Raw genomic sequence first — 72089 nt, forward strand, 5'->3', positions numbered from 1 at the left:
AGTGCAGGAGGACACGAGTGATGGTGATTAAAACGTGTAGTGCACGCACGGAGAATTGTCCGGACGTTGGACATACCCGTGAGCACTGTGCTTAAAATCCTTCGAAACATCCTTCTTTGGTATCCATTCAAAATTACCCATGTGCACGAGTTGCTTCCTGTTGACCTGTTGACCTTTGCTTTAGAATTTCTTGCTCGCATGGAAGTGGACAATGATCCGCCGTTGAAGATTTTGTGGACAGACGAATCCCACTTCCATCTGACAGGATATGTCAACACACAGAAATGTAGAATATGGGCAACGGAAAATACACATGCAAATCAGCCAGTACCATTTCATCCCCAAAAAGTCACTGTGTGGTGCGGGTGTACTGCATCATTTATTATAGGGCCATATTTTTTCGAAGAGACAGGTGCTTCTGGTCCTGTTACCTGTACCGTTACTAATAAGCGCTATGAGTGTCTTTTGCGCAACCACGTAACTCTAGCTCTCCAACAGCTTGGATGGGATCATTTTTATGCAAGATGGCGCACCGCCATTTCCCTTCAGTCTGGGCGTCCGAATCACCTGATCTTAATCCGTGTGACTTCTGCCTGTGGGGCTGTCTGAAAGATGTTTTCAGTGTTTCCGCTTGTATACTTATCTGTATTAAAGGACCTTATTGCGCAACACATTCTGAACGTGACCTCTGTGCAGGCGGCGTGTAACTCCGTGGTAAACAGCGCAGGCCTAGCGGGGTGGCTGCCTCCACGGCCTGTCTGATGCGCCGAGCAAATGACCACCAGGCAGATACAACTCATACGACCAGGCGACAAGTTTGCACTGGTCCACGCTCCAGTCTCGATGATCTCGTAACCACTGTATTCGAAACTGACGATCCTGGGAACTTGTAGGGGTCGTCTGCTGCGGAGATCCAAGTTCACCAGTACGCTCTGAAGCGTTTTACTCCATCGTCAGATCTGCCACAGATTCCTGCCTATCCTGCTCTACAGATGGATCAAATCTTCCACCTCCATGTTCTGTAAAGAGGTGTTGACCTCGTTGATTTACTGTCCTTCAACCTCTTCCATAGCGGCTCACAACCGTGGTACAACAACAGCCAAGTGGCTTCGGCGTCTCCGAAATATCATTTCTCAACGCTGGGTCGTGACAGTAATCAAAAATGGCTCTGAGCACTATGGGGCTTAACATCTGAGGTCATCAGTCCCGTGACAGTATTCGCTTATTCTTCTACGTGCGGCTCGTATCGAGTCAGTAGAATAATTACCCATTGCTAAACCATCATTCTGATGTAGATATTGTTATTAAAGTTAACTAATTGTGGAATAGTACCATCTCGAGCAAATCCATTCGCATATAGATTTCTACATTACTTAACTTAACATGAAGTAATAAGTTATCTTTTATTATTCAGATTGCGTCTGTTATGGTTAAGCTAGTGAATATGTTAATTATGTCGAGATGTGTAAATCTTCCTGATCTGGATCTGGTCATGTCTCTGATGCTGCCAGTCAATTCTTAACTGTTCTTTCTGAAGCAGTTGGTGGTAAAAGTAGGATTTTCTGAGAATTTCATTAAGTTTTTTTAGTGATTTTGAATCCAGGACCATTTTCTGAACTCGTAATTGGGCTTATTGGGTGACCAGCACTGTGAATTTTGGGCTCTATCTGAGCTTTGGGTTGTAGGCCTCATTGTTATGCAGTCAATAGCTTCATTGAGCGTTAGAAGAAAGTTGCAGTGCCGAACAAGATTTTTATTGTAGATTGGTATTTGAGTGTGGTATCCAGTATCAGTTCAATTTCTGTATCAGGTCAGCAGAATGATTACCTATTCGCCTCTGCCCCGCTTAATGACGGTTCTCAAAAAACGTACTATGGGTCTGAACAAGAAAGCCGGCCAGGGTGGCCGAGCGGTTCTAGGCGCTACAGTCTGGAACCACGCGACCGCTCCGGTCGCAGGTTCGAATCCTGCCTCGGGCATGGATGTGTGTGATGTCCTTAGGTTAGTTAGGTTTAAGTAGTTCTAAGTTCTAGGGGACTGATGATCTCAGATGTTAAGTCCCATAGTGCTCAGAGCCATTTGAACCCATTTTTTTTAACAAGAAAATATGTTCAATAAACATGGATTCTAAATTGCATACCTTAGTAGCAATGGGCACTGTTTATTTTCACTGCAAGCTCTTTGCAATGGCGACCGACTACAGAATGCAGTGAACAAATGAAGGACACATTGTGCATGGATACAGTATGCAGTAAACATCTGTTAGTGCTGTTACTGTAAACGGTACTCACAGGTGCAGTATAATGATGTACCAGCAAATTTTCTCCGGTATCACCCAGAAACCTCACACATTTAACGAGCAAAGGATAGATCAGGGTGGTCCAGTTCGGTGGGCAGCTCATTCTTCCGATCTTAATTCCGCAGATTTTTGCTTGTGGATACGCTTGAAATCTTTGGTGCATCCAAGTCCCATTAACGATGTTCAGACAACAGGAACACATCCTCAGTGCCTGCCAGTAGATCCTAGACTAATCTGGAGTTTTACAGATAGTATGTGATTCTCTAAGAAGTCGGACAGAAGCATGCTTTACTGTGAGTGGACACCAGACTGGGCACCTCCTTTGGGGAAGGCTCACAAATGCATGTACATAATAGCAAGTAGATCACGTCATGAGTTGTGCTGTTTGACAGTAACTCAATAATGTGTTCTCTTTTATTTACTGCATTCTGTAGGTCGTTCGTAACAGCAAAGAGCTTGCAGTGAAAGAGATGACTTCAGCTTACCAGTATAGATTGGGAGTGTTATGCCATCAAAACTGGTGCCAGAGACAGGGAATCGTGTGACATTGTTCTGGATGTATTGTCCGAAAATTACCTCGAGCAGATAGAGAAACAACTCATGAGGGCAAGGTCTTAGACCTCCTGGCAACAAACAGTCCTGAACTTATCGAATGAGTTAACGTAGAGGAAGATATCAGTGATCATAAGGCTGTGACAGCATCTATGACGACGGGTTCTACAAGGAATGTTAAGAAAGGTAGGAAGATATATTTGCTCAGCAAGTGTGACAGTATACAAATTTCAGAATATCTCAGCAATCAGCAGCAAATATTTGGTGATGAAGACGAAGATGTGAAGAACAAATGGAAAAAATTCAAAGGTATCTTTCAATATGCCCTAGACAAGTACGTTCCGAGTAAGGTTTAAAGGGATGGGAAAGATCCATCATGGTTTAATAGCCGTGTTACAAAAGCTCTACGTAAACAAAGAGCATTTCATCTTAGACTGAAAAGAAGTAAAAACCTAGCTAACAAACAAAAGCTGAACGAAGCGAAAATGAGCGTAAGGAGAGTAATGAGAGAAGCGTTCAATGATTTCGAAAGTAAGACGTTATCAAACGACCTGACTAAAAACCCTAAGAGATTTTAGTCGTATGTAAAATCAGTAAGTGGGTCAAAATCATATATTCGTTATCTCAGCGACAACACAGGCTCCGAAACGGAAGATAACAGAGAGAAGGCCTAAATGCCGAATTCGGTCTTCCGAAGTCGTTTCACTGCGGAAGATCGTAACGCTGTCCCTCCTTTCAACAGCCGTGCGAACGTCGAAATGGCAGATATTGAGATAACCGATCGCGGAATTGGAAAGCAGCTACAATCGCTTAGTAGTGGAAAGGCTTCGAGACCAGATGAGATACCTATAGGATTCTATAAAGATTATGCGAAAGAACTTGCTCCCTTTCTAACAGTGATTTATCGCAGATCGCTTGAGTTTGAGCAACGAAAGGTACCTAACGACTGGAAAAAAGCGAAGGTCATTCCCGTTTTTAAGAAAGGCCGTAAGACAGATCCACACTATTATAGACCTATATCGTTGACGCCAATATGTTGTAGAATTATGGAACATGTTTTATACCCAAGAATTATGACGTTTTTGAAAAATGAACCCTCCTGTATAAAAATCAACATGAATTCCGCAAACAGATCCTGTGAAACTCAGCTCGCTCTGTTCCTCCATGAGATCCATAGCGCAGTGGACAATGATGCTCAGGTTGGTGCCGTGTTCCTTGATTTCAGTAAGGCATTTGACAGCATCCCGCATTGCCGTTTAATGACAAAAATACGAACTAACGGAGTATCGGAGCAGACCTGCCATTGGATTCACGACTTTCTTGCAGATAGAACTCAACACGTCGCTCTTAACGGAACTAAACAGAGGCAAAGGTAATATCCGGAGTATCACAGGGAAGTGTGATGGGACCGTTGCTATTTACAGTATATGTAAATGATCTTGTAGAAAGCGTCGGATGCTCTTTAAGGCTATTCGCAGAAGATGCAGTTGTTTATACTAAAGTAGCAACGCCAGAAGATGGTAAGAATTTGCAGAACGACCTACAGAGAACTGATGAATGTCGCAGACTCTGGCAATTGACCCTAAACGAAAATAAATGTCACATATTGTGCATACATAGGGAAAGAAATCCACTAGTGAACCGCTACACTATTGATGACAAACAGCTGGAGACAGCGTCTGCCGTAAAATATCTACGAGTAACTATACAGAGCGACCTTAAGTGCAATAAGCATATAAAACAGATAGTGGGAAAAGCAGACACAAGACTCAGATTCATCGGAAGAATCTTAAGGAAATGTAACTCATTCAGGATAGAAGTGGCTTATAACGCGCTTGTTCGCACGATTATTGAGTATTGTTCATCTATCTGGGATCTCTATCAGGTAGGACTGATAGAGGAGGTAGAGAATATCGAACGAATAACGGCGCGTTTCGTCACGGGATCGTTTAGCTGGCGAGAGGGCGTTACGGAGATGCTAAACAAACTCCACTGGCAGACATTACAAGAGAGACGTTGTGCATCACGGAGAAATTAAATATTGAAATTTCGGGACAGCACTTTTCAGGGAGGACTCAGACAACATATTACTTCCCCCCATATATGTCTCGCGTTTTAACCACAAGGAGAAAATTCGAGGAATTAGAGCTAAAACAGAGGCTTACCGGCACTATTCGCGAGTGGAACAGGGTTGGAGGGAACAGATAGTGGTATCGAAAGTACCCTCCGCTGCACACTATCAGGTGGCTTGCGGAGTATGATGTAGATGTGTTTCGTAATGCCGAAGGTGAACAACTGCTCATAGCTCTTCAGGTAAGCACTTCAGGACATTTCTTCTTGTTTTGGTCCATACTGCCATCCCACAATATATGGAAACGACACCTTGAATATTTTGCTTGCAGCGCTTTGTGCCCATCATGCCACCAGGCAGCATTTAAAATCGCCGTAGCAGTAGCCATAACGCTTTGGCCCAGCACTATAGCTCGGCAGTACACTCTAACTGCTGGGCTAGAGAGCAGTGTATCTCTTTGCCGTTATCCGAGAATTAACCGCGCCTCTTAACTGCAATTTCAGTCGGTGTCAGTTGCGCAGTGGTCTACGGGCGACAAGTGACCCGCTGCAGAATGCAGCTCCACAGCCGCGGCGCGCCGTCAGTTTCGTGATATTGCGGCCGCAGCGGCCGCAGAACACAACATAGACACGCGACAGCGATTCCGGCCACACCTCTGCGGCAGCCTGGCGGTCGGGGAATTTGTGGCAGCCCGTCACGCCGAAACACGAACACGTGAACACCGAGACACGGCTGCCCAGGGAAGCTCCGGCCCTGCTCGTACACACCGCACAGCACGCCGCATGCGCTGTGACAGGTGCCTGCACCAGTCCCAAATCTGCGGATATTCCTCCCCTGGACGTTTACTGGTCCCGCGACAACCGACACCAGCGATTCGGTCCTCTTTTCTATGTGGCCCTCATAATGTTTCACTGCCAGCTCGCCTCGATATTCGGATAAGCCGTAGTCTTACACTCTGTACCTTCGTAAAGCACTGATTTACTAATCTTTATACATAAAAATGTAAATGTTCGATTATTCAGAATCGTCTATCTCCGAAAGTTCTTCACCGATTGCCTTGAAATTTTGACACGTTCTACCACTCTAATGATCGTATGCAACAGTATTTCATCTAGAATGAAATTTTCACTCTACAGCAGAGTGTGCGCTGATACGAAACTCCCTGGCAGATTAAAACTGTGTGTCGGACTGAGACTCGAACTCGGGACCTTTGCCTTTCGCGGGCAAGTGCTCTACCAACTGAGCTACCCAAGCACGACTCACGCCCCGTCCTCACAGCTTTACTTCTGCCAGTACCTCGTCTCCTACCTTCCAAACTTTACAGAAGCTCTCCTGCAAACCTTGCAGAACTAGCACCCCTGAAAGAAAGGATATTGCGGAGACATGGCTTAGCCACAGGCTGGGCAATGTTTCTAGAATGAAATTTTCACTCTACAGCAGAGTGTGCGCTGATATGAAACTTCCAGGCAGGTTAAAACTGTGTGCCGCACTGACTCGAACTCGGGACCTTTGCCTTTCGTGGGCAAATGCTCTGCCAACTGAGCTACCCAAACACGACTCACGCCCCGTCCTCACAGCTTTACTTCTGCCAGTACCTCGTCTCCTACCTTCCAAACTTTACAGAATCTCTCCTGCAAACCTTGCAGAGCACCTTGGTAGAGCACTTGCCCGCGAAAGGCAAAGGTCCCGAGTTCGAGTCTCAGTCCGGCACACAGTTTTAATCTGCCAGGAACTTTCAGTGTTTCATCTGGTGGACATTTGTATTAATAAGTATATCGTCCTTCATTTGCACTTGTAGGCTTGTTATTAATTTATTGTCGTATGTATTGAGTAGTTGCCTGATAAACGGTGTGGTGTAGCTCACTGTGGTGAGCGCCACCTGTGGTGCCCCCACTATATCAGAGGTAGTGGCGGATGACATATGGTGCCATATGTAATTTTACTTATGTTCGAAACAGGCTTATGTCTGTTGAAGTTATTTTATTGGTCTTGACGCAGCCGCTGGGCTAAGACATTTTTCATTTATTAGTGTGTATGTAAGTAATATGTTATCACTTACGTAATTTTGAAGTTAATGTGTAGATTGTATCACTGGTCTAGATGTTATTTTGATCATTTTTAGGACTTCTGAAGAAGGCTATATTATTATAGCAGAAACCATGGTCAAGGTTTCAAATAAACATAGTTTAGTGCAACTGTGGGCTGTTTTTCATTCGAGACAATAAAAAATGACTAGTAATCATGGGTCTAAAATGCATACTTTAAGATCTATAATCATTTGTTCGTCTTCATTAGCGTGAAACAGATCTCTTCTACTACACTAGGGCTCGTAGCTATTAATGTATACATTTTAGAGCCCATGTTCAATACACATTTTTTCCCGTTTTAGTGTAAGGCATCTGACCTTAAAGTTCGTCGGTGTGTATTTGGGGACACCCTGGATATAAATAAAGGGAATATGTTGTTAGCAAAAATTTCATATTTGTTTGTACAAAATCGTGAATCCCTGAAAGTTCTTCATACATTCCTTTGAAATTCTGACAGTACGTTGCATTCGAATCCACGCTTATTTTTGTAAACCACTTTTTAAGTAGACGTAAACAAATATGCAATTTCTAAAGGAGAAATTGTATTTCCAAAAATCTCGAAAAGCTTGCGACCGATTTGCTTCAATTTTTTACACAATACTCTAATGAACAAACGTTATTAGGAGATGTTAGACAGAGAGACAGCGTGAGAGAGAGGGCAGGAGCAGATGGAGAGAGAGAGAGGAGGAGGAGAAGATAGACAGAGAAAGGCAGGTGGAGGCGATGGACAAAGAGAGGGGGGAGAGAGAGAGAGAGAGAGAGAGCCAGGAGGAGATGCAGAGAGAATGGGAGAAGAAGATGGAAGGAGGAGGAGATGGACACAAAGACTGGGCGAAGGAAGTGGACAGAGACAGGGGAGAGAAGGAGATTAGGACATATTCGCAGTTCCCATACACATTAGAAACGTGTGCATTCTCTCTTCTTTATTTACCATTTAACCAGCCTGAGCCACAGCAGCACGTCGACAGAAACAACTGATCTATAACTAAGAGACGTGACTTTACTGTCAAATAGCGCTACGTGTTATTGATACATTTTCACCACAATTTGAGGTTAATTTTATTTGCAGTGTACTCTGCTGAGCCTTATTATCACTGGGAACGTGTTCTCCCAATGTTGTCTCTGGGTCCTCTGTATCGATAGGAGGCAATCAGTATCATTATGGATGGCAGAGGTCCCCTGCGAGTGGCCAGCTTTTGCGGCAGTGAAGCTGAGCTTGCTTCTTGTTTCTTTTGGCAGAGCCAGTACCTCTTCTTGACCTGAGTGGAAGACGCCGTGACGTGACTGCCATACGTAGACAATAAGTGAACACACAAGTTTTGCCTAATCTGATATGACATCAAAGGACAAGACACAGAGATGTCACATGACCATCCTTCTGCTTCGTCGTCTAAATGAGAAGATCTTGTTGCTCTTTCCCCGTATAGTCTACCATTCATTTAGGTTCCTTTCCACACTGTAAGTATCATTCTTTTAATTTGATTTGAGATTTAGGACTCTTCTTTATGTGTTAATTTTTATCGTGATTATTGTCAGTTATTAGACTAAATAACTATTCATCTCAATCTTGATTTAAATTCCGAGAACCTCTACATTTTCCGGTAACTTCTCCATGTGTAGTTGACACACTCGTAATAAATACACTGAAGAGCCAAAGAAACTGGTACACCTGCCTAATATAGTGTGGGGCCCCCGCGAGCACGCAGAAGTGCCGCAACACGATGTGCCATGGACTCGACTAATGTGACCATCCTTTTGCTTCGTCGTCTAAATGAGTAGATCTTGTTGCTCTTTCCCCGTATAGTCTACCATTCATTTAGGTTCCTTTCCACACTGTAAGTATCATTCTTTTAATGTGATTTGAGATTTAGGACTCTTCTTTCTGTGTTAATTTTTATCGTGATTATTGTCAGTTATTAGACTAAATAACTATTCATCTCAATCTTGATTTAAATTCCGAGAACCTTTACATTTTCCGGTAACTTCTCCATGTGTAGTTGACACACTCGTAATAAATACACTGAAGAGCCAAAGAAACTGGAACACCTGCCTAATATAGTGTGGGGCCCCCGCGAGCACGCAGAAGTGCCGCAACACGACGTGCCATGGACTCGACTAATGTCTGAAGTGGTGCTGGAGGGAACTGACACCATGAATCCTGCAGGGCTCTCCATAAATTCGTAGGAGCACGTTGAAAGGCTTTCCAGATATGCTCAATAATGTTCATGTCTGGGGAGCCTGGTGGCCAGCGAAAGCGTTTAAACTCAGAAGAGGGTGTAGCAATTCTGGGCGTGTAGGATGTTGCATTGTCCTGCTGGAATTTCCCAAGTTCGCCGGAATGCAAAATGGACATGAATGGATGAAGTTGACCAGACAGGATGCTAACGTTTGTGTCACCTGTCAAAGCCGTATCTAGACGTATCAGTGGTCCCATATCACTGCAACCGCACATGGCCGATACAATTACAGAGCCTCCACCAGCTTGAACAGTCCCCTGCTGACATGTGGAGTCTATTGATTCGTGCGGCTGTCTCCATACCCTTGCACATCCGTCCGCCCGATGCAATTTGAAACGATACTCGTCCGACCAGGCAACATATTTTCAGTCATCAACATTCCTATGTCGGTATTGTCGGGCCCAGGCGAGGAGTAAAGCTTTGTGACGTGCAGTCATGAAGGGTACACGAGTGGGCCTTCGGCTCGGAAAGCCCATATCGATGATGTTTCGTTGAATGGTTCGCACGCTGACATTTGTTGGTGGCCCAGCATTGAAATCTGCAGCAATTTGCGGAAGGGTTGCACTTCTGTCACGTTGAACGATTTTCTTGAATCGTAGTTGGACCCGTTCATGGAGGATCTTTTTCCGGCCGCAGCGATGTTGGAGATTTGATGTTTTACCGGATTCCTGCTATTCACTGTACATTCGTGAAATGGTCGTACTGGAAAATCCCCACTTCATAGCTACCTCGGAGATGCTGTGTTCCGTCGCACCTGTGCCGACCATAACACCACGTTCAAACTCATTTAAATCTTGATAACCTGACATTGTAACAGCAGTAACCAATCTAACAACTGCGCCCGACGCTTGTTTTCTTACGTATGGGTTGCCGACCGCAGCTCCGTATTCTGCCTGTTTACATGTCTCTGTATTTAAGTACGCATGCCGACACCAGTTTCATTGGCACTTCAGTCTACATCCTGGTACACACCTAAGCTTGCTGTTCTCACTGTGACAGTGTTATCGTTGTGCACAGTGGCCCTACTCAACTATCATTTATATTTAGATTTCAGAGAAAAGAGCTAGTGTTGCACTCATTTTTGTATGATCAAAAACTTTCCTTACAATGACCATGGGTCTTACAATCCCGGACTATAATCCAGAACTTTCAAGACGTAATTTTCAAGACTGTCAGAAGTAAGTGGGCAATGTACTCATTTTGTTCTCTATCTGTGGCTTGCGATTTGTTTCACTCGTTTCTTCGTTTATTGCTGTCAACGTCCATATCTACCAGTACATCTACCTACTCTTCCCTGACAGTGGATTATAGGGATTGCATGGGCAAGCTATCGTGTTTTGGGACAGAATGCCTATTTTAATGCTAATTTTCCATTCAGCTGTGTTTTTTATTTACTTAATTTGCAATACATTTCGAAATCCATCGTTGATTTACATTCAGGCACTTGGGCAAAGTTATTAAAACAGAGAAAGATCTATCTTTTTGCTGTACCACAGCACACTCCAATGTTGTGAATACGTCAGAGGATGATGTGGTAAAGCAGTAAGCTGTACGTGTGAATGTATTTCACAATAATAATAGTAATAGTAACAATAATGCGACCACATTCGTAATTTTCGAAATTCTTTCATGAGAACTGTATACAGGGTGTACATAAAGTCCGGGAACACTTTCAGTTATTTATTGCACAAGATTTAAATGGTTCAAATGGCTCTAAGCACTATGGGACTGAACATCTGAGGTCATCAGTCCCCTAGACTTAGAACTACTTAAACCAAACTAACCTAAGGACATCACACACATCCATGCCCGATGCAGGATTCGAACCTGCGACCGTAGCAGCCACGTGGTTCCGGACTGTAGCGCCTACAGCCACTCGGTCACAGAGGCCGGCTATTGCACAAGAACTAAACATTGTACAGATGTCATACATACTGCATTTTGAAGAGAAACGCTGAAAGTTTTTTTACAAACATTTCATATGCGAACCATGAGTGACCCGGTAGACGTTAATACGGTAATCGAATTCTTGCCATACCGTCCCAGCATGGCATCGTCGACTGTGGCAGTCGCTTCCCGTATTCTCTCCCGGAATTCTGCTACATCACGTGGTAGAGGCGGTACATATACCAGATCTTTAATGTGTCCTCACAGAAAGAAGTCACACGGAGTGAGATGTGGTGATGCACACTTGTTTCTGTCGAACTCCAACACACAGAAAGCTCGCTCCGCACCTGAACTCGCCATGTCTACGACTAGCACTGACTATCGGCAAATAACCAAACAACGCTGTGGCAGTATACATGAAAAATGACACATGTATGATATCTGTACAATGTTTGGTTCTTGCGCAATAAATAACTGAAAGTGTTCCCGGACTTCATGTACACCCGGTAAAAAAGAAACATACGCAAACATTAAAAATATTCTGATCGCTCAACTTTGCATGACGCCAGTGGAAAGAACATAGGTATTTAAAGTTATTGCCGTCTTGTTAGGACTGTAATCCAGCTACACGAGGTACTGCTCTTCCTGGGAAGGGGGATATGGGGGAGAGCTAGACCAACTGACATTCATTCACTTTTGAAGGCAAAATGTTATTTTTTGAGGCTTATGAAGAATTAGGGATTGGAGGGCACACCCTCCGTTTCTTTCTAAGTTTTCAGAGTGGCTTTCTGGGTACCTCCGCAGCAAAAGTCGTTAAAAAGATCTTCAGGTGATCTGAAACGCTCGCATGAATAGCTGAAACGTAACATGGTTAGAAATTCACGTTTCGCTATTACAGATAGATTTCTTACAGCCAAATATACTAGGGAATAAAAGGGTGAGTGTTTTAACAGGTGGCCGTATTTCACTGATGGAGGAAAGGTATAAAAGGGAAATGAAGGGCTGGAAAACTAAGCAATTACTGCTGGACCGTGAAAGGGGACGCTCCAGAAACAGGCAAAAAGAGGTAGCTCATTATATATATGTGATGTTTTTATAATTTTTAATCTTTTCTTGTAGGATACATGCAACAATTCCCTCTGAAATACTGAAATCTTTGGGAGAGCCAATCAGACATAACTGCTCCACCCGGTACGCAAGATACATGAGACAAGTGCAATACCCTCAGACTTCGAGATCAATGTAGTAATTGCTATTCCAAAGAAGGCACGAGCTGCCAAGTGTTCATATTACTGAAGCATCAGTTTAATAAATCATGGTTACAAATTAAAGAAGTACGGAGAAATTAGTAATGGCCGAAATTGGTGAAGATCAGTTTTGGTTATGGAGAAATGTAGGAATACAGAAGACACTGGTGACTCTACGACTTATCTCAGATGACAGACGAAAGAAAGGCAAACCCATGTTCACAGCATTTGTAAATTTGAAGAAAGCTTTTGACAGTGTTGACTGGAATGCATCATTCGAAATTCTGAAGGTAGTGGGTATTAAATGCAGCGAGGGAAGTTTGTTCACAATTTATACAGAAGCCAGACTGCAGTTATAAGAGTTGGAGGACATGAGGAGGAAGCAATGGTTGAGCACGACACGGTTCTAGCGTATCCCTCATGTTATTCAGTCTGCACATTAATCAAGCAGTAAATGAAAGCAAAAAGAAGTTTGGAAAGCGAATTAAAGATCACGGAGAACAAATTAAAAATTTGAGGTTTGCCGATGATACAGCAAATCTGCCAGAGAAAGCAAACTACTTGAAAGATCAGCTGAACGGTATGGGCAGGATGTTTAAAGATTTTACAAAAGGAACATCAACGAAAGGAAAACATGCGTAATGGAACATAGTAGAATTAAATCAGTTGAGAGGGTACGAAATGGAGAGCATCTGTAGCAAGAAAATCTTTCTTTGAAACTGAGAAAGTTACTAACGTCTCATATAAATTTAAGTGTTAGAAAGTTTTTCTGAAGACATTTGTCTGGAATGCAGCATTGTATGAAAATGATACGGTCCAGATAAACAGTGAATAAAAAATTTTTAAACGTGGTGTTACTAAAGAAGGCTGAAGGCTAGATGGGTAAATCGAATAACTAATGAGGAGATACTAAATCGAACTGGGGAAAAAAGAAATTTATGCCCAAACTTAACTAAAGAAGGTCTCGGTTATCTGGACACATCCATGAGACATCAAGATTTCGTCAGTTTGGTAATGGAGGGAACTGTGTATGTATGTAATGGGGGACGGGGTAAAACTTTTACAGAGAGTGCGAGGAACGAATACAGTAAACAGGTTCAGATGGATGTAGGTTACATTAGTTATTACTTACGCAGAGATAAAGAGGCTTGCACAGGATAAACTAACATGGAGAACTCCATCAGATCAGCCTTCTGACTGAAGATCACAACAACAAGCAATAAAGACTAGAAATATACTCTGTAGGAATAAGCATGCGTTTCGAAAAAGACGATCGTGTGAAACCCAGCTCGCGGTATTCATCCACGAGACTCAGAGGGCCGTAGACACGGGTTGCCAGTTAGATGCCGTGTTTCTTGACTTCCGCAAGGCGTTCGATACAGTTCCTCACAGTCTTTTAATGAACAAAGTAAGAGCATATGGACTATCAGACCAATTGTGTGATTGGATTGAAGAGTTCCTAGATGACAGAACGCAGCATGTCATTCTCAATGGAGAGAAGTCTACCGAACTAAGAGTGATTTCAGGTGTGCCGCAGGGGAGTGTCGTAGGACCGTCGCTATTCACAATATACATAAATGACCTTGCGGATGACATCGGAAGTTCACTGAGGCTTTTTGCGGATGATGTGGTATATCGAGAGGTTGTAACAAAGGAAAATTGTACTGAAATGCAGGAGGATCTGCAGCGAATTGACGCATGGTGCAGGGAATGGCAATTGAATCTCAATGTAGACAAGTGTAATGTGCTGCGAATACATAGAAAGAAAGATCCCTTATCATTTAGCTACAATATAGCAGATCAGCAACTGGAAGCAGTTAATTCCATAACTTATCTGGGAGTACGCATTAGGAGTGATTTAAAATGGAATGATCATACAAAGTTGATCGTCGGTAAAGCAGATGCCAGACTGAGATTAATTCGAAGAATCCTAAGGAAATGCAATCCGAAAACAAAGGAAGTAGTTTACAGTACGCTTGTTCGCCCATTGCTTGAATACTGCTCACCAATGTGGGATCCGTACCAGATAGGGTTGATAGAAGAGATAGAGAAGATCCAACGGAGAGCAGCGCGCTTCGTTACAAGATCATTTAGCAGTCGCGAAATCATTACGGAGATGATAGATAAACTCCAGTGGAAGACTCTGCAGGAGAGACGCTCAGTAACTCGATACGGGCTTTTGTTAAAGTTTCGAGAACATACCCTCACCGAGGAGTCAAGCAGTATATTGCTCCCTGCTACGTATATCTCACGAGAGACCATGAGGATAAAATCAGAGAGATTAGAGCCCACACAGAGGCATACCGACAATTCTTTCCACGAACAATACGAGACTGGGCCGGCCGCGGTGGCCGAGCGGTTCTAGGCACCACAGTCTGGAACCGCGCGACCACAACGGTCGCAGGTTCGAATCCTGCCTCGGGCATGGATGTGTGTGTTGTCTTTAGGTTGGTTAGGTTTAAGTCGTTCTAAGTTCTAGGGGACTGATGACCTCAGAAGTTAAGTCCCTTTGTGCTCAGAGCCATTTTGAATACGAGACTGGAATAGAAGGGAGAACCGATAGAGGTACTCAAGGTACCCTCCGCCACACACCGTCAGGTGGCATGCGGTGTATGGATGTAGATGTAGATGTAGAATATCATTATCGCGAAAAAGAGGGTCTATCAATAAAGTGGAACTTCATGCTCAGGTTATGTGATTCAATAATAAAAAGACAATTATTATCTTTAAAAAATTGTATAACGTAAATGCAAGTTCGCATAATAAGACTGTACACTTGAAAATGAACACGACGTCTAAATTGGGCGATCGTGTGTAGTAATTATTTCAAGTAAAGTAACAGCGCTTTATGGTTAAATGGTTCGGTCAACGAATTCAAGATGGCTGTGGACTGTACTACTAACAAGGGAACCTCCCCATCGCACCCCCCTCAGATTTAGTTATAAGTTGGCACAGTGGATAGGCCTTGAAAAACTGAACACAGATCAATCGAGAAAACAGGAAGAAGTTGTGTGGAACTATGAAAAAAAGAAGCAAAATATACAACTTGAGTAGTCCATGCGAAGATAGGCAACTACAAGGATCATGTAAGCTTGGGAGCGCCGTGGTCTCGTGATTAGCGTGAGCAGCTGCGGAACAAGAGGTCCTTGGTTCAAGTCTTCCTTCGAGTGTAAAATTGTATTTTTTATTTTCAGACAATTATCAAAGTCCAGGCACTCACACATAATCAACTTCGCTCGCCAAAATTCCAGGACATGTTCAGATTTGCTTGGACATATGCAGGATTTGACGGTCTACACAAGGAAGAATTTGAAAACGTTAAAAACATATGTGCGACTGTGAAACTGTTGGATTCATTTGTTGCAGTTTATGTGACAAACTCTTATGTTTTCATCACTTTTTTGGGAGTAATTCTCACATCCACAAGAAAACCTAAATCGGGCAATGTAGAAGAATCTTTTTACCCATTCGCCAAGTGTACAGGTTAGGTGGGTCGACAACATATGCCTGCCATGTGACGCACATGCCTTCACCAGTGTCGTATAGAATATATCAGACGCGTTTTCCTGTGGAGGAATCGGTTAACCTATGACCTTGCGATTAAATGTTTTCGTTTCCCATTGGAGAGGCACGTCCTTTCGTCTACTAATCGCACGGTTTTGCGGTGCAGTCGCAAAACACAGACACTAAACTTATTACAGTGAACAGAGACGTGAATGAACGAATGGACAGATCATAACTTTGCGAAAATAAAGGAAAAATCTTCGCTTGAGGGGAGACTTGAACGAAGGACCTCTCATTCCGCAGCTGCTCACGCTAACCACGGGACCACGGCGCTCCTGCGTTCAGACTATCCTTGATGTTGCCTATCTTGGCATGGACTACTCAGTTTGTATATTTTGCTTATTTTTTCATAGTTCCACACAAATTCTTCCTGTTTTCTCGACTGATCTGTGTTCAGTTTTTCAAGGCCCATCGACTGTGCCAAGTTATAACTAAATCTGAGGGGGTGCGATGGGGAGGCTCCCTTGTAAGTGTAGTATGCTCCGAAGATCGCGGTGCCATACTGAAGTCGGAAACTCGCTTAGATACCACAGGAGTGAGCGATGTCTTACTGCATCAGACTGACGAGTTTAGGTGCTGTCGGAGCCATACCCTCGCTCCCAGCACCGCAGCGCTACTGCACGGAGGCCTATAAGCAGCCGAGCAGGAGAGGACTCTACCCCAGTTTGTAGCCTCCGATCAAGAAGAAAACATCCACTTGTTAGGGCTCATGTGCTACTCACGTCTTAGAAAGAACTGTACTTTTGAACATTGAGAACTCTGTAATTCGAGAGAAGAGTTTACTTGTGTGTATCAAGTGATACTTTAATGTTCAAAGGCAGTTGTCAATATTCGTCACATTCCTGTGGCTACGGACTTAATAAAGTTAAGTAAATCTTTTTATCATTCTTGCAATAAAGTGATTTGTTATGTTGTAGTTCTGATCAAATTTGTTATGTTGTAGTTCCGGACTGGACTGGCTCTGAGCACTATGGGACTTAACATCTATGGTCATCAGTCCCCTAGAACTTAGAACTACGTAAACCTAACTAACCTAAGGACAGCACACAACACCCAATTATCACGAGGCAGAGACAATCCCTGACCCCGCCGGGAATCGAACCCGGGAACCCGGGCGTGGAAAGCGAGAACGCTACCGCACGACCACGAGCTGCGAACTGTCGTAGTTCCGATCAACCATATTTCATAGCAATCAAACCAGTTATTACAATTAAATGAACACCCTTAGTTGCTTACAGGCGTTGACATACGTCAATGGGGACAGATGAAAATGTGTGCCCCGACCGGGACTCGAACCCGGGATCTCCGGCTTACATGGCAGACGCTCTATCCGTCTGAGCCACCGAGGACAGAGGATAGCGCGACTGCAGGGATTTATTTCTGGCACGCCTCCTGCGAAACCCAGAGATAAATCCCTGCAGTAGCGCTATCCTCTGTGTCCTCGGTGGCTCAGAGTGATAGAGCGTCTGCCATGTAAGCAGGAGGTCCCGGGTTCGAATCCCGGTCGGGGCACACATTTTCATCTGTCCCCGTTGACGTATGTCATTGCCTGTAAGCAGCTAAGGGTGTTCATTTCATTATAATTTCATTCTAACGAGCTGCTTGGTCACCGATGGTATCTGTCTGTTCTTACGGACATCTTAGTAAATACAAACCAGTTATTATTGGACGATTGTAGTTTCGTCAGGTCACAACACAAAGAAAACCATTGAATTCAAGAGTTAGACGCGTCATATAGTAAGTAATTATCGAGCTACCTTGTTCTCGTCCGTCCTGCCAACACAAAAAGGCGAAGCACTACGCTGCTGTTGCTACTGTAGGTACGAGCAGTAATGCTTTGAAAAAACGGTGCACTGCCCGGTTACGTCGCCTGATGAAAAAATAAAGACTCCTCCGTGCAGCTCTTTGCAGTTTTATGCAATTGCAGGATGTGAACTGACGGTAATGGCAGCAGCAACATCAATAAACTGTAAGTTAACGAACGTGCACAGTCTCCGGTAGATTGCTAGGGGGTAACATTGCTTCACTGATTGCTCGGGGGATATTCGCAGGGAACGTAACCCTATACTCAGCACAATACGACATACAACGGGCGTAAAATAATATGAATGTGTGTTTTTTCTTCCGTGTCCAGACGTCCTGTTTTTATCTATTTTACTGTTTCAAAGACTGATCGCGTCCATGAATGTTGCATGGGATCTCTGTGTTACGATGTTATAATTTCCATTTCCCTGTGAGCAAACCGAACAAAATATTAATAGCCCCTTTAAGAGAGCACACTAGGTGTCCTGGAGCGTTGGAGTTGGTACGGAAGTGGAACCATCTGGCTACATCGCAACAGCAATATAGGGCTACAGACATCCGAAAAGTCATGTACTGTGAACAAAAACAATTTTATCACGCTACCTTAAAGCGCGACAGAACCTGTTTTTGACAAATTTCTTCTGTCTCGGGTTCTTCGATTTTTGACAAATTGCCTGCTGGCTTATTTCGGGTTCTTCGACATATGTTTAACGATTTTTCTGACATTTCGACAGCATGAGTGCCTAGCATTATCAGAGTTTCACCCTGCACTGTTGGTGGCGGACTAGTGTCGGCCGCGCGGAGTGTCCGCGCGGTTTGAGGCGTCATGTCACGGACTAAGGGGACCCTCACGCCGGAGGTTCGAGTCCTCCCTCGGGCATGGGTGTGTGTGTGTGTGTGTGTGTGTGTGTTTTGTTCTTAGTGTAAGTTAGTTTAATTTAGATTAAGTAGAGTGTAAGTATAGGGACCGATGACCTAAGCAGTTTGGTCTCTTAGAAATTCACACACATTTGAACATGTCAACTAGAGTCGAGCTCGCTGCAACAGGTTGTTGTACCTATCACGCCAACTTCTGGGAGCTTTTCTCTGTGTAATTCCTATATATGCACTCAAGCTCGTGATAAGTAATTCAACAACAAATTAACGTCAATGATTTAGACACATAGTTCTGCGCGTCGCTCTTGATACCATTCTTACAATTACTGGAAACAATTGTGTTTTTTTTCCAGTTACAGTCTGCTGTAAGTCGTATCTGAAAACATTTTTTTCACTCCACTGCTGTGATTTTGTACATTACTATAGAGTCTGATTTTGGCGTGAATAAAGATGACAAATAACCTCAATATTAGAGACTGGGCGTGACTACGTGTGTCGAAATTTCCGTCCTCACTCGTTCTCATCACGTGGGTGGCATCCACGCTATCATTGACAGCTTTTTTTCCCTAATCTCTAACGGTTATGGCTGCTAAAGAAAGGTCAGTACCAGTTAACTGTTTAGAAGAGAATGTCGGTGAGGCTCAACATAGTATTAACAGTTCTATTCACCAATTTATTCATGTATTTATTTATTCAACTATTTTTTTTCTTTTGGCCTTGAAAATTCGTTGAGGCCATTCATGTATACGTAACCTCAATCAATGTGTGCGTCCCTCAGTAGTTAGTTACGTCATGCCTCTACTCATCTATTTATTCACGTGTTTACTAATCCATTTACGCATTTCGGCTACGTAAATATACAGTCGATTCACATACGCTTAATCTTTGATTAATCAGTAGAGAAATCTCTTTCCTCTTTAGCTTGATTCCATACATATTGCCTGTATACCACATTATGATGACTATTTATTTTACCGGCCGCGGTGGTCTTGCGGTTCTAGGCGCTGCAGTCCGGAACCGTGGGACTGCTACGGTCGCAGGTTCGAATCCTGCCTCGGGCATGGATGTGTGTGATGTCCTTAGGTTGGTTAGGTTTAAGTAGTTCTAAGTTCTAGGGGACTGATGACCTAAGATGTTAAGTCCCATAGTGCTCAGAGCCATTTGACTATTTATTTTGTTTATAAACTGCCAAATAGTTCAATGTAAAATTTCGAAGAAAAGGATTCTCCTTATACACTCCTGGAAATTGAAATAAGAACACCGTGAATTCATTGTCCCAGGAAGGGGAAACTTTATTGACACATTCCTGGGGTCAGATACATCACATGATCACACTGACAGAACCACAGGCACATAGACACAGGCAACAGAGCATGCACAATGTCGGCACTAGTACAGTGTATATCCACCTTTCGCAGCAATGCAGGCTGCTATTCTCCCATGGAGACGATCGTAGAGATGCTGGATGTAGTCCTGTGGAACGGCTTGCCATGCCATTTCCACCTGGCGCCTCAGTTGGACCAGCGTTCGTGCTGGACGTGCAGACCGCGTGAGACGACGCTTCATTCAGTCCCAAACATGCTCAATGGGGGACAGATCCGGAGATCTTGCTAGCCAGGGTAGTTGACTTACACCTTCTAGAGCACGTTGGGTGGCACGGGATACATGCGGACGTGCATTGTCCTGTTGGAACAGCAAGTTCCCTTGCCGGTCTAGGAATGGTAGAACGATGGGTTCGATGACGGTTTGGATGTACCGTGCACTATTCAGTGTCCCCTCGACGATCACCAGTGGTGTACGGCCAGTGTAGGAGATCGCTCCCCACACCATGATGCCGGGTGTTGGCCCTGTGTGCCTCGGTCGTATGCAGTCCTGATTGTGGCGCTCACCTGCACGGCGCCAAACACGCATACGACCATCATTGGCACCAAGGCAGAAGCGACTCTCATCGCTGAAGACGACACGTCTCCATTCGTCCCTCCATTCACGCCTGTCGCGACACCACTGGAGGCGGGCTGCACGATGTTGGGGCGTGAGCGGAAGACGGCCTAACGGTGTGCGGGACCGTAGCCCAGCTTCATGGAGACGGTTGCGAATGGTCCTCGCCGATACCCCAGGAGCAACAGTGTCCCTAATTTGCTGGGAAGTGGCGGTGCGGTCCCCTACGGCACTGCGTAGGATCCTACGGTCTTGGCGTGCATCCGTGCGTCGCTGCGGTCCGGTCCCAGGTCGACGGGCACGTGCACCTTCCGCCGATCACTGGCGACAACATCGATGTACTGTGGAGACCTCACGCCCCACGTGTTGAGCAATTCGGCGGTACGTCCACCCGGCCTCCCGCATGCCCACCATACGCCCTCGCTCAAAGTCCGTCAACTGCACATACGGTTCACGTCCACGCTGTCGCGGCATGCTACCAGTGTTAAAGACTGCGATGGAGCTCCGTATGCCACGGCAAACTGGCTGACACTGACGGCGGCGGTGCACAAATGCTGCGCAGCTAGCGCCATTCGACGGCCAACACCGCGGTTCCTGGTGTGTCCGCTGTGCCGTGCGTGTGATCATTGCTTGTACAGCCCTCTCGCAGTGTCCGGAGCAAGTATGGTGGATCTGACACTCCGGTGTCAATGTGTTCTTTTTTCCATTTCCAGGAGTGTATTTATTTATTCAACTATTTTTTTTTATTTTGGCCTTGAAAATTCGTTGAGGCCATTCATGTATACGTAACCTCAATCAATGTGTGCGTCCCTCAGTAGTCAGTTACGTCATGCCTCTACTCATCTATTTATTCACGTGTTTGCTAATCCATTTACGCATTTCGGCTATGTAAATATACAGTCGATTCACATACGCTTAATCTTTGATTAATCAGTAGAGAAATCTCTTTCCTCTTTAGCTTGATTCCATACATATTGCCTGTATACCTATTTATTTTGCCGGCCGCAGTGGTCTTGCGGTTCTAGGCGCTGCAGTCAGGAACCGTGGGACTGCTACGGTCGCAGGTTCGAATCCTGCCTCGGGCATGGATGTGTGTGATGTCCTTAGGTTGGTTAGGTTTAAGTAGTTCTAAGTTCTAGGGGACTGATGACCTAAGATGTTAAGTCCCATAGTGCTCAGAGCCATTTGACTATTTATTTTGTTTATAAACTGCCAAATAGTTCAATGTAAAATTTCGAAGAAAAGGATTATCCTTATATTTTAAAACGACCTCAGTTGTGCGTGTGTGTTCGGGTCGTCGTTGTCGTTGTATAGTATCCAAATATTGCTTATTGGTGCCCACGGAGCGCAGTACGAACCGAGACACAATAGGGTCCTGATCCACCAGTGTTAATGTCTCTGGACGGAATATTGTACCGAAAATGTTCATTGGCCCCTTAACGATGCCCATGCCGATATAGCGAGCAAAATATGTGAATGAGCGCCGGCTTGCTCGTAACTGAGGTGCCGACTGCAGCTCCTCTGGATACGTGTCAGCTTTGTTCCAGTAGTTTCAGATAGGTTACGGCTTGTTTTTTAACCTGAACCACTCGATTTGGATTAATGGTTCAAATGGCTCTGAGAACTATGGGACTTAATATTGGAGGTCACCAGTCCCCTAGAACTTAGAACTACTAACTTAACCTAAGGAGATGACACACATCCACGCCCGAGGCAGGATTCGAACCTGCGACCGTTGCAGTCGCGTGGTTCCGGACTGAAGCGGATAGAACCGCTCGATCACAGCGGCCGGCGATTAGGATTAATGTTTCAGTTCAGTACAGTTCACCCTGCACTGTTGGTGACGGACAGCAGTTAAAACTACGTGTTCGATCTAGTTACTTCGTACTTATTCATTACAAACATTTCCCCAGTGTGTAAGAGTTACTACAGCTAACAATTCGCCGTAGTTAAGCTGGAATGTTTTTACAAAACGTTCTAATCTAAGTATCGGTTTGCAGTGCACTGCAGTGACCAGTTGATTTAAATTACGTTGGGTAAAATTTTTGGCCAGCAGTTGAACAACCTCAACTGTGTTCACGTGTTTACAGTTACAGCTATGACTGTCTGTTATGATTTACGTGAATATGTTTGACTGCAGAGTAGCTGTGCTGATACGTTTCTTATCTCTCCATTGGCTACTTTCCAGGTGGTGTGACTTTCGAGGTGATGTGATTGAGCTGTGCTGCGTGCTCTGAATACGTTACTTTTCAGCGTCGTAGTACAGTGTTCATTCATTAATAATTTCTGTCTTTCGTGTTTCATTTTAAGCCAAAGTGGTTTTTGCGTTTCTGAATCAATTCAATCATATTTATAGAAGAATTTCTTACATATCCATTGTGTACAATTACGTAATGTGCTCCGTAACAATCAGTCAATTAATTTTGGTCGTAATCAGTCTACCAGCCGTTAAAAACGACCATAATCCTACTTAGCGGTGGGATAAATTTCACTAAGTGTTTTTACCCTGAAAAAATTATTTTGCAGGTACGCAAGTACTCACGATGGCACATTAGAGGGTCAATACTGTTGGGCTTTGAATTTTGCGAATTATCGTCATCATCGTCATCAACACAGGGTATTAAACCATCTTCAGTTTGTTCCGCCAATATGCATTTCGTTATTCCACCTTTCCTTTGGTCGACCCATCTTGCATCTGCCCTGTTTTTGGCTAATATTTCTGCAGCAACTGTGGTCATATGCTTTCCTACTTTCTTTCAGTATTCTCTTTCCACTTGTTCCTACACTCACTACCTCTTCACTGAATAGTTTAATTCCTTCCATATATCTTAACTACTCTTTATATCAGGTAGTGTTTAGTCAGCTGCCGTCCTCAGAAGACCTTCGTCTACATTTCCAGCCACCTTACGGTGCGTGATGGAGGGTACCGTGTACTACTACTACTACAAATAGTCAATCCATTTCCCGTCCCACTCGCGAACGGATGTGATGAAAAGCCCATTCGCCACTGTACAAGCCCTAGTTTCTCTAGTGACCCGTAAGCGAAATCTACGTTGGTGGCAATAGAATAGTTCTGCAGTCGGACACAAATGCCGATTCTCCAAATTTTCTCAGAAGTTATATTAATGGAGGACGTGGACAGGGACTGAGGATAGGTGGCGCTAGGAGAGAATCTGGGTCGCCGACAGACGTGTCGATATAGTCTGCGTAATTGCGATAAATACTGTGCGTGGGTGGTGCAGTGGTTGTCGCAGCTGCCTAGTAGGCAGGAGATCCTGGCTTCGAATCCTGGTTGGGTAAACATTTTCACTCATCGTCGCTGGTTCCGCATCATGTCCCGATGCAGCTGACATCAATAATCATTACCCGTTCCTTTCTCCTCATTTCACCTTTAATTTGCATTATATATTTCTCAACAGTGTTTCGTGAAAAGAACGTCGACTTCCTTCGACAAATTCCCATTTAAGTAAATGAATCACCTCCATAATACCGACGTGTTGATCGAACCGACCAGTACAGATCTAGCTACACGCCTCTGAATTGCTTCGTCTTCTTTCAGTCCACCCTGGTGGCGTGCCAAGCACTTGAGCAGCACTCAAGAATTCGTCGAATTAGTATTCTATACGTGGTGTCCCTAACAGATGAGCTACAGTTTCCTAGAATTCTCATAATAAACCGGAGTCGACAAATCGCCTTCCTTACTACCGGCGTTAAGTGCTCGCTCGATCCCATATCGCTTTGCAGCGTTACACCCAAATATTTAATCGAGCACTGCAGGATTGATTTCCTACTTGTCTGCATTAATTTAGAGGAAAGCTGCCAAGCTGCCATTAATCGCACCAAATAAAAATTGTATCTTAGTCATCCTGTATCTTTCACTCAACGACGATTCTTTCCCGTATAGTACAGCGTCGTCATCAACCAGTCTCTCTCTCTCTCTTTTTTTTATTTTTTATTTTTTATTAAAGACAGCCCACTGGTTGCAATGGATTCTATGGTCGAATTGACCATGGTTTAGACTCCTAAACTAAGGGAGTCTTCATCAGAATTTATATTACATTACGAGCAGTCGTATCATACTTTCCCGGGGCACTCCTGACGATACCCTTGCCTCTGATAACCACTCGCTGTTCACAAGAACGTATTGGGGTCTCAAAAAATAAATAAATAAAAAATGGTTCAAATTACTCTCAGCACTATGGGACTTAACATCTGAGGTCATCAGTCCCCTAGAACTTAGAACTACTTAAACCTAACTAACCTAAGGACATCACACACATCCATTCCCGAGGCAGGATTCGGACCTGCGACGGTAGCAGCAGCGCGGTTCCGGACTGAGGCTCGGTCACAGCGGCCGGCGCTATTGGGCTCTGCTATTTAAGAAGTCTTCGAGCCACTCACATATGTAGAGAATTGTGTCAAACGCTTTCCGTAAACCTGAGAATACGGAACCAGCCTTCATCCCGGATTCGCAGTATATAGTACGAGAAAGGGGCAAGGTCAGTGTCGAACAAGCAATTCTTTCTAAATCCGACTAATTTGTGGACAAAATCTCTTCTGTCTCAAGAAAATTTGTCATGTTCGAACTTAGAATATGCCCAAGAATTCTGCAGAAACTTGATGGTAACCGGCCGCAGTGGCCGAGCGGTTCTAGGCCCTTCAGTCTGGAACCGTGCGACCTCCTCCGGCATGGATGTTTGTGATCTTCTTAGGTTAGTTAGGTTTAAGTAGTTCAAAGTTCTAAGGGAGTGATGACCTCAAATGTTAAGTCCCATAGTGCTCAGATCCATATGAACCATTTGGAAACTTGATGGTAAGTTTATTAGTACGTAATTTTGCGAATACGTTCTTTTACCCTTCTTATAAGCAGCAGTTATCCCAATTTTTGCAGTCGTTTGGATCTTTGTGTTGACCAAGAAATAGAATTGGGGTTCCATCCAGAACTGGCGACTTTCCTTTTTTACAACTCTTCCAGACAGTTCTCAGCGCCAGGGATGACTATTTCTATGTCCTCCATACGAAAGTCTGTGCGATGGTCAAACGATGGTATGTCTGTACGATTCTACAGCGTGAAAGATTTTTTTATCGTGAGATTTAAATCTTCGTCGTTCCTTTTCTTGTCTTTTATCGTAATACTAGACCGGTTGGCGGGTGACTGGTTAGAAGCCTTCGATCAATTTATGATTTAAGTGGGACCAGAATTTTCTCGGGTTCTCAGCAATTTCTTTCGCTAAGGAATGAAGGTGGATGTTGTATGCCTCGAGTATCGATCTTTTAATAGACACACCAGTTTCTACTAACTTTTGCCCTTCGAGGCTGAAGTAGTCTTTTTTAAACCAAGAGTGCAACAAACCCTGCTTCCTCAGCATTTTGCTTATTTTGTTATTAAATCGTGGTGGATCTTTTCCCATTCTTAATCCACTTACTCAGGACGTTCTCCTCATGAGCGCGATTTACAGTCAGTTTAAAATTCATCCACAATCCCTCTAAACCCATCATACTGACGCTAAATGATATCAATTCTTTGTTTAAGTATGATGCTAACGACTCTCACTTTCTATCGTTTCTGTCTGTCGTTTAGTATGGTTCAACTTTCACGTCCATGCAAAAACATTGGCACGGTCATTATATTTATTCAGTTTTAGCACTGATTCTCTTCTGCTACTGTTTGACTGTAGAACATAGATCCTGAAAGGTTCTTAGATTCCTCTTCACATCATCATTTGATATTGAAATAATGTTATATGCGAGGAAAAGGAATTTGACAACATAGTCCATTGTTTCGTTCTCAGTGACTATTTCAGCCTCAACTGATTTACATCCTCTAAATTATCAATTTTGCTTTTGATGTGGACACATTTGAGTTATATTCAGTTGCCGCCTTCTCAAGGTGGTGCAGCCGCCTCGTATGCTAGATGAAAACTTTTGGTCTTGTGCAAAGAAATTTTGTGTGTGGCATAGACTTATTTAATGTGTTTTTATAATAATTTTTCCATTTATATGGAAAACATAAAAATTAGAGAGAGCAGGCGATAGGATACCCTTGGGTTATTTTATCATGCGCCACTTCATTCAACATTTCAATTTAAATGCTATCATACCCACTTTGTATTACTCTTACAAAGTGCTGCTGAAGACCGTTGAAACACCTTGTTTCCATTTGCCGTGCTTAAATTTCTTCCTAAGTCATTCAGTTGTTAACGTATTAACTGTAGGGGAGGATATGTACCTTGGAACACTTTTCAGAATTTTCGCTTGCACGAAAGTTTGATCCATTATCTTGTTGCGTTTGGAAATGATGGGATTTACTTTACATTGTGTGCATTAATAAAACCATAGACTGCAGGACTGGATTACCTACTGGCAAAAAGGCAAGTGTCCCGCCATCATGCTGTAAGCCAAAGGAAGATCATGTGTATGCTGCATTGACAACCGCTGCTGTCTCTGTCACCTGTGACGAGTGCAAGAATTATCAGCAATGGATTTCCCTCTACGGGAGGATTTTGTTGATGGTTGTTGCACCAGACCTTCACAGTTACGCGATTTCTGTCATCAGTCCTCATTATCGACGAAACAACCTTTACCAGAATTGGTATCATCACTCTGCGTAATCATCATCTGTGGGCTACAGACAATCCTCGGGGAATGGTTGGGGTGTCTCATCAGCATCCGTTCAGCATCAATGTGTGGACAGGTTTTCTGGGAGACCACGTACTTAGACCTCTTATTGTTTCACAATGCCTCTACTTCTGCAGAATACCTAGGCTACTTGAAAATGTGCCTATGGCAGTACGACTGGTTATGTGGTTTCTTTATCACGAAGCACCACCTCCCCGACACCTTCCCCGACACCTCAACATCATCTTCCCCGTCCGTTGGATAGGACGTGGAGGACCTTTTAGATCACTGGACTTAAACCCCCTGGAGTTTGTCCTCTTGGCGTATCTAAACCAGTTTCTGATGTCCAAACCCGTCAACAGAGTGTTCACGACTCCTATGACGCTATTCGGGGAGTGGCCGGAACGAGCGAAAAAGTGCGGCAGTCCATGAATCGACGCGTGAACGCGTGCATTTCATCCCACGGAGGCCACTTTGAAAATGTGTTGTGACGTGGATGCGACGTAGTTCTGTACTGTGTTCCGAGACGATTTGTTGTCGTTGCACTCACACCGTCCGTTTGTGGACATGTGTTCATAGGGCATTTTTCCCTACATTTCAAGTCAGCAAACCGTCCCTGCTGTTTATCAATTTTATTAATGTTCACCCTGTTTAAGCACAGACGTGTAAGCAAGCGTTTAGTGCGGCATTTTTGTCTTACCGTCGTGCGTGTGGCAAATGCGAAAACTTAAACTGTGGTGACGTTATCACCAAATGCGTCCGCACAGGAGCAACGTGCTGTTATACTTTTCTTGGCTGCCGAAGAAGAAAATGGTTCAAATGGCTCTGAGCATTATGGGACTTAACATCTAACGTCATCAGTCATCTAGATCTTAGAACTACTTAAACCTAACTAACCTAAGGACATTACACACATCCAATCCCGAGGCAGGATTCGAGCCTGCAATCGTAGCAGTCCCGCGGCTCCAGACTGAAGCGCCTAGAACCGCTCTGCCAAAACGGCCGGCGAAGAAGAAACATCGATAGACACCCATCGAAGAATGAAGAATGTGTAGGAGACAGCATGTCTGTCGAAAACCACTGTTCTGTATGGTGCACAAGGTGGTTCATGATAGTGAACGACACAATATAGCAAATATTGTAACGCAGAAATTACGCCACTTTAGTGGAAGACACTCGAGTACCCGCTTTGCAGTCCTTATATCTCCACATGCGATTATCATCCACTCGGTATCTTAAAAAAGACCTTGAAGGGTTGACGAGGATGTGGAGCGGGCACTTGCGGACTTCTTCACACAGAAAGATACGGGGTTTTATTAAACAGGTATCTTTAACGTGGCGCGTCGGTAGAATGGTTGCCTCAGTGCTCACGGCGATTTCGCCTTATTGGCATACCGATTGTGGACTACATTGCGTTCGGGCAGAAACTTTTAGAGCACCCTTATACAAAAATTAATCTGGAAAAGTAATGTTTTTCCTTATGTGAAAATGTGATCCAAGGTATAACATGGTCATGTACCTAGGTAAAAATTTTCTCCTCATATCTGAAGGCGTTGCAAACGACAAAATCGTGTTAAGATTGTATTTAATAACCTATGCGTCACATTATTACTCTATTGCACAGCAATAGTCAGTAAGTCATAACATATTAAGGGGAAATATTATCAAAAATCAGGATAAGGTGAAAACGTTTTTACACTGGGACTATCGGGTACTAACACAAATCTACATATTTAAGAGACGGGGAATAGTTGGAATATTAAATAAACTCAGTTATCTTTATAAATATCACGTGTTCCATGGCAGAAGAGCCGGCCGTTGTGGCCGAGTGGTTCTAGGCGCTTCAGTCCGGAACCGCGCTGCTGCTACAGTTGCAGGTTCGAATCCTACCTCGGGCATGGATGTGTGTGATGTACTTAGGTTAGTTAGGTTTAAGTAGTTCTAAGTCTAGAGGACTGATGACCTCAGATGTTAAGTCCCACAGTGCTCAGAGCTATTTGAACCATGGCAGAAGACCTCCATCCGCTTCAAGGTGCAAGCTGGTGCACGAATGAAGGAGTATGCCTGAACCGTCCACACGATATGTAATAAGTTTTAAAAATATACGGAATCTTACTGACCATAAAACTCTGTAATCGAAGAATTAACAATACCTTGCAAGGAACTTTAATATATCATACAGCACTTTTTTTTAGTTATCAGTCTTCCGACTGGTTTAATGCGGCCCGCCACGAATTCCTTTCCTGTGGCAACCTTTTCACCCCCAGAGTAACACTTGCAACCTACGTCCTCAAAATTTGCTAGATGTTATCCAATCTCTGCCTTAATCTCCAGTTTTTACACACTACAGCTGCCTCTAGTGCCATGGAAGCTATTCCGTGATGTCTTAGGAAATGTCCTATCACCCAGTCCCTTGTTCTTGACAGTGTTTTCCATACGTTCATTTCCTCGCCGATTCTGCGGAGAGATTCCTCATTACTTATCTTAAAGGTGAACCTAATTTTCAACATTCTTTTGTAACACCAAATCGCTGACGCTTCGAGCTTCTTCTGTTTCGGTTTCCCCACAGTCCATGGTTCACTACCGTACAATGCTGTGCTCCAAACATACATTCTCAGATTTCTCCCTCAAATTAAGGCCCAAGTTTGATACTAGCAGACTTCCGTTGGCCAGAAGTGACCATTTTGCTAACGCTAGTCTGCTTTTTATGTCCTCCTTGCACCGCCAGTCAAGGGTTATTTTGGTGCCTAGGCAGCAGCACTTCTTTACTTCACCTACTTCGCGATCACCAATTTCGATGATAAGTTTGTCGCTGTCCTCATTCCTGAAGCTTCTCATAATTTTAGTCTTTCTTCGATTTATCTTCAATTCATATTCTGTATTCATTCGTTTCTTCATTCCATTAAACACATCCTCTAATTCCTCTTTACTTTCGCTGTGGATACCAATGTATTCAGCAAATCTTATCACTCAAATCCTTTCACCTTGAATTTTAATACCCTTCTTAAACCTTTCTTTTATTTCCGTCTTTGCTTCTACGATGTGTAGAAACAGCACTTAATTATATACCGGGTGATCAAAAAGCCAATATAAATATGAAAACAATAAATCACGGAATAATGTAGATAGAGAGGTACAAATTGACACACGTGCTTGGAATGACATGGGAATTTATTAGAACCAAAAATACACAAAAATTCAAAAAATGTCCGACAGATGGCGCTTCATCTCATCAGAATAACAATAATTAGCATAACAAAGTAAGACAAAGCAAAGATGATGTTCTTTATAGGAAATGCTCAATATGTCCACCATCATTCCTCAACAATAGCTGTAGTCGGGGAATAATGTTGTGAACAGCACTGTACAGCATGTCCGGAGTCATGGTGAGGCATTGGCGTCGGATGTTATCTTTCAGCATCCCTAGAGATGTCGGTCGATCACGATAGACTTGCGACTTCAGGTAACCCCAAAGCCAATAATAGCATGTCGGACATTTTGTGAACTTTTTTTTTATTTTTGTTCTAATGAAACACCATGTCATTCCAAGCATGCGTGTCAATTTTTACCTCTCTATCTATATTATACCGTGGTTCATGAAGTTGTCAAATTTATATTGACTTTTTGATCACCCGGTAGATCGGGTAATATCTGAAAACGCTACACAAAACACAACCTCTTTCCTCGTTGTTGTTGTTTTCGTTGTTGTTGTGGTCTTCAGTCCTGAGACTGGTTTGATGCAGCTCTCCATGCTACTCTATCCTGTGCAAGTTTCTTCATCTCCCAGTACCTACTGCAACCTACATCCCTCTGAATCTGCTTAGTGTATTCATCTCTTGGTCTCCCTCTACGATTTTTACCCTCCACGCTGGCCTCTAATGCTAAATTTGTGATCCCCTGATGCCTCAGAACATGTCCTACCAACGGGTCCCTTCTTCTTGTCAAGTTGTGCCATAAACTTCTCTTCTCCCCAATTCTATTCAATACCTCCTCATTATTTATGTGATCTACCCACCTAATCTTCATCATTCTTCTGTAGCACCACATTTCGAAAGCTTCTATTATCTTCTTGTCCAAACTATTTGTCGTCCATGTTTCACTTCCATACGTGGCTACACTCCATACAAATACTTTCAGAAACGACTTCCTGACACTTAAATCTACTCGATGGTAACCACATAGTAAAGCTGTAAAATTACGGCTGTAGTTTCCCCTTGCTTTCAGCCGTTCGCAGTAGCAGCACAGCAAGGCCGTTTTGGTTAGTGTTACAAGGCCAGATCAGTCAATAATCCAGACTGTTGCCCTGCAACTACTGAAAAGGCTGCTTCCCCTATTCAGGAACCAAACGTTTGTCTGGCGTCTCAACAGATACCCCTCCGTTGTGGTTGCACCTACGGTACGGCCATCTGTATCGCTGAGGCACGCAAGCCACCAACGGCAAGGTCCATGGTTCATGACAAGAACAAAAACGGTAATGCCGGAAATATTTATGGCGGTTTCTAGTGCGCGTTCCTTCATGCCGTTCTAAAAGCCACCAGATTAAAACCACCGTCTAGGAAACACCATGTGTTCCTAGTTGCACTGTCCTCCAGGTATAGCACTGCCCCGTACGTAAATGTAGAGAGCCGCCTAGATGCAAGATACGCTATGTTCGTCAAGGCCCTAATAACGTCCGGGCCCTCCTGAAAATCCGATACTAGCACACATCAGTCTTTTGATTTACCAGTGACGGCAGCAGTAGCATTTTTCATGTTTTTTTACAGCCTGTCGGGAATGGGGATGAGTGCGGGGGCAAACTTTGCCGGAGCGGCGAGGGCGTGCGGTGATTCCTCCGGAGACCGGCCCGGGCGCCGCCACGCCTGTGATCCGCCTATCGACCCCTCCACCCTCCCTCACTACTTCCGCCCTCTCTCCACCCCCTCCTCACCCGCCCTGCGCTGATCCCGTGCTCGCGCCCTGTTCTGCTGTGCTGCTGCCGCCAGATCGAGATTCGGGTCAAGAGGCCTTCCGGCCCGCCCAAGGCAGCCTCACCAGCTCGTGCCGAGCTGACATCTCAGCGATCCCCAGTCCAAATAACTAGTCTTCACCCAATCACTTCGGGCTTAGCTCGCAACTTGATGACTCCTAACACATTATCTGTTAAAAAGAGTCAATAAGTCTTTGTTGTTGTTGTTGTTCTGGTTTTATGCAGCTTTCCATACTTACTCTATACTGGGCAAGCTTCTTCATGTTCAAGTAACTACTCCAAACTACATATCTGCTTAGTGTTTTCATCTCTTGGTCTCCCTAACAATTTTCACCCTCCACGCTGACCTCCAATACTAAACTGGTGATACTTTGATGCCTCATAACATGTCCTCCCAACCGATTCCTTCTACTAGTCAAGTTGTGCCACAAATTCCTCAAATTCCTCTTCTCCCCAATTCTATTCAGTGTTGTTGTTGTTGTGGTCTTCAGTCCTGAAACTGGTTTGATGCAGCTCTCCATGCTACTCTATCTTGTGCAAGTTTATTCATCTCCCAGTACCTACTACAGCCTATATCCTTCTGAAGCTGCTTAGTGTATTCATCTCTTGGTCTCCCTCTACGATTTTTACCTTCCACGCTGGCCTCTAATGCTAAATTTGTGATCCCCTGATGCCTCAGAACATGTCCTACCAACGGGTCCCTTCTTCTTGTCAAGTTGTGCCATAAACTTCTCTTCTCCCCAATTCTATTCAATACCTCCTCATTAGTTATGTGATCTACCCATCTAATCTTCAGCATTCTTCTGCAGCACCACATTTCGAAAGCTTCTATTCTCTTCTTGTCTAAACCATTTACCGTCCATGTTTCACTTCCATACATGGCTACACTCCATATAAATACTTTCAGAAACGACTTCCAGGCACTTAAATCAATGCTCGATGTTAACAAATTTCTCTTCTTCAGAAACGCTTTCCTTATCATTGCCAGCCTACATTTTATATCCTCTCTACTTCGACCATCATCAGTTATTTTGCTCCCCAAATAGCAAAACTCCTTTACTACTTTAAGTGTCTCATTTCCTAATCTAATTCCCTCACATCACCTGACATATTTCGACTACATTCCATTATCCTCGTTTTGCTTTTGTTGATGTTCATCTTATACCCTCCTTTCAAGACACTGTCCATTCTGTTAAACTGCTCTTCCAAGTCCTTTGCTGTCTCTAGAGGAGGAGGGAGGAGATTAGTGTTTAACGTCCCATCGACAACGAGGTCATTAGAGACGGAGCATAAGCTAGGGTTATGGAAGGATGAGGAAGGAAATCGGCCGTGCCCTTTCAAAGGAACCATCCCGGCATTTGCCTGAGGTGATATAGGAAAATCACAGAAAACCTAAATCAGGATGGCCGGACGCGGGATTGAACCGTCGTCCTTCCGAATGCGAGTCCAGTGTGCTAACCACTGCGCCATCTCGCTCGGTTTTGCTGTCTCTGACCGAATTACAATGTCATCGGCGAACCTCAAAGTTTTTATTTCTTCTCCATGGATTTTAATACCTTCTCCCAACTTTTCTTTTGTTTCCGTTACTGCTTGCTCAATATACACATTGAATAGCATCGGGGAGACGCTACAACCCTGTCTCACTCCCTTCCCAACCATTGCTTCCCTTTCATGTCCCTCGACTCATATAACTGCCATCTGGTTTCTGTACAAATTGTAAACAGCCTTTCGCTCCCTGTATTTTACCCCTGCAACCTTCAGAATTTGAAAGAGAGTATTCCAGTCAACATTGTCAAAAGCTTTCTCTAAGTCTACAAATGTTAGAAGCGTCGGTTTGCCTTTCCTTAATCTATTTTCTAAGATAAGTCGTAGGGTCATTATTGCCTCACGTGTTTCAACATTTCTACGGAATCCAAACTGATCTTCCCCGAGGTCTACTTCTACCTGCTTTTCCATTCGACTGTAAAGAATTCGCGTTAGTATTTTGCAGCTGTGACTTATTAAACTGATAGTTCGGTAATTTTCACACCTGTCAACACCTGCATTCTTTGGGATTGGAATTACTATATTGTTCTTGAAGTCTGAGGGAATTTCGCCTGTCTCATACATCTTGCTCACCATATGGTAGAGTCTTGTTAGGCCTGGCTCTCCCAAGGCTGTCAGTAGTTCTAATGGAATGTTGTCTACTCCCGTGGCCTTGTTTCGACTTAGGTCTTTCAGTGCTCTGTCAAACTCTTCACGCAGTATCATATCTCCCATTTCATCTTCATCTACCTCCTCTTCCATTTCCATAATATTGTCCTCAAGAACATCGCCCCTGTATAGACCCTCTATATACTCCTTCCACCTTTCTGTTTTCCCTTCTTTGCTTAGAACTGGGTTTTCATCTGAGCTCTTGATATTCATACAAGTGGTTCTCTTCTCTCCAAAGGTCTCTTTAATTTTCCTGTAGGCAGTATCTATCTTACCCCTAGTGAGACAAGCGTCTACATCCTTACATTTGTCCTCTAGCCATCCCTGCTTAGCCATTTTACACTTCCTGTCGATCTCATTTTTGAGACGTTTGTATTCCTTTTTGCCTGCTTCACTTACTGCATTTTTGTATTTTCTCCTTTCATCAATTAAATTCAGTATCTCTTCTGTTACCCAAGGATATCTTCCAGCCCTCGTCTTTTTACCTACTTGATCCTCTGCTGCCTTCACTATTTCATTACTCAAAGCTACCCATTCTTCTTCTACTGTATTTCTTTCCCCCATTCCTGTCAATTGTTCCCTTATGCTCTCCCTGAAACTCTGTACAACCCCTGGTTTAGTCAGTTTGTCCAGGTCCCAGCTCCTTAAATTCCCACCTTTTTCAGTTTCTTCAGTTGTAATCTACAGTTCATAACCAATAGATTGTGGTCAGAGTCCACATCTGCCCCTGGAAATGTCTTACAATTTAAAATCTGGTTCCTAAATCTCTGTCTTACCATTATATGATCTATCTGAAATCCTTTAGTATCTCCAGGGTTCTTCCATGTATACAACCTTCTTTCATGATTCTTGAACCAAGTGTTAGCTATGATTAAGTTATGCTCTGCATTACCCCTATTTGATTTTGTATTTATAGCCCTGTATTCACCTGACCAAAAGTCTTGTTCCTCCGGCCACCGAACTTCACTAATTCCCACTATATCTAACTTTAACCTATTCATTTCCCTTTTTAAATTTTCTAAACCTGCCCGATTAAGGGATCTGACATTCCACGCTCCGATCCGTAGAACGCCAGTTTTCTTTCTCTTGATAACGACGTCCTCTTGAGTATTCCCCGCCCAGAGATCCGAATGGGGGACTATTTTACCTCCGGAATATTTTACCCAAGAGGACGCCATCATCATTTAATCATACAGTAAAGCTGCATGCCCTCGGGAAAAATAACGGCTGTAGTTTCCCCTTGCTTTCAGCCGTTCGCAGTACCACAACAGCAAGGCCGTTCTGGTTAGTGTTACAGGGCCAGATCAGTCAATCATCCAGACTGTTGCCCCTGCAACTACTGAAAAGGCTGCTGCCCCTCTTCAGGAACCACACGTTTGTCTGGCCTCTCAACAGATACCCCTCCGTTGTGGTTGCACTTACGGTACGGCTATCTGTATTGTTGAGGCACGCAAGCCTCCCCACCAACGGCAGGGTCCATGGTTCATGGTTCATGGTTCCAGAACCTTAGCACTGCATAATGACGCCCCGTCGGAGGTTCGAGTCCTCCTTCGAGCATGGGTGTGTGTGTTGTCTTTAGCGTAAGTTGGTCTAAGTTAGGTGAAGTACTGTGTAAGCCAAGGGACCGATGACCTCAGCAGTTTGGTCCCGTAAGACCTTACCATCAATTTCCAATTTTTTCATAATGACGATAAGCTATCATGGGCATCACACGTTAAGCACGTAACTCCCAAATGTGAAGGAACTACGACCAAACTTCTAGCAACGACAGGTGTTTCGCGGGGCGCAAATCCCAGTGTCATCAGTGTGTATATAGCTCGCTGATACGATTATGTTTACATATTGAATGGCTTTGTCTCGACTCGGCAACCAAACTGCTGTAGGAAGAATAAATAAGTTCAAAATGGTTCAAATGGCTCTGAGCACTGTGGGACTTAACTTCTAAAGTCATCAGTCCCCTAGAACTTAGAACTCTTAAACCTAACTAACCTAAGGAAATCACACACATCCATGCCCGAGGCAGGATTCGAACCTGCGATCGTAGCGGTCGTGCGGTTCCAGACTGTAGCGCCTAGAACCGCTCGGCCACTCCAGCCGGCAATAAATAAGTATAACTACTAACCCAGTATGCTCTAATGAAACGGAACTATATGGTTCCAAAGACTTTTTCAAGTTTCAAACATCTATGCAGACTAATACGAGGAATGAAAATTTGTACCAAGGCGGAGTATACCTAATACCGCTTCTCATCAGGCGTTCCTCCTCTACTCGCAAGTGCAGCGACTGTCTATATGTTTTCTTACAAGTCATGATGTCTCTGAACCTGTCTTCGGAGTCCTTAAACGAGATGTACGTTAGTGACAGTAGAATCTTTTAACAGTGTCACAAACGCCGTTTCTCTAAAATTTCTCGATAACGTTTCACGAAAAGAACGTCTTCGTTCATACAGGTATTCTCATGCGAGTTCACGGAGCATTTCCGTAATAACTGTTCTTGGTCGAACTCATTGATAACAAATTTAATAGAACGCCTCTGAATTGCTTCAATGTCTTCCTTTATTTCGACCTGATGGGGAGCCCAATCACTTCAAGAGTACTCAAGTACGCAGTACCCTGCTTTATAGAGGAGCTACATTTTTCTAGATTTCTCCCAGTAAACGGTAGCCGACCATTCACCTACCCTACAACCGACCTTACGTGCCGTTTTATGTCGGTTTGTAACATTATGCCTAGATTTTAACCGATGTGACTGTGTCAAGTAGGCCGGCCGCTGTGGCCGAGCGTCTCTAGGCGCTTCAGTCCGGAACCGCGCTGCTGCTACAGTGGCAGGTTCGAATCCTGCCTCGGGCATGAATGTGTGTGACGTCCTTAGGTTAGTTACTTTTAAGTAGTTCTAAGTCTAGGGAACTGATGACTTCAGATGTTAAGTCCCATAGTGCTTAGAGCCATTTGAATCTGTGTCAAGCAGCACTCCAGTAATACCGTATTGCTTTTCCCAGTCATCTGCACTAACTCACGTTTTTCTACATTTACAGCAAGCTGCCATTCATCACACCAAGTATAAAATCCTTCTACGTCATCCTGTATCCTCTTGCAGTCACTCAACGACGATGACTTTCCCGTACATTGCAACGTCATCAGCAAACAGTCGCAGATTCCTGGTGAAACTCCCCCTTTGAATGTAAAGAAAGACTGGGCTGGTAAACTTCTACGTTATTTGATACTGAAACAGCTGAGTAAAGCTGAACGTACACAGACAGTTTTCTCTTTACTTATTCTGATTATTTCTAAACCGACACACAATATTTCAGCGCAATGCAATCTGACTTGTAAAAATCCCTACAAAAGAATAGCTCTGACTAACAATAACCTATACCCTTCATGAATCACTTACCTCACAAAAATCTTCGTTACTCGAAATACTTCAGTACAGCGAGCGCCAATACTGCCAACTAAATAAAAGATTCTAACTACTGAAGGCAATAACTACTGATAGACACATAGTTAGCAAATGAAAGATTTTGATAGAGAACAAACGATGTATTTACCTTAATAGTGTTCAAAAGTCATAATATATATATATAATTTTGTGACATTCAGTTTTACAAATTTCCTTTTTCTGACGGACACGTCCAGATCGTCCGCTCATATTAACATCTCTAAACTCTGGCTTCTCTCTCCCCACATCCACCACTGCTGGCGGCTCGCATTCAACTGCCCAACGCTACGGTCTCTTCACATCCAACAGCCCAACACTACATTAACGAATAATCCAATAATGAGTCCAACGAGCCACAGACTGCACACAGCGCAGTCAGCGATTTTAATACAGAGCGCTACGTGGCGTCACCAACATAATAACCTAAATAGCCCACTTCCACTACTCAGCCTGTCAGTTGGGTCGTTTATGTGCTGTACATAGAGAACAAAAGCTGTCCTATCTCATTTGCCTGGTCCATTCCTGGCGATACCTTTCTCTCCGTTCAACACTCGTTTTCCAGAAGAAAACAGGATTCTATTACTTAAACGTTTGGAGCCACTCACATATCTGGCAAACTATCCCTTATACTTGGACTATTTTAATAGTCTGCAATGTGGCAGTGTGTCAAACGCTTTTCGGACATCCAGGTATAAGGAATATGCCTCCTGCCCTACAACCATGGTTCGCATGATGGCTAGTGAGAGAAGGGCTAGCAGCTTCACGTGAGCAATGCCTTCTAAGCTGAAAGCTGAAAGCTTAACAGCCACAGGACATACACTTGGCGCAATTAGTCAGTCTGCATTGATACGAATGTTTGCAAGCTTGTTGGTTTAACGTTTAGTGAAATGTAGCATGACTTTCAGAGAATCTATGATCCATTTTGTAAGTTCTAGACTCTGGATTCAGACAGTCGTCGTTTCAAGTGTTGCCAGGATGCAGCACGACGATAAATGAGTGTGTGTGGTAGTGGGTGGTGAAAAAGGGCTATAAAGAAAGAAGCCATGTATCTACACACACGTTCAGCGCTGGTGGAATTGTGTCCGCTGGCTACTGGAGCAGAAAGACATAAATGAACATAACGGCAGCTCTTTCAGTTGAATAGAATGGCATGGCATATGGACCGCCCTGAAATATTTCGCTACTACATTGCGAATCTCATATAACGCCATATTTCAAATATCTTTATACTCCGTTAAAAGCACACAAAGTACAGGGAGTCTCGGAATGATTCTTCCGGTTCCACGAGACCATATGTTGTACGTGAATGAAGATAAAAGCTTGGGTTGAATTTTAAGTTCATCGTCTTCTCCTTCTTCTTGTTCTTCTGTCTCACCAGGTTTAGGCCGAGGGCGTATTCCGATCTCACCACCTCATATTCGGTCTTCCCAAACTTCTCTTGCTCCATGGGTTACAACCCATCGCTAGTTTAGGAAGTCTTTGTGGAGGCGTACGAAGTACATGTACTCTCCATTTTTCTTTCTATTGGATTGCCTCTTGGGTTATAGTCTGCTTGCCTAATTCTTCCCTTGTTGCTTCATTTCTAATTTTGTCCTCCCTTACGTCGATCTTAGAAATTTCATTTTTGACGCTTCACGTTGTAAATCTTTATTTCTCAGCGTTCAACTTTCCACCCAATATAATGAAGTGGGACTGCTATTACTTTACAAAATTTCAGTTGAGTCTATTTCCTTCTTTTACCCATAAGTTTTCCCCTCATTGTGCTGCATACGCGCTGGTTAACATTAATTTTGTTCTGTAGTCCTATAGCATATCTTGTACGTAATATGTCACATCCTAAATGCTGGAAACTGGCTACTTGTTCTCTCGGTTTATACTGAGGACCCTTTTCATTTGTACTGTACGCATACCCAAAAATGGCCAACCGCCTTGGCGCAGTGGTAACACCGGTTCCCGTCAGATCACCGAAGTTAAGCGCTGTCGGGCTGGGCTAGCACTTGGATGGGTGACCATCCAGTCGGCCGAGCGCTGTTGGCAAGTGGAGTGCACTCAGCCCTTGTGGGGCAAACTGAGGAGCTACCTGAGTGAGAAGTAGCCGCTCCAGTCTCGGAAACTTACCGACGGGAGAGCGGTGTGCTGACCACATACTCCTCCATATGCGCATCCAGTGACACATATGGGCTGAGTATGACACGGCGGCCGGTCGGTACCGTTGGGCATTCATGGCCTGTTCGGGAGGAGGAGCATACCCAAAAATGCCATTGTTTCAGTTTTATTGATAGGTGGAGTCAGACTGTATGTTGTACTTATTTCATTTAGCCTATGTAATGCCATTGTAACATACCTTCACTGTCCTGTATGCAAACTTGATCATCGTGTTAATATGGTTATAGGTTCCAATATTTGTGCCTGATGATGTTCTGCCTCTTTTCCATTCTCTGATCATGTCATGTTAGTAGATACTGAGTAGTGATGGTGGCAAGCTACACCCTTGCTTTACTCATTCATCTGTTTGTATTTCAGGAGTTTTCTCTTTACCCGTATCAATTCTAATTCTGGTGTTCATAGCTGACTTTTCGCGACTTGAGTCAAATATTTAGCAATTTCCCCTTTTTCTATCATAGCTCCTTAACTTATCTCTGTGAATTCCGTCACGTGCTTATTCATAATCTACAAATGCTAGGTGAGTTTTAAATTCGCATCGAAAGTTAAAGTTTTCTTTCGCTGCAGTTGTAAGTCGCCGGTTCATGTGGTTGCATTTAGGGGTCTCATGGTGTAGTTCGCACGTTTATTATCCAACGTGCCTCGAGTCAGGATAGTGATCACACACCAACATAGGGCACTGTGTGTCCTCTGTTTCTACAGTGGCAGTTCAGATACAAATGTGCTGCGTGATTTTCGAAGAGAGTAGAGCACAGCGCCTCCTCCGCTTCAAAGCATTCACTGATGACACCAGTAGCATCAAACCACTGGTTCTTTCTGTAAAGGGACTACAAAGTTCAGCCCCAGGTGCTCGTCCAAGACGTACAGCGCATTCAACCGAGTTTTTTTTAACTCATTCTGGAAGTGGAGGTGGAAGATAACACTTTCCTTTACCGTTTTCTCTTGCGCAATTTTAGTGGAACTCTGCACTCCTCAGTCGGCCGCGGTGGCCGTGCGGTTCTAGGCGCTGCAGTCCGGAACCGCAGGACTGCTACGGTCGCAGGTTCGAATCCTGCCTCGGGCATGGGTGTGTGTGATGTCCTTAGGTTAGCTAGGTTTAAGTAGTTCTAAGTTCTAGGGGACTGATGACCTAAGATGTTAAGTCCCATAGTGCTCAGAGCCACTTGAACCTCTGCACTCCTCGACATAGGATTATGGGAACACAGCGCCAAAATGTCGTTGACGATCGCGAAAGAGACTCTCTAAGGCTTTATACGTCTTTTACGTCATTTCCCGAGGAAAGATTACGGCCAGTTCTTCTTTGAGGAAAAGACGATTACTGGAACCACGTACCTGGATATGTTGGAGATCTCACTTTTTCCACAACGGCGAGAGGATGCCGAAAATTTCATTTTTCATCACGACAGAGCGCCACCACAATGTCTACCCCCTTATCTGAGTGGTCAGCGCATTCTGACTGCCGTGCCGGGCCGGATATTTTCTCCGCTCGGGGACTGGATGTTGTGTTGTCCTCATCATCATTTCGTCATCATCGACACGCAAGTCGCTCAACGTGGCGTCAACTGAAAAAACTTGCAATTCGGCAGCCGAACGTCCCCTGGTAGTACTCATGGCCATCAGTGCCATACGATCATTTCATTTCAAAAATGGTTCAAATGGCTCTGAGCACTATGGGACTTAAAATCTGAGGTCATCAGTCCCCTAGAACTTAGAACCACTTAAACCTAACTAACCTAAGCATATCACACACATCCATGCCCGAGGCAGGACTCGAACCTGCGACCGTAGCGGTCGCGCGGTTCCAGACTGAAGCGCCTAGAACCGTTCGGCCACACCGGCCGGCTCATTTCATTTGATTTCTTTCATTTCTTTTTTTCGCCACCATAATGCAATATGCGTATACGACAATTTCTTGACAATCTAAATCTACATCTACATCTCCATCTACATGGATACTCTGGAAACCACATTTAAGTGCCTGGCAGAGGGCTGATCGAACCACCTTCGCAATTCTCTATTATTCCAATCTCGTATAGCGCGCGGGAAGAATTAACACCTATATCTTTCTGTACGAGCTCTAATTTCCCTTATTTTATCGTGGTGATCGTTCCTCCCTATGTAGGTCGGTGTCAACAAAATATATTCGCATTCCGAGAAGAAAGTTGGTGACTGGAATTTCGTGAGAAGATTCCGTCGCAACGAAAACGCCTTTTAATGATTTCCAGCCTTAATCCTGTATCATTTCTGTGACACTCTCTCTCATATTTCCTGATAATACAAAACGTCCAGCCTTTCTTTGAACTTTTTCGATATACTCCGTCAGTCCTATCTGGTAAGGATCCCACACCACGCGGCAGAATTCTAAAAGAGGACGGACAAGCATATTGTAGGCAGTCTCCTTAATAGGTCTATTACATTTCCTAACTGTTCTGCCAATAAAACGCAGCCTTTGGTTAGCCTTCTCCACAACATTTTCTGTGTGTTCTTTCCAATTTAAGTTGTTCGTAATTGTAATACCTAGGTATTTAGTTGAATTTACGGCTTTTAGATTGGACTGATTCATCGTGTAACCTGTAGTGCTACAACGATGAAAATTAATATTACGACGATGTCAAACCTTATTTTCATGATTTAAAGAAGTATTCATGATATTAAAAATGTAATTATAATTTTATTATTTTCATTTTTGTGCTCAGTGTATCAAAGACTTTCAGGTGCACGGAATAAATTAGCATTGTTTGTACTACGAAACTACATATGATTGTTAAGGGTTAAGCATGTAATATTTCGATGTAAGACATTTGGTTGAGTCTGAATTTTGTTCTCGTACTGGTCGGTAGAGAAGGAAAAGTTCCTTAATCGATGTGAAGGTATAAAGGCTGTAAAAAGGAGAGAGAGAAAAGGTAAATACAAGTTATTCAAAACAAATATCTCCTAACTGCAACGTCTTGTGATTTCCTATAACTAAACCTTGCAAGGTCTGTCCTGAATAACAGCGAAGAACATTTATGTTAACATATATTTTCTTCGTTTGATCACGGTTGTGATTCGCATGTTTCTTTTTGTTGCGCGACGTGTTATGAACATTTTCATTTTACGCGCAAAAGTGCACACAGCTTTAATCGAACCTGCGTCTTTCGGAAACGATAACTTTGAATCAGTACAGTTACGCGAATACCGTCTAAATCGCAACCGTGATCGCAAATGTGTTTCCTGGACCAAATAATTCTTATAAAATGTGTATTTTCCAAAGCGAGCAGCACTGCACTATCGCTGACTCGCACCAATCGAAAGAGTAAAATCAATGCATAAATAAAATTTCCACCTTTTAATAATTATTATTATCCCATTAAATAAATAAATAGCAATTCAGTGGCTATACAATCAATAAACAGAGGGCGCAATTCCAACCGAAGTTTAACGAGTTCCTTTGAGCACTCATGTGGATGACCTCACACTTTTCGTTACTTAGGGTCAACTGCCCCGTTTCGCACCATTCAGATATTTTTTCTAAATCTTCTGATCACTTTAGTAGTCGATAAACGACAGCGTCATCTGCAAACATCCGAAGACGGGTGCTCAGATTGTCTCCCAAACCGTTTATATAGATAAGGAACAGCAAAGGTCCTATAACACTACCTTGGGGAACGCCTGAAATCACTTCTGTGAGATGCTTCGATGCATCGGCCATAAGGGGGTACAACTCTCGCGTTGCACCATTGACTTCCAAGGGTGGTTGATCTCACGGTATGTGCTTTTTGGTCGTTGTTGACGTTTGTGGGCGACTCCGTCAGTGTTCCTGCCCTTCCAGCAACTTTATGTCTACTGCGACGCTAACTAGGAACAGTAGTTAATGCAGTAACTTCAAATCCATTCGCCAAGTATCTCACTAGTCTGAGTAGTGTGTGGATGCTTGTCACGTGTCCGGTGGAGGGAACACTAATTATTTGTGATATATAAACGAAAAGATTGATCCTAAACGTAAATGTCAAATACATCCCAACATTATCAAAGATAATCCCATCTAAAATCAGACAGTTGCTTAGAAAAAGCGAGGGCGTACTGAAATGTAATTTCTCCGAATTCTTTTGTGTGAAAAATATTTAAGCTTTTCAAATAAAATAAATATTACTAACATTCTACATCATTATTCTTAACGCCTACGTATGTGCAGCCCTCTGCCGCTAGAGGGCTACGAATTGCAGCAAATGCAAAATGGTGGTCAGGTCCTGCAGAAAGTGGCATCACTTCTATCTCTAAGCTGGTCGTAGGTTGTGTTCCAAGAATGATTATATTTTCTGCAGGACCTGAGCATCATTTTGCAGGGCAATTCTCAAGCACGCACAGTGCAAGCTGCTACTTATTTGTTTGACTGATGGGGTTGATAAATATTATGCCACCTACTGGACTCCCCTGACTTAAGCCCTCGTAAGTTCAACTCGGGTTCTAAACTGAAGGGAACACTTCACGGCATTTGCTTCAGAACTGCTACAAATTCGTCGGGCAATAGACCACGCCGCTCGAACTGTCAACACAGCTGGCACTGCTAAGAGTATCCTATGATGTCCACATCGCTGGCAACGGGTTATACACAATGCTGGTGACTACTTTGAAGGTCATTAAAACTTTGAAATACCTATCTATTTTGTACGACCTGTAAATAAATAGTTGCCACTATTAAAGTTCCGACCCTCGTAAACTGATTTATGTCGAAGTGGATCCGCTGGAGGACCAAAGTTTAATTACTCAGCGTTATAGGACTCCGGTGCGAACAGATTAAGGCCGCTGCACACAGGGACAGTAATGGCGGCGAGTGCTGGTTGCCAGTACTGGCAATCAGTGAACTGACCGGGGCAGTAGGGTTGTACATGAAGACAGTAACAGTTTCCGCTGAAGAGAAAAGTTGTTGACAACTTTTACAGAAACCATACTGTAGCTATAAGAGTCGAAGTGTCCTGAAAAGAAGTTTGAGGATGAGCATCAACGAAAGTAAAACGAGGGTAACAGAATATATTCGAATTAAACCAGGGAGTTGTGACAATTAGTTTATGAAACGAAACACTACGTGTAGTAGATGACAGAAGCAGAGAGAATGTATAATCCAGGCTAGCAAGAAAAAGAGAAGTTTGTTAACACTGAATGTAAATTTAAGTATTAGGAATTCATCTTGAAGATGTTTTGAGAGTAGCCGTGTATGGATGTGAAACAAGGTCGACAGGCTGTTCAGGCAAAAAGATAAAAGAAATTTTTGAAGTGCGGTGCTACAGAAGAATGTTGAAAATTAGATGGGTATATTGACTGAACTAGTGAGGAAGCACTGAATCCGATTAGGGATGAAATAAATTAAGGGCACAACTTGACTAAAAGAAGGAATTGTCATTTTGGTAATGGAAGATAATGTAGGTGGCAAAAATTGTAGAGAGAGCCAAGAGCTTGAATAGAGTAGGCATATTCAAAAGTATGTACGTTGCAGTAGTTGACACTTCCACAGTAGAGACTTCGTGGGGAGCTGCATCAAACCAGTCTTCGTACTGAAGGCCACAACAACACGAACAACGTATGTCCTGTAATTATAATTCAGTCTCTGCGCTAAGGCCCATATTCCAATTTCCTGACGCAATTGACGGTGTTATATCTTTTGGTTCAAATGGTTCAAATGACTCTGAGCACTATGGGACTTAACATCTGAGGTCATCAGTCCCCTAGGACTTAGAACTACTTAAACCTACCCAACCTAACGACATCACACACATCCATGCCCGAGGCAGGATTCGAACCTGCGACCGTAGCGGTCGCGCGGTTCCAGACTGAAGCGCCAATAACCGCTCGGCCAAACCGGCCGGCATATCTTCAGGACCAATGCAAATTTCGCCTGAACAACATCTACGCACACGCAAATATTCAGCATGCATTCCAAGAACTTTCTTTCAAACAACATGTGGAATCGTAACGCCGAAAGGAATACTTCACTATACAATTACTAATGACAGGTAACAGCAAAATAACAAAAGATTCGGATATTAAAATTTTCTGTTGTAAAATGTTCCACAGCGGTCTATACTGCATAACTGTGAATAGTTTATGCAGAAGAGTAGTTTCGCTATTGCATGGTTGAACCTGCGGTTAGTTGTCTCATGGCACCAGTAGCTATTATTTGTTCGTGTCCGCAAATGCGCGCCCTCCGCTCTATCCCTCTCCACTGTTTCATGTTTTTTTAACTAACCACAGACGTAACCGCACGATTAACACCGCCATTTACGATGCCTCTCTTAGGTACACGTCACTCCCCTCTATAATCGGAAACTGACCACAACAATGGAGCTAAAATTACAACCAAATTCGTTGTCAAAACTTTGAAAGATAAATGACTGTGACAAGTGACGCTGTACAGTAGCGAAACACACGAATAATTAATTTGCTTTCAGAAACCGTGGCGCTCTTCATTCCTGATTCGACAGATCACATCAAACACATGAAAAAGTCATATGTTATGCTCAGCACACACCGATATAAAAGACGGTACTATTCAGAGTGTAAACTGAATAAAGCGTGGCACATGGATACCATACGCCGGACCGAATTTAGAATCTCTTACCGACTGAGCAATCCAGGAACGACCCACAACCAGCCCTCACTTTCATACTCATAGATAAAATTAATGACATTTTACATCGTCTGAACTCTATTCACTAGAACATCCATTTCACCAGGGAAACAGAAAAGGATGGTTATCTGCCTTTACTGGATAGGTTAGACGGAATAATTGTATTTACAATCGCCGTGATGTCATCGCCCGTCACAAACTATTGGCGTGCTTAAAGCATGTACATCTACATCTACATCCATACTCCGCAAGGCACCTGAAGGTGTGTGACGGAGGGTACCTTGAGTACTCCTATCGGTTCTCCCTTCTGTTCCAGTCTCGTATTGTTCGTGGAAAGAAAGGTTGTCGGTATGCCTCTGTTTGGGCTCTAATCTCTCTGATTTTATCCTCATGGTCTCTTCGCGGGATATACGTAGGAGGGAGAAATATACTGCTTGACTCCTCGGTGAAGGTATGTTCTCGAAACTTCAACAAAAGCCTGTACCGAGCTACTGACCGTCTCTCTTGCAGAGTCTTCCACGGGATTCTATCTATCATCTCCGTAACGCTTTCGCTATTACTAAATGATCCTGTAACGAAGCGCGCTGCTCTCCGTTGGATCTTCTCTCTCTCTTCTATCAACCCTATCTGGTACGGATCCCACACCGGTGAGCAGTATTCAAGCAGTGGGAGAACATGTGTACTGTAACCTACTTCGTTTGTTTTCGGACTGCATTTCCTTAGGATTCTTCCAATGAATCTCTGTCTAGAATCTGCGTTCAAAAATGACTCTGAGCACTATGGGATTCAACTTTTAAGGTCATCAGTCCCCTAGAACTTAGAACTACTTAAACCTAACTAAGGACATCACACACCTCCATGCCCGAGGCAGGATTCGAACCTGCGACCGTAGTCGTCGCGTGGTTCCAGGCTGTAGCGCTTAAAACCTCTCGGCCAGCATCTGCTTCACCGACGACTAATTTTATATGGTCATTCCATGCCTACTCCCAGATAATTTATGGAATTAATTTATGGAATTGCAGTTGCTGACCTGCTATATTGTAGCTAAATGATAAAGGATCTTTCTTTCTATGTATTCGCAGCACATTACACTTGTCTACATTGAGATTCCATTGCCATTCCCTGCACCAAATGTCAATTCGTGGCAGATCCTCCTGCATTTCAGTGCAATTTTCCATTGTTACAACATCTCGATATATTACAGCATCATCCGCAAAAAACCTCAGTGAACTTCCGATGTTATCCACAAGGTCATTTATATATATTGTGAATAGCAACGGTCCTTCGACACTGCCCTGCGACACACCTGAAGTCACTCTTACTTCGGAAGACTTCTCTCCATTGAGAATGACATGTTGCGTTCTGTTATCTAGGAGCTCTTCAATCCAATCACATAATTGGTCTGATAGTCCACTTGTACAATGCCCTCACGCTGGCTTAGATCTAGATACACTAATCGGCCGAAAGCATACAGATACCTTATCGGATGTGACACAACACTAAATGTCACGAGAACTGGACCCGGCAGTATAAAAGAAGAAGAGATTTATTGTTTTGTCATTAGAGAAGCAGCAACAGCAGACTGGGTTAGTCGGGCGAACACAGTGACTTCGATCGTGGACTAGTCACTGGATCCATCACAAACAGTTCTACCCTTTTAAAACGCCCAAGTCAACTGTTAGTGATGTTACTGTCAGGTCTAAATGCGAAAGAACAAACACAGCTAAACTAAAACAACACACACTTCATGTACTGATGGAGCATTACGGAAGGTTGTTTGCAAAAATCGCATGAAATCGGCAAAAGGATCCGTTCTTCAGTCCCAAAGTCCTACCAGCAGGGCAGCTAGCACGACTGTGCCTGGGGAGTTAAAAACAGTGGGATGCAATGGTGGAGTAGCTTCTCATAAGCCCCACTTTTCTGTAGTCAGTGATAAGCGATGCTTGAAGTGGTGTAAAGACCGACCCCACTCCGCAATGAATGCCTGGAAATAGGTGAACTGATGTGATGGTGGTAGTGATGGTGGTTCCTGTGGGACCAAACTGCTGAGGTCATCGTTTCCTTGGCCTACACACTACTTAATCTAACTTAAACTAACTCACGTTAAGCACAACATACACACCCAAGCCCTAGGGAGGACTCGAACCTCCGACAGGGGGAGCCGCGCAGACCATGTCAAGGCGCCCCAGACCGCGCGGATACCACGGGCGATGTGATGAATCACAGTCCGATGGAAGAGTTTGGCTTTGGCGAATGCCTCTAGACCGGCACGTGTCATCATGCGTAGTGCCAGCCGTGAAGCACAGAGAAGCTGATGTCATGGCATGTTTTTTTTTTTTTTTTTCGTTGTCAGATTGTGGTCCCCTTATTGGGTTTAAGACAACGCTAAATATGTACATATGTGATCGTATTTTACAGCATTATGCACTGTGTATAGTAGAGGGACAGTACAGAGATGGTGATTGTTGGTATCAGCATAACAATAGCACGTGCTCTAGTTTGTGGGCAAAAATGTTTATGAAATGGACTGGCTGGCCAAGATTCCTGACCTGAACCCGATGGAACACTTTTGGTATGAGTTAGAACCCCGACTTCGTTCCAAATCACAGAGTCCGATAGTCTTGCCTAGCTTCGGCTCTTGAGGAAGAACGGTCTGCCATTGCTCCACAGGCATTCAGACATCTCATTGAAAGCGTACGCAACAGTCTTCAAAGCCGTCATAAAGGCGTAGGGTAGAAACACATCATATTAATATCTTCTAAGAGGTGTCACATACTGTGACCTGAAAGTGCAGTCTGCCTAACGAGTTTACCCACCCAAAGACAGTGAAAATGGGTATTCTACTCACTAGGGAAAGTGCCATAACTCGATTTCCAACGAACTTCGCTCAGTGGAAGAGGCATTAATAATATAAGTGAACACGTGTCCCGGCTTATCCGCAGATACTCGATCGTTTCTGAGAAAACAAGTCAAAGTTCTCGACGTCATTTAGATGGCTTTTATCGCCTATTAATCTCAGCCAAAATGATGGCGCAGTGGTTGGCATCGCGGCCTCTCACTTCCACACACCATGCTTGAAATCCTGTTACTTACTTTATCTTATTACTTTTTTCATCTATCTACCCATCTCTGTAGAATGTTACTACACGAAAGTTTCTTATCAAGTTAGGGGACACAAGGGTGTCAATTAATTTTAACATTGCAACTGGGTTTCACCGTTGACATCATTTTCCAAAATCTATGAGAAGGTGACGTATTCTAGAATAATACCCCACCTTTTTGTTCTCCTGTACCAACCTCTTCGTCTCAGATTACCATTTCCAACCCACGTCCTCAGTTATTTGCTAGATGTATTCCAGTCTCTGTCTTCCTCTACAGTTTTTACCCTCTACACCTCTCTCTAGTACCACAAGAGTTATTCCCTGATGTCTTAACGGATGTCCTATCATCCTCTCCCTTCTTCTTGTTAGTGTTTTTCTCATAGTCCTTTTTCTCTCCGGTTCTGCACAGAACTGCATCATTCCTTACCTTATCAGTCCATCTAACTGGTAACATTCGTCTGTAGCACCACATCTCAAATGCTTCGATTCTAGCAGACTTGTCTTGGCCAGGAATTCTCTTCTTGCCAGTGCTAGTCTGCTTTTCATGTCTTCCTTACTCCGTTCGTCATTGGTTATTTTACTGCCTAGACAGCAGAATACCTTAACTTCATCTACTTCGTGCCATCAGTCCGGATGCTAAGTTTCTCGCTGTTCTCATTTCTGCTACCTGTCATCACTTTCGTCTTTCTCCGATTTACACTCAATCCATATTCTGTACTCATTACAATGTTCATTCCATTCAGCAAATCACGTAATTTTTGTTCTCTCTCATTGTGGATAGCAACGTCATCAATTAGTCCTATAATTAATTCTACTCCTGAAACTTTCTTGTATTTCCATCACTTCTTCAATGTGTTGACTGAACAGTAGGGGCGAAAGATGACACCCCTGGCTTGCACCCTTTTTAATCCGAGCAGTACGTTCTTGGCCTCCACTCTTAACATTCCTTCTTGGCTCCTGTACTTGTTTATTACCCGGCTCTACCTATAACTTACCCCTATTTTCCTCAGAATTTTGAACATCTTGCCAATTTCACATCGTCGAACTCTTCTTTCAGGTCTAAATATACTATGAAAGTGTCTTGATTTTTCTTTAGTCTTGTTCCCATTATCAGCTGCAACGTCAGAGTTGCCTCCCTGGTGGCTTTACCTTTCTTAAATCCTAACTATTCGTCATCTAAAACATCCCCACTTTTCTTTTCCATTCTTCTGTATATTATTCTTGTCAGTAACTTGGAAGGATGAGCTGTTAACCTGATTATGTAATACTTCTCGCACTTGCCAGCTCTTGCAGTCTTCGTAATTGTGTGGATGATATTTTTCTGAAGGTCAGATGGTATATCGCCAGACTCAAACATTCCACATTCCAACAGTCGTTTTGTTGCCACCTCCCACAATGATTTTAGGAATTCTGATGAAATGTCATCTACCCATTCTGCCTTATTTGACCTTAAGTCTTCCAAAACTCTTTTAAATTATGGTTCTAATATGGGATCCCCTGTCTCTTCTGAATCTACTCCTGTTTCTTCTTCTATCGCATCGGCTAAATCTTCGTCCTCACAGAGGCCTTCAACGTACATCTTAAACCTCTCTGCTCTCTCCTCTGCATATAGCAGTGGTATTCCCGTTGCTTTCTTAATGTCACCATCCTTGCTTTTAATTTGACCGAAGGTTGTTTTGACTTTCCTATATGCTGAGCGAGGCCTTCCGACAGCCATTTCTTTTGTGATAGCTTCACATTTTTCATGCAGCCATTTCGTCTAAGCTTCCCTGCATTTCCTATTTATTTCATTCCTCACGACTTGCTTTTCTGTATTCGTGAATTTCCTTGAACATTTTTGTATTTCCTACTTTTATCGATCAGCTGAAGTATTTCTTCATTTACTCATGGTTTTTTACCAGGTACTTTATTGGTACCTATATTTTTCTTTCCAACTTCTGTGATTGCCCAATTTTAGAGATTTCTTTCCTCTTCAACTGTACTGTCTACTGAGCTCTCCCTTATTTCAGTATCTATAGTCTTAGACAACTTCAAGCGTATCTCATCATTCCTTAATACTTCCGCATCCCACCCTTCATCACTACTAAATCGTTATCTGAGTCTATATCTGCTCCGAGTATGCCTGACAGTTCATTATCTGATTTCGGAATCTCTGTCTGACCACGATGTAACATAACTGAAAGCTTCCCGTGTCTGCCGGCCTTTTCCAAGTAAACCTTCTCCTTTTTTAATTCTTGAACAGAGAATTGGCCATTACTAGCTGAAATTTATTACAGCGCTCTATTAGTCTTTATCCTCTCTCATTCCTAGTAAGAAGCCCATATACTCCCGTACCCTATTCTTCTACATCTTCCCCTCCAACCACATTGTAGTTCACCGTAATTATTAGATTTTCATCTCCTTTTACGTACTGCATTACCCGTTCAATGTTGTCATATACTTACTCTAGCTCTTCATCTTGAGCTTGTGAAGTCGGCGTGTGTACCTGAACTACTGTTGTTGGTGTTGTTTTCCTGTCGATTCTGATGAGAACAACCGTATCACTGAAAACTATACACAGTAACACATTCTTTGCCCTATCTTCCTATTCACAACGAATCCTACTCCCGTTATACCAGTTTCTGCTGCTGTTGATAGTACCCTACACTCATCTTTGTCTTCTTTGATTTTCACTTCACTGACCCTCGCTGTATCTATACTGAGTCGTAGAATTTCCCTTTTTATATTTCCTAGCTTCCCTACGACATTCAAACATCTGACTGTCCACACCAAGACACGGGGAACGATATCCTTTCGTTGGTTATTCAGTCTTTTTCTCACGGTCACTTCCCCCTTGGCAATCCCCTCCCGAAGATCTGAACGGGGGACAGTTCTGGAATTTTTTGCCGATGGAGAGATCATCGTGACACTTTTTCAATTACAGGCCACATGTCCTGTGAATACACATTATGTGTGTTTAATGCAATGGTTTTCATTGCCTTCTGCATCCTCATGCCGTTGATCGTTGCTGATTCTTCAACCCTTACGGACACTTTTCCATCTCAAGGACAAAAGAGTACCCTGAAACTCATCTGCTCCTCCACCCTCTTTGATGAAGCCATTACCAGGATGAGGGTGACTTTTTATGCCGGTTGGATGGTTGATTTGGGGGAGGAGCCCAAACAGCGAGGTCATCGATATGAATGTATCGCTCAGAATGATCCACGGAACATGAAACTAAGTAACTAACAATAAGTGTCATTCATTTATTGTATAATATATGATGTGTTGGTAAATGTGCCAACACCTTGTAGATAGAGGCGGCCTAAATGCACGCTATCTAACGCAGACGGCCGTGAATTCTGGAACAGGATAAGTAGTGAATTCTAATAAGAAAAGTATGCAGCTCCTCGAATACTTAACTTTATTCTATCCTTGTGGTACATCGCTCTTGATAATACAAATAAGACTATCTTCAGATACGGTTAATGGCGCCTTGCTAGGTCGTAGCCATGGACTTAGCTGAAGGCTATTCTAACAGTCTCTCGGCAAATGAGAGAAAGCTTCGTCAGTGTAGTCGCTAGCAAAGTCGTCGTACAACTGGGCGAGTGCTATCCCGTATCTCGAGACCTGCCTTGTGGTGGCGCTCGGTCTGCGATCACACAGTGGCGACACGCGGGTCCGACATGTACTAAATGGACCGCGGCCGATTTAAGCTACCACCTAGCAAGTGTGGTGTCTGGAGGTGACACCACAATATAAGTGTATATGGTATTTTTTCAGGGGTCACAATCGTCTTAAATTCTCATATTCTTATTTTTCATTCTTATGTCAATTCTTATATTAACTTATATGTTATTCTTATGTTTATTCCTTGGAAGGATTTGGTGCATTCCCCTGGATCATACCGATCGTAGAAACATAGAAACTGAAAACACTGCGAGCATCACACGAAGGCAGGTTTGCCACAGTGACTTTTCATCGTATGAATCCTACTCGGGAAGAAATATCGCAAACATTGCTGAAGATTTTACACGGTGACGGCAGCTTCGCGGCATACCACGCATAGCGGATCACTTTTCCGAAATCTGGCACTTACAATTAATCATGAATCAAGACGCACTAGATTTCGAATAATTTCCTAATTGATTTTTTTCGTTTTTTCCTATTTTTCATTCATTCATCAAACGTACAACTAACAGACGAACAAAGACTACGTTATTTCATTATGCATTGAGAAAAAATTCGTGTAGTAGCCCCGTACGGACGCGCGCAGATAAATGAACAAGAATAAAAATAATAATCGAGTTTCGAACCTAGGCGCAAATGTTTACTCATTAAAAAGCACACAAAGTACCTCTAAAACTTTGACCGTCGTTTTCACACAAACGGTCGAGTAACTACAGATAAGTCGAGACATGTGATCGGTTATTTTGACTCCTCTTCCACTAGAGAACTTTGTAAGAAATCGGGTCATGGCACTTGGCCGTATTTTCCTCGTTAGCCTGTTTTTGGTTTTAAATGAAAGTGTCAACAAGACACACTCATTTAAAACAAAAAACCCAAGGTGGATGAAGAGAACAGAACGCTGGTCAAATATCTAGCTTTTCTTCGCTCTGTTGACAATATTTCGTTTGAGATAGTAAGAATACTCCCCAAATTACTGGTGAAAGTGGTTTTGTCCGTCCACTATCTAAGAGTGCACACCTTCTGGGATCAGCGAAAGAGAATATGGTATTGCGGAAGGCTGGAATCTACAAAATTCGTTCCTAGTGTGAAGTAGCTTATATAGGCCAGACCGCGCTTGCCGTTTACTATACCTGAATATTTTATCTTCACTGGACATTCAGTGAAGTATAAAACAATTTCGGCCACACCAACACCCTTTTGGAATACCATTTTTAATGAATTCCTGTAAATACGCATGGCGGAAAATCTGATGAATCGTAACAGTTGCTGTCAGTAGCGTAAAGCATGGAGTCCCACCATTTCCACGATTTGCTGTAATCTAAGACGACTTAGTACATCGACGGCCGCGGCGAGCCGTAACGCAAAGGACAGCTGACATCGCCCGTTCCACCAGCGAGGTCACTGCCACCATGGAAATTTAGTGAGACTCTCACCACGATGGTGACGGGTACAACAAATACTCACAGAGCGCTAACAAATTAAGGGAAAGGAGAAGTGTTCATAATCTTTCTAATCCAGGTCACAACGTTCTACACAAGACCACCCTCCTAGTTCTCTCCCTCGCATTTCCTCCACCTTGCCTCCCTTTAATCGCTACCTGCGGTACCACGGCGCCCTACAGCCGTATTCGTCATTCCACCTCGATTACCACCAAGCTCATTTTCGTGCATCACCATTACAGGAAAGCATCATTCAAATTTTTGTGGGTGATAACATTTTAAGTGAAGTAGAAGATCACCTACATTTAAAGAGTCAAAGAAACGGGTACACCTGCCTAATATCGCGAAGAGCCTCCGCGAGCACGCAGAAGTGCCGCAACACGACATGGCACGGACTCGACTAATGTCTGACGTAGTGCTGGAGGGAATTGACACCATGAATCTTGCAGGGCTGTCCATAAATCGGTAAGAGTACGAGGGGGTGGAGATCTCTTCTGAACAGCAAGTTGCAAGACATCCCGGATATGCGCAATAATGTTCACGTCTGAGGAGTTTTGTGGCCAGCGGAAGTGTTTAAACTCAGAAGAGTGTTCCTAGAGCCACGCTGTACCAATTCTGGACGCTTGGGGTGTCGCATTGTCCTGCTGTAATTACCAAGTCCGTCGGAATGCACAATGGAAATGAAAGGATGATGCTGATCAGGCAGGATGCTTACGTACGTGTCACCTGTAAGAGTCGTATATAGACGTATCTCTTGTCCCATATCACTATGCACACGCTCCACGCCATTACAGAGCCTCCACCGGTTTGAAAAGTCCCTTGCTGACATGCAGGTTCCATGGGCTTCTGAGGCTGTCTCCACACCCGTGCACGTCCATCCGCCAGATACAACTTGAAGCGAGACTCGTCCGATCAGCCAACAAGTTTCCCCTTCATCAACAGTCCAATATCGGTGTTGACGGGCCCAGACGAGGCGAAAAGCTTAGTGTCGTGCAGTCATCAACAGTCCAATATCGGTGTTGACGGGCCCAGACGAGGCGAAAAGCTTAGTGTCGTGCAGTCATCAAGGGTACATGAGTGGGGCTCCGGCTCCGAAAGCCCACATCGATGATGTTTCCTTGAATGTTTCGCACGCTCACATTTGTTGATGGCCCAGCATTGAAATCTGCAGCAATTTGCGGAATGGTTGCACTTCTGTGTCGTTGAACGATTCTCTTCAGTCGTCGTTGGTCCCGTTTTGCAAGATCGTTTTCCAGCCGCAGCGATGTCGGAGATTTGATGTTTTACCATATTCCTAATATTCACGGTACACTCGTCAAATGGTCGTACGGGAAAATTCCCACTTCATCGCTACTTGGGAGTTGCTGTGCTCATCGTTCGTGCACCGACTATAACACCACGTTCAAACTTACTTAAGTCTTGATAACCTGCCATTGTAGGAGCAGTAACCGATCTAACAACTGCGACAGACACTAGTTGTCTTATATAGGTGTTGCCGACGGCAGCGCCGTATTCTGCCTGTTTACGTATCTCTGTAATACGCGTGCCTATTCCAGTTTCTTTGGCGCTTCAGTGTATAAAGGAAGCGAGATTTAAGTTGTAACGTCCGGTCGATATCCATGCCATCAGTGACAGTCAAAAATCATCTACAATATTATAAAGACTATAAATATTTTCTATCAGTTTTTTTCTAAGCATATTTTATTGCCCTCTGTTTTACGTATAAATGTTAAATTTTATTCACTCAGTGTTTTATGTGTTTTTTTTTTAAATTGATTATCCTCTATTCTATATAGTTTTAACTGTCACTTCGAAAAATAAATTTACGAAATTAATTTTTTGTTTACTGCAGGTAGCTGTTTGCGGTCGTGGTACACACTGAATCGCTACTGGAGCGCTCCACTGTAGAAGACAATGTAAAATAGCTACGTGCACCGGTATACTGAAATTTCTTGGGGTTATTCGTTTTCTACATTTGGGTAGAATAATGCTGTCAGAATCTATGCAGAGCTGGTGGCAGTGTGCGGCATCAATGTAGCGAGTACGACGCAGTTGTTAGGTGATGCAGATTTTTCACGCGTGATCAAGCAATTCGGAACCATGAAGAAGGAAATGACAAAGCACCTCTGCGTGTTGGAGCGGGAATTACAGGAGAAGAGAAGATCCTGGTGCTTGAAGTTCGTCGAATTACAATCGAAGTGATAATGTAAAAGGTGAAAATCAGATATCGATCCGTTTTCAGCATCTTGGACAACACCGTGTGTATGACAAAGGTCGCGGTCCGCTGCGCTGCACGACTGCTGCGAGCTTTCAAAACATCCGTCCGACCGAGGCAGTAGTAGAAATGTTGCAGCTGTATCTGGCCAACTCAGGTGACTTCTTCAGCCGCCTAATCACCATGGACTGAACCTACGCGTGCCACCCTCACCCCGACCCAAAGGAGCTAGGCAAGCAGCGAAAGCCGGCCGCTGTGACCGAGCGGTTATAGGCGCTTCATTCCGGAACCGCGCTGCTGCTACGGTCGCAGGTTCGAATCCCGCCTCGGGCATGGACGTGTGTGATGTCCTTAGGTTAATTAGGTTTAAGTAGTTCTAAGTCTAGGGGACTGATGACCGCAGATGTTAAGTCATATAGTGCTTGGAGCCATTTGAACCATGTAGTGGAAACATATAAATTAACCGCCGCCGGAAAAGGCGAAGACTTATCTACAACCGGACGATGTGATGCCGAGCGTTTTTGGGCCTGCCACGGTGGGCTGTTGATAGATTACGCTCGTAAGGAGCAAACCGTAACAGGAGCATATGAAACAAAAATCTCCCGATGAGGTTACGGAAGGCTTTCAAGACGAATCATCACAGGCACCTGTACGAGGGAGTGGTTTTGCCCACAACAACGCTCCAGCTCAATCTGCGGAAGACACAACCACACATGCTGCTGTTTGGTGCTCTCAAATTTTCCATGACCCCCTTCTCCTAACGAAATGGTTCAAATGGCTCTGAGCACTATGGGACTTAACATCAGAGGTTATCAGTCCCCTAGAACTTAGAACTACTTAAACCTAACTAACCTAAGGACATCACACACATCAGTGCCCGAGGCTGGATTCGAACCTGCGACCGTAGCAGTCACGCGGTTCCGCACTGAAGCGCCTAGAACCGCTTGGCTTTCTCCTAACATGGCAGCTAGCGAGTTCTTCCCCTTTACTTGGATGAGAAAACCTTGTGTGACCTGCATTTCCAGTAGGATTTTATAACATGTACTGTATTCAAACATAATGAATTTCCTCAAAATAAATAAATAAATAAATAGATCTATTGAGAAATAATCAGGATAGATACAGGAAATATCGTTCTTGTGAAGAATAAGTAGCACTTTATTCACAAGAAGTAACGAGTGCTGTCGACAAAGCATCTCAAATTGATTGCACATACCTAGATTTCCAGTGAGATTTTGACCATGTTCCTCACGAGCGACCTCTAATAAAATTGCGTGCCTACAGAATAGCTACGCCTGCATCTACATACATACTCTGCAAGCCGCTGTATGGTGTGTGGCGGAGGGTACCCTGTACCACAAGTAGACGTTGCCTTTCCTGTTCCGCTCGGAGATAAAGCGAGGGAAAAACGACTATCGATACGCCTCTGTATGAGCCCTAATTTCTCGTATCTTATCTTTGTGGTCCCTACGCGAAAAGTATATTGGCGGCAGTAGAATCGTTCTACAGTGAGCTTCAAATGTCGGTTCCCTAAATATTCTCAGTAGTGTACTACGAAAAAGAGTGTCGCCTTTTCTCCAGTGACTCCCATTTGATTACCTGAAGCACCCCCGTTGTACTAGCGTGTTGTTAAAACCTACCGGTAACTTATCTAGCAGCCCGCCTCTGAATTGCTTCGATGTCTTCCTTTAAACCGGATCTAGTGCGAATCCCAGGCAGCCGAGTAGTACTCAGCAATGGGTGGCGTTAGTGTCCTGTATGCAGTTCCTTTACAGATGAACCACACTTTCCTGAAATTCTCCCAGTATAGTATCGTCTTATTTGTGGGACTGCGTTCTTCATTTCCTGTCAGGAAGGTCACAGTTCGTACTAATGGACGGAAAGTCATCGAGTAAAATGTAAGTAACATATGGCATTCCCCAAGGAAGTGTTACAGGCCCTCTGGTGTTCCTGATCTATTTTAACGACATAGGAGACAATCTGAGCAGCCCTCTTAGATTTTTTGTAGATGATGCTATCATTTACCGTAAAGTAAAATCGTCAGATGATCAAAACAATCTGATAAACGATTTAGACAAGGTACCTATTTGGTGCGAAAAGTGGCAACTGACTCTCAATAACGAAAAGCGTTCAGTCATCCGCAAGTGAACTAAAAGGAGACCGCTAAACTTCGGCTGTACGATAAAACACACAAATTAAAGGATCTCGATTGAGGTAATAATTAGGAATTACAGTTAGGAAAACTGGAACGATCACATAAATAATGTTGTGGGGAAAGCAAACCAAAGACTGCCTTTTATTGCCAGGACACTACGAAGAAGCAGTAGGTCAACTAATGAGACTGCCGACACTACTCTTGTCCGTTGTCTTCTGAAGCATTGCTTCGCGGTATGGGATGCTTACTAGATAGGACTGACGAACATCGAAAAACTTCAAAGGAGCGCAGCTCGTTTTGTATCGTAGCGAAATTGGAAAGAGAGTGCCACGGACATGATAAACGAGTTGGGGAGGCAATCACAAAAAAACAAAGGGATTTTCCCTTGCGGCGAGATATTTTCGCGAAATTTCTATCAGTTGCTTCGCCCTCCGAATTCGGAAATATTCAGCTAGCGCCCATACGGAGAATGATCTTCGCAAAGAAATCAGTTAGACTCGCACAGAAAACTCTAGCGTTCGTTTTGCCGGCGAGAGTGGAAGGGTAGAGAAATAGTCTGACAGTGGTTCGATGAACCCTCTGCAGGGCACTTAATCGTAAATTGCAGAGTAGTCATGTAGACGTAGATTTAGAATCAGGACGACGTGATTTTAGAGGTGGAACGATTCCTGAACAGCGAAAATGTGGACTTCTACAGCCAAGATGTCCGCCCCCGGTAGCTGCGTGGTCAGCGTGACAGCATATCAACCCTCAGGGACTGGGTGTTCTCCTAATCATCATCATTTCATCCCCATCTTCGCACAAGTAGCCGAAGTGGCGTCAAATCGAAAGGCTTCCACCCGGCGACCGGTCTACCCGACGGAAGGCCTAGTCACACGACATTGCTCACAGCAAAGATGTCCGCCAGGCCGTCTATCGTTGGCGACACTTGTGTCGCACTGAAACGTGAGCATGTAGGGCAGGACTAGTAGCAACTCTCACTGGCGCAGGTTGATTATTTTAGAGGAGATAAATTAAAACTTTCTGACCATCCCTGTCAGATGAGAATCGACAATGGATACAGATTGCCGTTAGTGAGAAACCTCCTCACGAAGACAGCTGAGACGACGTCAGTACAGGACGAGCGCCCAAGTTCCTTTGTCGGGCCAGAGATGCATACTTCCGCTCGCGACAAATTATCGCTACCCTGAAAGGCGCCGTCTGCGTTGAATTGAGGCACATTTACATTTGAAAGCACTGCGCCCTTGTCCGCCGAATTTCGTGCATGGATGGAAGCTTGGAGCTTCGCCAAACTTGCCTCCCACCTGAAAAATATTCCTTCTGATCGTTAGACGCTGCGCGTTTTCCTTCTTATTCAAATTCTGGCCGCCATCGTTGTTGTAACTGCTGTAGCTCCTAATTAAAGACCCGTTCATATTTAATCCGAGGAATTCTTTGAACCCATTTCACAAAGGAGACATTCCCTTGCTATGACGGATTTCTGAGAGAGGAGCGGCAGCAATAGACATCGTACCTGGAATACTAACAAGGCGAATCCGCAGCTAACTTCTCTTTTCACAAAGGTTTATCGATGCGTAATTCGTACAGAGCCTGTTGCAGACAGATAAACAGTAAGCTCACAGGCATTTGCCACGGAGATAACGCTGGGTTGGGTGTTTAGGTAGCTAGATGTTTATTCACCCATATATCATTTACAAAATGATGTCGGACATGTCATCTTAATTGAAAAAGAGAAAGATTTAAATAAAATCTAAGTCTTGCTTACAGTAAACACGCACACACACACACACACACACACACACACACACGCACACACACACACACACACACACACACACACACACAGATTTAACTGATATCATGACCTCGACGATACTTCCTACCTTCTACTTAGTATTTGTTGCCACCAAGGCTCATCTGAAAAAGCTGGGGCAGCATCTCACCACAATGAGAGAGAAAATGGAGAAAATTTATAACTGCCCATTACAAATCTTGGGCATACGATTTTACAGTAACATTCATTAAAATTCGGCAATTTATTCTGGAATGACAGTTGGTTATTATTAAACAATGTTAATTCATTATCATTCCCCATTCCAGTCTTGTAACAGATGTAAAATCATCCTTTCTAAGACTATCGCTTTACAGTTTCTGTTTACAACCACGTTCAAAATTTTAATTCTTTCCCTACTCTGTACTATCTAAACACTCTTTCACTTTGTAGAATGAATTATTCAAGAAGTATGCATTAAATGACTTTGTAAACATTTGAGTAAAGGCCATCGGGCAGTTTGTTGTGCAATTTTATTTTCCTGTAGAAAAAGCTGCTCTGTATTTTTTGGTTTGTGTATTCTGGGTAAATGTAAGTTTGGTCTGTGCTACTCTTAGTGACACAAATACTAATGTTCTTGGTGCACGTAATAGATTAGTAGGTGTGTTCATATTTGTAGTTAGAATAACCAGCTGCTTACACAGATCTTTATAGGGAGCTCGGCAAATATTTCACTTATTGATCTAATGGTTCTTTTCCGTAGTTTGAAGACTGTATTCGTTCTCTCTCTCTCTCTCTCTCTCTCTCTCTCTGTGTGTGTGTGTGTGTGTGTGTGTGTGTGTGTGTGTGTGTGTACGAGACACTGAAAATGCTTCAGTAGCTAAAGACGTATTGCATATGGAAATAGTACGTCACAAAAATTTATTGTCTTCGTGAAATATATTCGCAGTTGCGAATACGGACAACAAGTCTAACACTGCCTGGAAAGTCGCTAATATGTATCAAAAACTTCATTAGTTCCAAGATGGTGAGCTGAGTGACTCCTAGTTTACGATTCTTGGAACCTGCAAAGTGTTTCATTGAAAATTTTTGTTTTACTTGAAGCCTGCTCTACGCTATTTTTCATTTGCGATCGGGAGCAGTCATTGTCATTTATTCAGAATATCGCGCCTAATGTTGCCAGAATGATGCGACAGAACTGGATCACTGTCTTCTTGTTGTGTACCGCTGCCGTGAATTTGTTGAAGGCTAGTGTAATGGTTCAATCTCGGCTTTAACTGATTGATTTTCATTTATTTCTATAATTGATTTGCATTTATTTCTGTTTACTGCATGTTTACGACTTGTCAGTTTAAGATTGACAGGCCATTCTCATGTGCTATACGAATCAATGCTCATATTTTCGGTGTTTTGAAACCTAAAGGACTAAAGAAAAATTGGCCAGAAGTGAAAAACTCACTACATTATGATAAATGCAAATCAAGCAGTTACAGCGGAGCTGGAACTATGTCTCTACCCTTCCCAGCGTGACCAAATAAGTCTGAATCAAAAAAATGGTTCAAATGGCTCTGAGCACTATGGGACTCAACATCCATGGTCATAAGTCCCCTAGAACGTATTACTACTTAAACCTAACTAACCTAAGGACATCACACAACACCCAGTCATCACTAGGCAGAGAAAATCCCTGACCCCAGCGGGAATCGAACCCGGGAACAGGGTGCGGGAAGCGAGAACGCTACCGCACGACCACGAGCTGCGGACTGAGTCTGAATCACGTCGAACGAAATGGAGAGCTTACACCAACTACCAACAGATGATGTCTTACAATGACAAAACGCAGAATTAATTTTAGAAAATGCATGGTGACTTTGCTGTATTGAATTTTACGCATTCGTTCCGAGAGGTTTCGGTTTTCAACCATCGTCCAGGGAAAAGCAAAAGGCAATACGACTTTTGCATTGCATATATCATGCTATAGACGAATACCATACTACAGAGAATATTATTATATACATCAACAGTTATCAGTGAAAAATATTGTGACTGATTCAACTTAGAGAACTTTAGAAATTCCCCAGTATATAATCGCAAATCTTCCAAAGCACTGTAAAAGTCTGATTCCAATACTGGAGGCGTTTTATGTTTCATATCGGCTCCCATTTCTTTATTTATTATGTCGTCAGACAGTTCCTCTCTCTTGCAGAGACATCTAATGCACTATTTCCATCTACCCTCTCGCTCCGTCTCTCTCTCTCTCTCTCTCTCTCTCTCTATATATATATATATATATATATATATATATATATATATATAATGGCCACCACATTGAACATCTATTGGCCTGACATGTCGGGACACACTCTATTCCACTCCGTAATTGAAAACGGAAACCACGTGTGTACGTGTACCTCACCCCTCATGGTAATGTACATGTGCGTCAGTGAAAAAGACCAATAAAAAGGTGTTAGCATGTGGACGTAATGTGCTGTTCCAGTCTCTTCTGTACCTAAGGTCCATCACCGTTCCCTTTGGATCCCTACGTAATTCGGTGCTCTCCGATACACAGGATCGAACAGCGGAGGAGTGGTACTCAAGCGTCAACTTTAGGTTACAATATCTCCGGATGTAACTAACATTTCACAATGCAACAAACGGCACTAATTACGTATTTGTTTATATTTTGAGATGTGCTAACAGAACTAACGGGGTTCCATTTAAAAAACGTAGGTTTGTATTAAAAAAATACTTCCGTGCATTTTTGTATGGTTTGTATTAACCAGTTACACTTTCGGTCTGTGGAATCGATTCGTCAGTATTTGATGTGGGTTACGAAATATATCCAGCGGTAATATTAGGTGACTCACCCTGTATATAAGCTTTCAATAATTAACTGACTGCGAATCTAAATTGGTAAATTTGGACGTCAGCAGTGCTGTATCATGGCCCTGAAAGACCATACTGAATAAATTGAAAATTCTTACCTCAATGAAGTTGCCGGATAACTCGTATATATCTGCTCCTATAAGAAATTTTTCTCGCACAGCCCAGTGCAATGCTGGCCGATAGATTTGTCATGTATAAAAAGAAACAACTGATTTTTCTTTACAATAATCGGGGTGACCATGGATTGGCGAAATTAGTAAATTCTTTAAACTGATATGAATGATTGTCAAAAGTTAATTTTTTAGGAAAGATTATTACTAAAGGATTTGTTTTAAAAACATATACGTGGCACTTGATATAACAATAGTACATATGCGCGAGGCTGCTTTTACCTTATACTATAACGCTCAGGCACCGCCATCGCTCCCCACGACCGGCCCAGCCAACTCGATACACACGACTGCTAGCTACTAGTTACTCCTACTGCCACACAGTTCCTACTGCAGTCAACACTGCTCTCTGGTCTGAGATTCTCTTATAACTTATATATCGCAGGCAGCGCGTGACCAATCCATCGAAATTACATCTGCTCGAGTGCGCTAGCAATAAATTCCTTAGTCATGGACCTCTTACAAGGTTGCAGGACATCTTCCTGGAATAGCAACGCAGAAGAAGTCAATGCGCCCTTCACGCCAGTCTCAGGTCTCTCTGGAGACCTCTTTGATTCTCCAGCTCATCTGGTCCCTTCACGTCGCAGGTCCTCCCGCGACACGAATAGGTGGGAAAGTCTCCGGCAGGGCGGAAGTAGGGGCCCTCCACATTTCACGGTGCACTCAGTCCAGTGGCCCTTGAAGTGTTCTCCAAATGTCCCAGAGAGTGTCGTTCGGCTATTCCCGGCTACTGCCCTCCGGGGCCCTCGACCGCCGTGGTCGCTCCATCCCCAAGAGGCGTCCCACGGCGCTGCTCTCCGCCCAATTCCTCGTAACGACACGGCTATATAAAAGCAGTTTCTGTATTTACAGACCTCCAGCATGCTGAAGGTGAAATAGGACCACAACTTTTTCTTTATTGAAACAAACTTTTTGTGCTTTCGTGCTTTTCAAATGAAATGTGTTCTGAAGTAGCAGACATGTTTCGCCTGTTCAAGTTAGGCACTTGCAGCAGTCAATAATACATACAAAATTATTTAATTATACATATTTTGGTCAGAAATTTGTACTGATTCTTTGGCAGTTTGTTTGGATTTACCCATTTCTGTTTACAATTACTCACATTGATTTTTGAGACCTGTTCATCCAGCCATTTGGCGTCCAATAAGTAATGCAACATATTTCTTTTCTTAAAGGTTGCTTTCATTCAAGATTCTAATACACTATGTTATTCCCCACTCTTTTGGCTACAAATCCCTGTTTTTCAACAGAATCTCCGTTCAATGCGACCACCTTACGTCATCTTACTGGCAGGGCCTGTACGCCCTCCTGGCCGTCGTCGGAGCCAACTTAAGCTGCGTCAATAAACTCTCCACCGCCCAAGTACTCCTTCCTGCCGGGTGCATCCTACATTGAACCAAACATATGGAAATCGGAAGGTGCGAGATTTCGGCTGTAGGGTGGATGAGGAAGAACACACCAATGCATTTTTGTGAGCTCCTCTTGGGTGTGGAGACTTGTATGAGGCCTTGCGTAGTCAGTTGAATAACGAGGTGTTTGATTGTCATTAATCCACCACGTCGAATGAGACTGTCCACACGTTCCAACATTGCAAGGCTCTCAGCAGTGCGTGGCCGGTCGGAGCGCTATAGATCGAACAGGTTTGAGCGACTTTGTTGCTGTGATAACAGAATCCTCGCCCGACGACTCACCGTGCTCTTGTTCAGTGCTAGGTCTCCGTAAACATTCTGCAAGAGCCTGTGCATATCAGTGATGCTCTGGTTTTCCGACAAAAGAAGCAATGATAGCTGTGAAACTTCCTGGCAGATTAAAACTGTGTGCCGGACCGAGACTCGAATTCGGGACCTTTTACAGAGACTCTTTCCTGCGAACCTTGCAGGAACTAGCACTCCTGAAAGAAAGGATACTGCGGAGACATGGTTTAGCCACAGCCTGCAGGACGGCTCCTGTAAAGTTTGAAAGGTAGGAGGTGGGATACTGGCAGAAGTAAAGCTGTGAGGACGGGGCGTAAGTCGTTCTTGGGTAGCTCAGATGATAGAACACTTGCCCGCGAAAGGCAAAGGTCCCAAGTTCGAGTATCGTTCCGGCACACAGTTTTAATCTGCCAGGAAGTTTCATATCAGCGCACACTCCGCTGCAGAGTGAAAATCTCATTCTGGAAACATTCCCTAGGCTGTTGCTAAGCCACGTCTCCGCAATATCCTTTCTTTCAGCAGTGCTAGTTCTGCTAGGTTCGCAGGAGAGCTTCTACACAGGTTTCCGTGAGATCATCGAAGTTAAGCGCTGTCGGGCTGGGCTAGCACTTGGATGGGTGACCATCAAGTCTGCGGAGCGCTGTTGGTAAACGGGGTGCACTCAGCCTTTGTGAGACAAACTGAGGAGCTGCTTGATTGAGAAGTAGCGGCTCCGGTCTTGGAAACTGACATACGGCCGGGACAGCGGTGTGTTGACCACATGCCCCTCCATATCCGCATCCAGTGATGCCTGTGGGCTGAGGATGACACGGCAGCCGGTCGGTACCGTTGAGCCTTCATGGCCGGTTCGGGAGGAGTTACGTAAAAAAAAAAAAAAAAATGGTAGAGCACTTGCCCGCGAAAGGCAAAGGTCCCGAGTTCGTGTCTCGTTCCTGCACACTCTTTTAATCTGCCAGGAGGTTTCATATCAGCGCACACTCCGCTGCAGAGTGAAAATCTCATTCTGGAATGATAGCTCTCTTCTTGGAACGGACCTCCGTTACAGAGACCATTTTGAAGCTAACGTATAGCCCCGCCACCTGCTGGAACTTTCTGAAACTATAGGAGATGAAGTGGGAATAAGTCCTAGTCCTGCATTTTTTTTCAACCTAAATTGGCCGGAAGAAAAAAGTGGTGCATTAGCAGTTGAACGGCTCTCGTATATGTGCTGAATGGAAATGGTATAGACTTCTTCCAGTAAATACTTCTCTGGACATAACCTATACTGTAGAAAACTGCACATCTTTGCACTACCCTTGGTCACCTTGCTACAGAGCTGACTAAGTGATCATGGGAACTGACTGAGAGGGATCCTGAGAGAGTGGAGTGGGATGTTGAAGTGGAGATGGAAGAAACGTGGGTGATGGGGCACTGTGTGTGTGTGTGTGTGTGTGTGTGTGTGTGTGTGTGTGTGTGTAAGTTAGTATTTATTTATTATTTGCTTGTTTATTTTTATTTTTTATTATATTTTTTTAATTATATCTTCATGGTAGACTGTGAATTAGTTTGAATATTTTTCTTCTGTTGTTGGTAATTCAGAATATTTTCATTTTTAGTTACGGCCTTCTGTATGAAATATTCATTCTGCAAAATGAACATTCTTATTTAAAACATAACTGAAGTTATTAACAATAACTCATATGAACAATACTAAAAGTATCATTTATTTGCTGGCGTAGACCAGTTTCGGAAATTGTCTTCATTCTCAAACCATCCGCCTTCGTAAGTAACTGAAACACAGTCAAGTATGCTCGTTTGGAATGGCCACAGCAGACAATCCAAATAGCACTGCAGATATTTTGACATACGCGACTATAAAAGAGTAGTTTCGTCGTTTTGCTTGCTATCTGTTCTTTTTGCTTTTCTTATGTCGAGGACTCAGGCAGACCGGTGGAACAACCGCGTAAGAACCCGTCATCTACATACAGAGTGTATCATGATTAACAGCGAAAACAGCCATGAGTGCAACTATACAATAACAGAAGCAAAGCTGTTCGAGTAAACATAAATTCGAAAAACTAGCCGTTTGTGAATTGCCGGTTACGAACCGACACTGACTTCAATGTGACCATTTTCCTGGCAGGAACAAATGTATTTTAGGCTATCTGAGCCGACAGACGTTCTCCTACCCAAATTTCAATAAATTTGCGTGTGATCGTTCTGTGAATACGTGAAAAGCTAATGGAAATGTGTAAACAAAGTAAAAATGATAAAAAGGACCTTTTTGAGTGGTTATTGCATCTATTACCAATTGTAGCCATGGATATTCAATTTGAGGAAGAGTGCACGCACAAGGACGCAAATTGGAAATCTCACATGCGAGATGGGTTTTACCCGCATCACAGCGCTTAAATGATGTGCCTGGAATGTGAACAACTTGCTACCATACGATTTTGTTCCAAAATTTAAGTCTCAGCTGAATTAAGGCAGAATTTCATGTCAACAAATGATTTATTTTCTTCCATTAAACTTGAAATTACAATGAACCTCAAGATGTTTGATCTACATTTCTATTACAAGATCAATGTTCAAGTAAACAATCAAAAAATGCAATGCTTTGTTTCGATTGGTTTCTGTGACGTCATCATGACGCAGTAGCGAAATAAACTGGAACTGGAATAAAAATGAAACATGTATTTTTTCGGACAGATCGCGAAACAACACAAAAGTAGGAACGAAATTTTCCCTCTGCAGCCAAGTGTGCTGTGATAAACTTCCTAGCAGATTAAACTATTTGCCAGACCAAGACTCGAACTCAGGAACTTTGCCTTTCGCGCAAAAGTAGCGCTCCTGGAAGAAAGTCTATTACGGAGACATGGCTTAGCCACAGACTGGCGGAGGCTTCCATGGCTAAATTTTCACTTTACAGTGGATTGTGTGCTGACATGAAACTTTTTCGCAGGTTAAAACTGTGTGCTGGAACGGGGCTTGAACTCGGGAGGTCCCGAGTTCGAGTCTCGGTCCGCCACACAATTTTAATCTACTAGGAAGTTTCAACACAAAAGTAAATCAAAATCTAATTTTATTTTAATTTAGGCATGAACGCGTTTTTCCTGATTTTTCCCCAGATTCAAGTTAAAACATTTAATTGAGTTATTTCTTTCCCAGAAGCATAATGAACAGAACGAAAAGAAAAAGAATTAACAATATATGTCATTCATATAGTCAGTTAAGATCGGGAGTGCATATAAAAATATCGAGAGTGCATTAAAATGTATGATTCTTGCAGTTGGTCCGAATTTTCCGACTTTCCTTTGTAATGTTCATGAATTTTTCCTCTAAACTTTTTCTGGACAGTAGCAAACAAAAGAGAGAAAGAAAAAAGCACTACGCACATCAGTTCTTGGAATGTTTAATTATGGTCTTGGTCCATACAAAAATCCCATAGAAAAAGCACTTCAGGTTTTCGATAATTTTCTAGTTCTCTGGGCAACTTTTACTTTACATTTATTTTTCTCTATAAACTTTACTCGGATTATTGCGAACATTTTCGTTTACCAAGGAATTATTATAAAAATATGTATATATATATATGTGTGTGTGTGTACGCGTACGCCACTGCCTTCACTATGAAATAGTGTCCCACTAACAAGGCAAACTAACCATCACACCCCCTTCAGATTTAGTAGTAAGAGCGCCCAGAGGAGAGCCCGTCAAAAACTGAACACCGATTAAGCATGAAAACAGGAAGAAGGCATACTGAGGCGTACTGTGATGTGACAAAAAGAAAAAAATAGAAACACTGAAGGGTGTCATGGTGTGACGTCCGTTTTCAACTGTGAGATGTAAGGACATGTCCGAAAGAACAGATACCACACATTCATATATTTCTACAGGCCTGGCTGGGTAATGAATCCACCTTCCTCAGTGCGGATGCACAAATACGTCCGACCTGCTGTGGGAATCTCGGAAGAGTGAATATGGAGAAAATGTACATGGGCTGCGGATAGGTGGTGCTCGATGGGAGCGTGGATCGGACTTGAGGCGAGCTGAGATAGTCCGTGCAGTTGCGACAAGACTGTGTCCCGGATGGCGCAGTGGTTGCCGCACCTGTCTAATAAGCACTGCGGCCCTTAACTACCGCCGCTTATTAGAACAAACTCGGGTCCAGATCGTCAACCTTCGTCTGCGGACCCTCGACATTCTTCAAAGGACACACTTCGTCAATGGGAGGTCTTGACCTAGTCCATGTCCACGACAGAGCTGTGGCCATGTTTGTCAGCTAGCACATCAAGCCGTGGCCCCACCGCTCGGAAAGTCTGACAGGCTTGCTGCTGGAGTACATAGCTCGGTCCTCCATTACGCCACCACTGACTACGCAAGACATACCCCACCGTTCTACTACTTCGGGCACGTTTACATTGAACACAGTTATGTCCCTATCGCAGCCTAGAACCGCTCGGCCACCCTGACCGGCGTCTTCTGTTCACTGCAATGTGACATGTTACCACGTGGAGCGCTACCATCGCTGCAGCGTTCTGTCATCTGTAGTGTTTTTATAAACATAGCCGGTAAATACAATTGGTGTGTACCGACAACTACAAAATTAATAGAGATGTATGAAGCTGCTGATGCGCTTTACAGCGTGAGGCACCCTGAATACAAAAATAGATTAAGAAGATTGGAGACCTGACCTAACTTAACCTAACTCTCTCTTGTAGCAAGGAATCGGAGCGTTACAGTGAGCCTGTCTTCTGCAGATATAGCAGTTCTTAAGTGAGTATTGTGCCTTGTGATATGAGGATTCACCTCACTGAGCACGTACAGAAATGTATACTCATCCATTCTTAAGTAATTGATGTCCTCCACTATAACCTCACGTAACAAGTTTTGTTGAATGCTTTTTTTGCCGGCCGCTGTGGCCGAGCGGTTTCAGGCGCTTCAGTCTGGAACCGCGCGACCGATACGGTCGCAGGTTCGAATCCTGCCTCGGGCATGGATGTGTGTGATGTCCTTAGGTTAGTTAGGTTTAAGTAGTTCCAAGTTCTAGGGGACTGATGACCTCAGATGTTAAGTCCCATAGTGCTCAGAGCCATTTGAACCATTTTTGAATGCTTTTTTCGTGTCGTCGTAAAATCCACGGCTTCACCCAGGTACGTTTCCTTTTTTTCCCCGCTTCTCTTCCGCATGTGCTCACAGTGCAATTGTGGTACATGCAACTGCTGCGGTTGATAACAAGTTGTTGTTGTCAGCCATCTTGAACATTGACGAAAAATATGATGACAGTGTAATACTCTATTTTAGCGCCACGTCAGAAAACTTTGTCAAATATATTTGACGAATATTTGATCACATCTTTGATCAAATATTTGACAAAGAAATTTGTCAGTGTAATACCGGCCTTAAGTCAGCTGACAACAGAGCATCTCGCATTTCCGACATACCTCGCGGCGGCCGCTTCCAACATTACTCCGAGTCACACATTAAGACCGTTTGTGAAGTGACTGGCCGTGTTTGTGTGTCATTTATAGCCGATCGGTAGCCGGCAGTCGATGTGGGAACACTAGCGCCAAGTGACAGACGTCAGCTGTCAAGTAATTTCAATCGGAGTGTAGTATACAACTGTGTGGAACGTCGTAGATCTTGTTCGCTGTTTAATTTCGTATGTACTAGAGTTGTGGCGATTCGTGAATGAGTCGTTCATTTGAACGACTCTAAATAAGGAATCGTAAGAATCGAATCGGGATACGGACGAATCGTCGTTCACAAGAATCGTAAGAACGATTGCGTGTTTCCGAGACGTGACGATTCCAAGTTCAAACGATTCATCGCTATGCTTCGAAGGCAACTTCCGAATCATGCCGAGTCGTGCCGAATGATTACGACCACCAGATGGCAGTCAAGTGGAGGATGCGTGTGAACAAAGGAAGCTCGGAACGAACAAACGAAGTTCGCGGGCCGTAATTTTTTATTTTCTTTTTTGTTCATCAGTCTACTGACTGGTTTGATGCGGCCCGCCACGAATTCCTTTCCTGTGCTAACCTCTTCATCTCAGAGTAGCACTTGCAACCTACGTCCTCAATTATTTGCTTCACGTATTCCAATCTCTGTCTTCCTCTACAGTTTTTGCCCTCTACAGCTCCCTCTAGTACCATGGAAGTCATTCCCCCATGTCTTAGCAGATGTCCGATCATCCTGTCCCTTCTCCTTATCAGTGTTTTCCACATATTCCTTTCCTCTCCGATTCTGCATAGAACCTCCTCATTCCTTACCTTATCAGTCCACCTAATTTTCAACATTCGTCTATAGCACCACATCTCAAATGCTTCGATTCTCTTCTGTTCCGGTTTTCCCACAGTCCATGTTTCACTACCATACAATGCTGTACTCCTGACGTACATCCTCAGAAATTTCTTCCTCAAATTAAGGCCGGCATTTGATATTAGTAGACTTCTCTTTGCCATAAA

At 43.5% G+C, this 72089-nt stretch overlaps 1 non-coding gene and 1 pseudogene across 1 annotated transcript; both read left to right on the plus strand.

Annotated features, from left to right (window-relative positions):
- The first annotated feature begins 17382 nt into the window (after positions 1–17382).
- Trnat-ugu lies at positions 17383–17456 on the plus strand. Its single transcript has one exon. It is a non-coding gene; the product is annotated as a tRNA-Thr (tRNA).
- A 22239-nt stretch (positions 17457–39695) lies between these two features.
- On the plus strand, positions 39696–39813 carry LOC124799593 (annotated as a pseudogene).
- The last annotated feature ends 32276 nt before the right edge of the window (positions 39814–72089 follow it).

The sequence above is a fragment of the Schistocerca piceifrons genome, chromosome 5 (assembly GCF_021461385.2).
Source record: "Schistocerca piceifrons isolate TAMUIC-IGC-003096 chromosome 5, iqSchPice1.1, whole genome shotgun sequence".
In the NCBI taxonomy this organism is placed as follows: domain Eukaryota; kingdom Metazoa; phylum Arthropoda; class Insecta; order Orthoptera; family Acrididae; genus Schistocerca; species Schistocerca piceifrons.